At 42.4% G+C, this 67,610-nt stretch overlaps 1 protein-coding gene and 1 pseudogene across 1 annotated transcript; one reads left to right on the top strand and one right to left on the bottom strand.

The window, feature by feature from the left end:
• The first annotated feature begins 7,285 nt into the window (after positions 1–7,285).
• Positions 7,286–19,360, top strand: PRDM13 (PR/SET domain 13). Its single transcript, XM_041747244.1, has 6 exons — positions 7,286–7,429; positions 8,953–9,084; positions 9,382–9,502; positions 13,180–13,865; positions 13,935–15,022; positions 18,895–19,360. The coding sequence occupies exons 1-6, from the start codon at positions 7,286–7,288 to the stop codon at positions 19,358–19,360; spliced, it is 2,637 nt and encodes an 878-aa protein (XP_041603178.1).
• A 12,512-nt stretch (positions 19,361–31,872) lies between these two features.
• On the bottom strand, positions 31,873–35,536 carry LOC121486381 (annotated as a pseudogene).
• Positions 35,537–67,610: the final 32,074 nt, after the last annotated feature.

Here is a 67,610-nt window from a genome sequence, read left to right as displayed (position 1 = left end):
CTTCACCCGTACCAGGCTGGGTATAATTTAAAAAGACAGATAATAAAATATGTTGGAGGATATGGAGAAACTAGAGCACCCATGCATTGCTGGTAGGACTGTAAAATTTGAAACACTTTGATGGTTACTTAAAAAATTAAAAATGGACCTATGATATGACCAAGCAATTCCATTTATGGGTATATATCCAAAAGAGCTAAAACATATACATGTAAAAATTTGTATGCAAGTGTTCATATCAGTATTATATATATTAGCAAAGAATTAGAAACAACCCAAAGGCCTATCAACTGATGAACAGATAAGTAAAATATGATATATTTGTTCAATGGACTATTATACATCCCTGAAAAGGAACAACATACTGATACATGCTATAACATGGATGAACCTTGAAAAATTATGCTAAGAAAGAATCCAGTCACCGAAGACAACATATTCTGTGATTCCATTTATATGGAATGTGCAAAATAAGCAAATCTTGGGGCTCCTCGGTGGCTCAGCCGGTTAAGCCTTGGACTCTTGATTTAGGCTCAGGTCATGATCTCAGGGTTGTGAGAGTGAACCCCATGCTGGCTCCATATTGGCTGTGTAGCCTGCTTAAGATTATCTTTGACACTCTCCCACTGTTCGTCCATCTGCCCCCCCACCCAAGAAAGCAAATCTTTGCAGACAGAAAATACATTGGTAGTTGCCTAAAATCAGGAAGTTTGGAAACAAATGGGGAATGATAGCTAATAAGTGTGGGCTTTCTCTCAGAGAGAAGGGATGAACATGTTCCAAGATTAGATTGCGGTGATGGTTGTACAACACTGTGAATATACTTTAAGAAGTTGTATTGTACATTTGATCTATCTGTCTCTCATTTTAAGTAGCTGAGCTCAAGAGTCGACACTTAACTGACTGAGCCACCCAGGTACCCCTGTACATTTTAAATGGTGAATTGTATAATATATGAACTATATTTCAATAAAGTTATTTAACAAAGAAAAATAGTGTGCATAAAAAAATCATCTTTTGTAATATTACCTATTTTTTTAATCTTGTGATTATGTATGTATCCGAAAAGCTGAGTGTGAACCCCTACTATGAAATAAGGATATATAAAATTCAAACATACTTTCAGGAAACTAAAATGTATCATCATTTGGTCATGGACATGAATGACATGATCATGAATAACACGAGTGATAACATTGCTTTTTAAATCAGACAAGTACATAATTAGTGGTGACATTAAGTGAATAGACAGGATATACTAGTGAACTTAACTGTTATTCAGAGATGCTGGTTATGAACCTGAATTTGGTTTTAGTTGTGACATAACTGGATATTTTTATTGTTTTCTATTATTATCATCATAACCATATAATGAACTTCCTTCACTCACAGGTTGTCTTAGGGGTCATAGAGCTAGCTGCCAGGACAGCTTCTTCCCATTATGCATCACTTCCCAAAGAGTTGAAAACTTGGGTCATGGGTTAAAGGAAAATTCTGCGACTCCTAACACAGATTTTAAAATTCTGTCTTCATGAAGCGCCTGGGTGGCTCAGTGGTTGAGCGTTAGCCTTTGGCTCAGGGTGTGATCCCAGGGTCCTGGGATTGAGTCCTGCATCAGGCTTCCCACAGGCTTCCTGCTTCTCCCTCTGCCTATGTTTCTGCCTCTCTCTGTGTGTCTCACATGAATAAATAAGTACAGTCTTTAAAAAAAAAATTTCTTCATGAGGTGGAGCAGCTTGAAGAAGAAGGTTTTTAGGTCTTCTGAGAAATTGAAAGAGAAAAATGTTTGGCCCATCACTGTGCCCTTCACATGATTATCTCGTCTGCCCAGAATCCTCTTTGTAGAAGTTGGAGAACCCATCTTCCCACCAAGGCTCAGGCAGTGGGGCAGGGCCCTGGATTGGGTGGTGTCAACAGGTGTCTCTAGAAATGCTAGGTTTGGGAACTCAACTCTGAGTAGAGATTTATTATAAATACTACTGCCTATTATCCTTTCTTCAGACCCACACATCACCTTCCTTTTCTTTTTTTCCCCTCTTTTTTCCTTTGCCTCGTGCATATTATTTTTTGGGAGATTAAGTCTCAAAAGTAACTTTTAATTGGAAACACATTCTTATGGCACCAAATCTAAAACGACACCAAAAGGGATACAGTGAGAAGTCTCCCTCCTGTCCTCAAGCTTAAACACCTAGAGTCTCCCACCCCTCCAGGGAAACAATATTTCCAGGTGGATTTAAACAAATTAAGAAACAAACACGGAAATCTAAATAATTTTAGAAATATCTGCTCTCTCTCTCACCATTCTTTTGTTCAGGGTTCATCTGTCATTTCTGGCTTCTCTACTTTCAGGGACTAAAAGAGGCAGTCACTGCTCTCTGCTTAGACAACTGTCTTAGCCTCAGCTCCAGGCTGATTTTTTAGCTTCTGTAAGGCCTTGTCACCTTCAGCTGGGAAAGCCAGCAGCCACTTCACCGTGAACATTTACAAGAGACTATGTAGCTACATACACAGTCTGAATTTATGTGGATACTTATCATTCTGCTTGTGTTTTAACGTAGTGTGTGTATATTTTGAACACCTTTCCACACATCAGGAAATATTTGAGTGTGACATTCTCTTTAACATACAAAAAAACCTCCCATACTTTTGTTTCTTTTGACTCCCCCCCCCCATGCAAATACCAAATTGTTCTTGCTATTGCCCCAAGAGATGGTATGTTCTTAGGGGGTGGGGATAGGAGGCAGAGATAAAAAGAAAGAAAGCCAAGCTCTTCAAGGGGAAGAAGAAAAAAAAAAAAAAAAAGGGAAAGGGGGGAAAAAACCGTCTGGGAATCTCAAGAACATCTTTATTTCGCCTTTTAACACTCCGCCTTTCTGATTAAAGAGTTCAGACCCGCTCCCCCCCCCCACCCCGCCCGCGTTCAATTATCCCCCAGCATCTTTTCTCAGAAGCTGTCACCACCACTTGCTGAACCGCAGCCGCGTCGTGAGCCATTAGCCCGGTTCTGTTCCGTTTCGCTTTTCTTTCCTCAGTTTCTCCCCCGCAAGCTTTATAAATCTCCCTTGGAGGAGGAGCGTCCAAGCGGGTGGAAGTCTGAACACAATGCAACCTGAGAATTTCTGTCACTCTCTGCATATGCTCCTAAGTGCTTTAATCCCAATTAGGGGCGGCTGACACACGGTCCTATTCATTCCCATCAGCTCTTGAATACATTTGCCTAGAAATGAACTTCACAAATAGAGGCGCTCCTAAATGTGCCCAACAGCAAGGAAAATCGAATTGAGTGCGGGCTCATTCGGCGGCGGCCGGCAGAGGAGCGTTGAATGTGGAGGTGCCCCGAGACATTGCAATTCAGCAACACGCTCGCTGACTTTTTCTTTGCACCATGTCAACCGAAAGGACCAAGAAATAAGTTGGGGAACTCCGGTTAAAAGGCAACTTGAGAGGCACTCTGAATACTTTTATTGAGCCGCTTCCAATGAAGAACTTAAAACAACAACAATAACAACAAAAAAAAGGCACCACGAACCCCACCAGCGGCGCCCGGGCTGCGCCCTGGCGGTGCGTCCCGAGCCTACCGGCCGCCGCGCACCCACCGGCCTCGCAATTAAGGGGGAAATGGCCCGGTCGCCTGCGTGTCATCTGGTGGCGTTCCCAGAGCCCGTCGCCGCCGCCCTATTCAGACCCGGCCTTAATGTCCCACCCGCGCCTCGGGGGCCGCGCAGCTGGTCCGCGCTGACCCGCCGGCCCGGGGCACCGCGGGGCCCCAACTCCGCCGAGTCCCGGGGGCTCAGTCTCCCCCGCGTCCTCGCCATCGGACCCTGACCCGGCGCAGCTCCCTCCATCCCGGTGTTGGAGACTCTGCGAGCCGGCCGGGGTTGGGGCGAGGCGGGGGTGGGGGGTGTTGGGGACTCCCCGGACACCCGGGTCCTCAAAGCAGAGGGGCTCAGGTCGCCCCCATCCCTTCCCACCCCCCCACGCCGGGGACCCGAAGCCCAAGGACATTGCGCGCCCCCCCCCGGCCCCCGGGCACCCCCAGGTCTGCAGAAGGGCGTTGGGCAGGCAGCCGCTGAACTCAGCACCGACGTCCCGCGGGCCTCCTTCGAGGCGGGGCCCAGCCGGGTCACACGTGCTCGGCGCCGGCGGCGTTTGCAGCCCGGCTCCCGGGCGGGCACCGCCCCCCTAACGCGGCGCGGGCTCCCGGCGGCCCGGCCCTCCCCGCGGGCGGTGGCGCTCGGCCTCGGGCCTCCCCGGGGGCGACCTGTTAGCGCGGCGCGCCCGCGCGGGCCGCCCCCGGACCCGCCTCGCCCCGCACCTCGGTACGGAGGCGATTTCGCTTTAACGGGGCCTCTGGACGCCCATTTTAAGTCCATAAAAAAGCCGAGTGGAATGTTTTGATTGAGTCTCAACATTGTCTTTGAATAAGGCTGAGACCATGTAATTAATGTGTCTTTTTAATAAGGGACAATACGGCCGTTCAAGCTATTTAATTTCATTTAATTTTCCATCCCATTTGCTGCACAGCCCGCTTTTACTTTTAACACCCAGCCTTTCACGGCCCATCTTGCTCCACTGGGCACATTAGATTGGTTTCACCCTTGCTTTTTAGGGGAGAAAAAATAAAAGAAAATGTGTTCCTTTCCTCCTTTGTGGACAATTTATTTCACTTGGGGAACTTCAACTCTGAGCCACAGGACAGAATAAAACTCGGCGAGCTGGTGTGAATGCCTCTGGCGCAGTCCCTTTCTTCTCGAGGGGCTGGGAACCAGCCACAATTGGCTATATTAATAAATAACTTTCCTCACAGTCGGCCTTTACATGGTCCTATTGATAAAATTGTTCGCGTGTCGTTCACGCTTTTTCACTCATTAAGGAGGGCCGGGGAGGAGCCCCGAACCCAGGCCCCGCGCTCGCCCCTTCCCGCTCGCAGTGCTGGTAATTTAAACTGGGTGTCATCCTGGAGTCGCCAGGCCAGAGGTTAGAGGGACATGTTCATGGCTTAAATTTATTGCCCTCGACTCCTCGGAGCGGCTTCCTCTCCTCCTCCCCTCCCCCGGCTTTTGCCATTCATGGGCCGCCGGATCAAAGGCTCCCTCCTCTCCGTCGCCAGCAGCCTTCGCAGCCCGAAGAGGGGCAATTGGAGGATTAGGAGGAAAAAATCAGAGGCAGCTCCCTCAGAAAGTGGCCCTGGGCACGGTGTGACTGCAGGGTCAGAGGGGCCGCAGCGGGGGGCAGCCCGGACCCGCCAAGTGTCCCTTGCGCGCCTCAGCGGCCGCGTCTATACAGGCCTTGAGCGAGCACTGAGACCCGCCATCCATGCGTCACCGCGCCTTTTGACTGGAGATGCTCAGACCTGAGACCCTTGACCTGACCCGGACTCCCCCATTCCTCAACCCTCGAGTTTTGGAGCGCCATCCACTGTCCACACAGACCATTGCTATAGACCTTCGCAACCAACCGGAGTGAACCGCGGAGTGGAAGCTAAATTTACATCATTCCCATTTTACGGATTCCGAGAATGAGGCTCTGCAGTGACTCACTGACACATCCCCGAGGTTTGAATGATCAGAGCAGAGACTGAATGGCCCTGAGTCTCCTGACAGTGTCCAGTAAGGCCCCAAAGCAGGTCTCCATCGAGGGGTGCCACGGAGCTTCCTTGAGGGCCTTGTCGGACCAACCACAGCTGAGTTACAGGTGTCGCCACCTTGCGTCCCGCCGCTGTCGTTAATCACATTCGGTCCCAAGAACCAGGCCTTCCGCGGACAATTCCGTGTAGTGGCTGCTGGCAGTCCTCCGCCCGGGGGTACAGTGCTTGGGCCTCCGACACAGGCCGGAAACCCACAGCCTCTCTGGCCCCTTGGAGGGGGGGCGGATACCGCATCCTGGTGCGTAGGATTTGGGGAGCGGCGCCCAGGATGCGCATCGCGGGGCAGGTACGCGCGGAGCTGTCACAGATATGCAAGGGACTCAATGACTTAGTTACCTTATGGAAAGAAATGTCTCTGCACAAACCCGAGGCTTCCTTAAAACGAGGAGCACTCCGGCCCTCTGGTTTCAACTCCCCAAGTACGCACCTTGTCGCAGTTCAGGAACTCGGCTAAAAGGAGGGGTTGCCAATGCCCACCCCACCCTCTTTTCCGTAACCTTTGATAGAGTGAGTACCTTTTGAAAAAGTTAGCCCCAAGGATTTCCTCTCGATTCAAAACCTAAAAGGAAATCAGGGCTGGAGTTGGCCGGTGGCATGGGAGGGACACCTGATTTAAAAAAAAAAAAAAAAAAAGACCCAGTGGGCAGCACCCCTCTTCAACCCTCTGGTGAGGACAGGGCGCAGGTGCCCCTGCAAAGCCGCAGCCCTGAGGCCGCTTCCCATTCCCAGAGAAAGTGCGGGCCCGGGGTACACCACTGAGTCCACGTCTACTAAAACTGGTCCGGACGCTTCATATTTTGGGGCGAAACGGGACAGAAGGAACGAAAAGGCGGTTCTGAATAGACGACTGGCCTGGACCCAATCCCCTGAAATGGTAATATGGCCGTTATTTAAAAAGTGTAGGTATTTTCTGGTGTTTTCCCATCAAGTACCTGCCTAATTTCTGTATGGCACACGCCAGAAATCAATAGAAGTTAACAAGTCCTCCAAACAGTCCCCATCTCTTTGTTTAATCTCCTTTACAATAAAGCCAAGGGGAGAGAATTAAAAATCTTTGAAGTAGACCAAGGCTCAAAGGAATCAGCCAAGTAGACTTAAAGTAGTCACTTATTTCCCAAAACTGGTTTGTCGGCGAACAATAAAAGGAAGTAAAATTTATGGAGAAATTATACAGTGGATTTGTCACTTAAAATATCGTAACTGTCTCGAGGACAATACCCCATGCTGAGGATTAATGGTCCCGCCGGACCTTTGATTCACCAGCGCCTTTTCTTCGCCCTTGACAAATTGGATTTTTAGGAATGGGAAGGTCGCCTGGACCATTGTGCGCCAGCCATTCAGAGGCCGCGATTATGCAGAGGGCTGAGGGAACCACTCCATGTGACCCTCTCGGGTGGGACTCTGCAGCTGCTCCGCAGAGCAACTCTCTCACCAAACTCCGCGCCCTTGCGCTCGCGGTGCCAAAAGGCGCCCGCCCCGATTGAAAAGGCGCAGTGCATGCCCGGCCGCGTCACTCCGCGGGCGGAGGACGCACGTCGGGGTGCGGCTCCCGGGCTCGCGCGCCGCTCGGGCTCTCGTCCCTCGCGCCCTGCGGAGGACCCCGCGCGCCCCAGCGCCTGCCTGGCGGCGGCGGCAGCGATGCACGGAGCGGCCCGCGCTCCGGCCACCAGCGTGAGTGCCGACTGCTGCATCCCGGCGGGCCTGCGCCTCGGGCCCGTGCCCGGAACCTTCAAGCTGGGCAAGTACCTGTCAGACCGCAGGGAACCCGGGCCCAAGAAAAAGGTATTAGCCATTCCGACCTCCGCCCCCAGCCTTCCGCCTCCCTTTGCCCTGGCCCCGGCAGGGGTAGATGGGGCAAGTGGAGGAAAGGGGTGATGGAGTCGTCACCTGCCAGTTCGGCCAGGTGGCCTGGGGGACTCCGGTCATTCCCTGCAAGTCGCATTAAGCGAGAGCTGGACGTGGGCCGAACTGAGGGCAAAGGACGTGGCTGACCGGGGACAGCTCCCGGGGTGCGGGTGGGGGTGCATGGGACTCCTTACGCGCCGGGACCCTCGGAGCCCGCGGTTTCCCTGGAGCTCTGGGGTCTGGTTCCAGAGGCGGGGCGGCCCCGGCCTCTCTGCAGACGCGCCTTTTCTCTGTTACACAACGCGCAGGGCGGTGAAGACTTTTCTTACCCCCTTCCCTTCAACGCGCTAATTTAAGGCTTACATCGACCTTTCAATCACTTAATCTCATGTGTTGCGGGGGAAAAAAATGATCCTTGGGAAACTCTCAGTTCCTAGCCACCCCCCCCCCCGGGTTCGCCCCCAGCCCCCGCGGATGTCTGCTGGGCAGTTGCGGTAAATGGAGAGAGGGTGAGCCAGGGGGCGGCTCCGACTGGGGCTCCCAGGGCGAGGAGCGCCCACCCGCGCGGGGCACCGGGTCCGCGCCCCTGCAGCCGGGCTCCGAGAGTCCGGGGTCGCAGGCGGGAGGCGGCGGGTCACCCCGGCAGCTCTGGCTCCCGCAGCGGCGAACGGACCCCAGCCCGCAGCGGGCTTTTCAAGGCCTCCGCCCGCCCGGAGGCGTCCCGGCAGGCGAGGGTCGGCCCACGGGGCCCAGGAAAGGAGGCAGGGGTCCCGGTGCAGGGAGCGGGGGCGGGGGCGGGGGCGGGGGGCTGGGAGCATCTTCGCTTTGCCCGCTCGCTGCCGAGAGCTTTCTCGAAAGAAATTCCTCCGGCGCGCAGCCAGCGGGACCCGCATCTGGCTCCTCACACAGTCGGCCTAAGGCTTTCTTCTTTAAACGCGCTTTAATTGCTTTTAAACGGCCGGTGGTCCCGCGGCCGCTTTGTTCACACACTTTCACTGCCGGGCTCGCCGGCACCTCCGCACCGCGGGGCCGTGCAACGGGCACGCGGGGGCGCGACCGGGAGGTGGGAGGAAACTCTGGGTTTTGGTGCCGACTTCGAAACGTCTCTCCCCTGGTGTCCCCGCTGCTCTCAGAACCGCAGGATCGAGAACTGGGCCGGGGGTGGGAACGTCTAGGTGCTAGACCCCCCCCCTCCAGTCGCTCAGGGGGGGATGCTCTCGCCCGCCCTCGATGGTGCCCAGGTGGGGCGATAGGGGGAACTGTTGGGCTGGCCAGCCTCTCCCCCCTGCGCCCCCTAAGCAAGGGTCCTAGGCATTACCTTCGTCCCAGCAGTCCACAGCAGTCCGGCCAGAGTGAACACAACCATTTTCCTAGTAGGGCGGGGGTGTTGGGTGAACTTTCCCTCTGGGTCGTGGGCCTGGCCGAGGCGCGGGGAAGAACGACCACTGCTTGTGTTGCAGGTGCGCATGGTGAGAGGGGAGCTGGTGGACGAGTCGGGGGGCTCTCCTCTCGAATGGATAGGGTTAATCCGGGCAGCCAGGAACCCCCAGGAACAGACTCTCGAAGCTATTGCAGACTTACCCGGAGGACAGGTACTGTGGGCGTCCCCCCACTGCCAATTCTACCTACCTAACCGTTACTGAGGTGGCCACCAAAGTTAAGAGCAAAGCGCTTTAGCTGGAGGTCTCCTTTACACGTCCCGACGGCCCTGTAAGGTAGATACTATTATTTTCCCCGTTTGAAGAATGAGGGAAATGAGGTTCAGAGAGGTCCAATAGATTTTCCAGGGTCACACAGCGTCAGAACGACGATCAAACCGTTGCTCTTAGTTGTTTTTAGACCGATTACCCAGGAAATGACAACAAGCTGTCCTGTTCCTTGTGTCCCAGATCTTCTACCGAGCACTGCGAGACGTCCAGCCAGGGGAGGAGCTGACCGTGTGGTATTCCAACTCCTTAGCTCAATGGTTCGACATCCCTACGATTGCGACTCCCACGCACGACGAAAAAGGTACCGCGTCCGAGAGCGCCCAGGGCCAGCGGGGGGTGGGTGAGAGTCCAGCCCTTCTCCTGTCTTTGGAGGCGACCCCAGGGCCTTTCTCTTGAGCCATGTAAAACTGAATTCACCCCCCCTGTCTGTGTAGGCGGAGAGGCAATGTCACCACTACCTCCTTAAAATGTACTGTAAATGATAACAGCGACAATAATCTGCCTTGTGATGGCAGAGAAAAGAACATTCTATCTTTAAAAAAGATGTATTTATTGAGGGAGGGGAAGGGCAGAGGGAGAGAGAGAATCTCAAGCAAATTCCCTTTTGACTGTGGAGCCTGACATGGAGCTTCACCTCCTGACCCTGAGATCTTGACCTGGGCCACAACCAAGAGTCTGTGGCTTAACTTACTGAACCACCCAGGTGTCCCCAAAGATATTCTTTATGAACTTCATGGGGGTCATCTTTTCCTATTGCATACCCAGAGACAATTATTTACTCAGTTAAGAATCAATGAAAGAAAAAAAGAATCAAGGAAGAAGCCTTACATATAATCACATCATGAATTCCAAAACACACAACTCAAACCTGGAATGCTTTTAGAAGGTGGAGGGGCATCTCTTCACTGGTTTGAAGGAGAGTTAATTATTTCTACAGCATTTTAGAAACATTACGGTACTTACAGCTGGTCAGTTGGCAGGTACTGAGGCCCTTCCATTTAAATGGTATTTATTCATTCCCCCTCCCTACTTAAATTGAATCTGGGATGTATCCCAGTTTCTTCTCAGATTTATTTGATCCTTTCCAAAGCCAAGAGTGGATTTATGCAAATTAAGGGGCAGTAACTAAAGAGAAGAACATTTTCAAACCTTCCCTAGAACACTGAAGACTACTTTCTGTGAAAGAAAGCTGGGAGGTGTAAAATAGTTAAGATCTTGAGACCTCCCTTTTAATTCACAAAGCTTCTCTGACTTCCTTTCTTTCCTTGACAATTGTTTTAGTTTGCAATTTCTCCTAAAGACACAGTTATATTTAAAGTCAACACGATGAATGCTGTGAAATATCTTAACATGCTCTCCTCCTGAATTGCCTGGTTAACTCTCATCCCTTTAGAAATTGGGTTAAGGAAATTAATACAAAAGTGAGAATTAAGAAACACTTAATGAATAAGACAGAATGAAGCTTATTCAGAACTATGAATCACTTCAAAGTATCAGTCTCATGGGTAGATTTGTGTGTATGGTATCCATAGAACATTATCCTAAAGTAGTTTGTTCCTTGTATCACACTATATTAAATTCTCTTGTCAACCTTTTCCGGTAAAAGAGAAACATGATAAAAGCCCCGTGGTGGAGAACTCTCAAGTCTGCCACTACAGGACTATTCTAACAGCTGCTGACCTTTAGGGGCCATACATTTCTTCACAGAACACCCGTCCTTAGGCACTCTCAAGTAGTACAAAAGCAACTTGTTTGAGTGGTGGCTCTTGTGTTTTCATTTCAGCCAATTGAGCTTATAAACAGATGTCAGAATAGACACCATTTTCCTTTTGGGAATGTGTGGGCTATTTTGAACCCTGACTTCCCCACCTTTGATATGCTTGAAATCTTGGCAATCTCAGGGTCACACTTAGGAGAGGACGCAAAGTCACTTTATGAAGTGTGTTTGATACTTTTGGCATAGGCTGGTAATCAGAGTCCAAAGAATATGTCAGTTGGTCAGGATAAACTGAAAAAAGGGACATATGGGAACAGAGAATGCATTTGTTTAACTCTTGAGAAAGAAGTAAGTAGGGATGGCTGCTATTCTTCCAATACTGACTAACTCCAGTGGGTTTAAATTCCGTGGTAAGTTTAAGGAGAGTACGGACCCTTTGTTTTAGGGATAAAGCGTTCTTGGCTTTGCAATCGTAGAGTCATTCTGGGGAAGCAGCCCTCTGAAAACTCCTTCTTTAAAAAGGGGTAATGAGAGGAAGGTTCTGAGAAGGGAGGTGATATTTAAGATATTAAATCAGCATACCGATCAAGAGAACCCAGGAAGTCTTTTGTTTTTTTCCTTCAAGATTTATTTTCGAAGCTATTCAATACAAGGTAATAGAAATATTGGAATGATTTTATCTAAGTCTTCCATATACAATTAGGGTAGGTTCTCAGAGGCAGATCCTCTTTCTCCCCTTTTGCTTTCTGCTCTACCTTGGCTTCAGCTGGCATAAACAGATCTTTACTTGAACTTCCATCTTAGTTATCTAGGGGGACTACTTGCTTTATGGAGAGCCAAAAGTAAAATACAGGAAGAGGGAGGAAGATCTGGAATTTCTTTTGGTTGTTTTTGTAGTGATGTTTTAGAAGTTTGAGATGCTTGTGTGCAAGGGGACAGGGAATTTAACTTTTCCACCAAATTTAATGAGACAGACATATTTCGGGTACTTCCTTGTGGCTCAACTAACTTCTTTCTCACAGACATCCTTCAGTATTGCCAATCAGCCACCACATTAAAAAAGAAACCCAACTGCAAGATCTGCTGTTCTGTGTCCAGATGTAACAAGACCTTATTAAGAGAAAATTAACCTCCACCATGTGATCAAAATCTGTTTCATACATGTGTCTCTTGATTGTATTCCCAGATCCTGGCAAAATTAAAAAAAAAAAAAACCTAATGTTAATAATAGTAAACATGAGAACAGACTTGACACCAAAAACATGTATACAGTTCTTGGTAGAGAATTGTACACTTATTAAAAGCTGACTATACCATATATATATATATATATATATATATATGGTATATATATATGGTGTATATATATATATATATATTCTCTATATATATCCATTCATTTCATTAAAAAAATAAACTATCTTTTCCAAGGATTAAATTATTAAGTCTGATTCATGCAGCTATCTAGGAGTTAATTAATTACTCCAGGTGGAACAACTGACAAGATAATGCAACATCATCCTTCAGTTTTTAGAATATCAGGACATAGGGCTTTTTCTTTTCTCTCATCAAATTAAATGGGGTTAAAGAGGAAATAAAGATACAAATAATGTTGAAGAATAGCAGATCATAGTCCCTATGTGGTCCTTCAGTTGGTCACGCTCCAGGAAGACCTCAGGCAAAATGTTTAAGGCTGGGAGGGGGTGGGAAGGGTGGGTAGTGGACATAAAAGGCATTGTTCTATGAAAAGGAATGATTACATATGGCCCATACATACAAGATATTGTCTCGTCTGGTAATGAGGCGCTCACGACCATTAGATTGGTCTTTGTTCAGTTTATCCAAACTCCTTGACATACGCCACCTATTCTGCAAACGCCAACAGATGGGCCCGGGCACAGCACAGCTTCAACACTTGATTTAAAGCAACAGCTGCTCTCTGTTCTGGTCTCTTCCCGGGCCAGTCTGCCTGAGCGCTGCCCTCCCAACGAAGGTTTGCTCGGATGGCCCGGAGGAAGTCTTCGTTGGAAAGGCACAGGTCACCCCTTTGGCCCCTGAGTAATCCCAGAGGATGGAGGTGGTGACAGAGTCGACCGTTTGGAGCTTCTCGGGCTCCTTGCCCCAGGGGGGCCACCCGACTAACTCACTCGCTCGCTGGACCCAGGAATACTCCTGTGCCGCCCCCTCCCGCTGGCCCAAACCTATTTCCCCCTGGCTGGTTCGCCTCTCACGAGGTCGCTTTCCCCCTCTTTCTCGCCCAGGGGAGGAGCGCTACATTTGCTGGTACTGCTGGAGGACGTTTAGATACCCCAACAGCCTTAAGGCCCACCTGCGTTTCCACTGCGGGCTCAGCAGCGGCGGCGGGGGCCGAGCCTACCTGCACCCCGAGCACGCGGCTCGCCAGGGCGCCGCCCCGGCCGCCGCCGCCGGCCTTCCCTTCTCTCCGAAAGCCCCGGCGCCCGACTTCGCCGCGGCCGCGCCCGCGGGCACGCTGCGGTCCCACCCGCACGCCGCGCCGCCGCTCCAGGCCTGCGGGGCGCGGGAGGGCATCAAGCGCGAGGCCCCCGCGGCGCCCCCCGCCTCGCCGCCGCCCGCCAAGTGGGGGCCGTCCCGGAAGGCCCGGGAGCAGCCGGACCGCGCCCCGGACACGAGCGGGGCCGCCCGGGGACACAGCCACCTCGTGGGCGTCGTGGGCGTCGTGGGCGGCTCCCCCGCGGGCGGCGGCCTGGCCTTCCACCCCGGGGCGCGCTCCGCTTTCAAGCCCGCCGGCTCGGCCCGGGCGGCCGCGGCCGCACACGGCGACCCCTGCCGGGAGGAGGGCGGCGGCAAGCCCGGGCCCGGCCTGGCGGTGGGCAGGCTGCTGGGCGGCGGGCGGGCGGGCGGGCGGCCGGGAAGCGCGGACAGCCCGGCGGCGGGCGGCGCGGGCCACCACCACGCGCACCACCACGCGCACCACCACGCGCACCAGCACGCGCACCACCACGCGCACCACCACGCGCACCACCACGCGCACCAGCACGCGCACCAGCACCACCACCCCAAGTGCCTGCTCGCCGGGGACCCGCCGCCGCCGCCGCCGCCGCCCGGCCTTCCCTGCTCGGGGGCCCTGCGCGGCTTCCCGCTGCTCCCCGGGCCCCCGGACGAGGCGTCGGCCTTCAAGCAGGTGGAGCGCGCCCCGCCCGCCGCGCCGCCCGGAGCGCGCTTCGCCCCGCTGCCCCCCGCCGCGCTGCCCGTCGAGCGCTGCGCGCTGCCCGGCCTCGGCCTCGGCCTCGACGCGGGCGGCCTCAAAGCCTACCCGGCCGGCGAGTGCGGCCACCTGCCCGCCGTCATGCCGGCCTTCACCGTCTGCAGCGGGGAGCTTCTCTGCGGCTCGCCGGCCGCCGCCGCGTATTACCCGCTCAAGCTGCACCTGGGCGGGCTGCTCAAGTACCCGGAGTCCCTCTCGTACTTCAGCGCACCTGCCGCGGCGGCGGCGGCGGCGGCGGCGGCGGCGGCCGCCCTAAGCCCCGCGGAGCTGGGCTCCCTGGCTGGCATCGACCGGGAGATCGCCATGCACACGCGGCAGCTGTCGGAGGTGGCGGCGGGGAAGAGCCGCGGCCGCCTGGACGCGGGGGCGCTGGCGCCGGGCGTGGTGGCTGCGGGCGGCGCGGGGGGCGGCGGCGGCGGGGGCGGCGGCGCGGGCAAGCCCAAGACCGGCCACCTGTGCCTCTACTGCGGCAAGCTGTACTCGCGCAAGTACGGGCTCAAGATCCACATGCGGACGCACACCGGCTACAAGCCGCTCAAGTGCAAAGTGTGCCTGCGGCCCTTCGGCGACCCCAGCAACCTGAACAAGCACATCCGGCTGCACGCCGAGGGCAACACGCCCTACCGCTGCGAGTTCTGCGGCAAGGTGCTGGTGCGCCGCCGGGACCTGGAGCGGCACGTCAAGTCCCGCCACCCCGGACAGAACGCGCTCGCCAAGGCGGCCGACGGCCCGGGCGCGGGGCCCGACTGCGGCCCGGAGCCCGGGGAGCCCAAGAGCGACAACGACAGCGACGTGGACGTCTGCTTCACGGACGACCAGAGCGACCCCGAGGCTGGGGGCGGCGGCCAGCGCCACGCGTAACGCGCCTGCTGGGGACGGGGTGGGTCGGGAGCGCGGGGACAGAGAGGAGAAGGGGCGGGGGTAGCTCTGCCTGGGGGAAGAGGAGCCCCTGCAGATGTGAAGGATCCGGTTGACACTCTCCCCTTTTTTTGGTTTTTTGTTTGTTTGTTTGTTTGTTTTTGGCCGGGCTCCAGATTGGGAACCGAGAGAGGTCCCAGGTCCGATGCGCAAACTCCCAGCAAAGGTTTGGAAGCGACTCCGACAAGCCTGGCCTCCTGCGCGGGGCTTCTCGGACTGGCGGGTGCCCACCCCCCCGTCCCCCCCCACCCGGGCCCTCGGACTCCGCGGGTGCCCCCCCCCCCCAAACGCCCAGGAGGTCGGCTCTCAAGGTTTAGGATCGCATTAACGTGAACTTCGCAGCGCCCTTGAGGGCGCCGGTTTTAACTGCCGTGTGTTTTTTTAAATTGTTCTTTTCTGTGGAGGAAATTGTGCCTTTTGAAACGATGGTGTGTGTGTGTGTGTGTGTGTGTGTGTGTGTGTGTGTGTGTGTGTGTGTGTTTTACATTAGCGTTTCACTCAATAGGCAAAACAGTAGTCACAGTTCGGTAGACGTGACGTCCATACGTTTGTTTCCATTGCATCGGTTCTCGTGTCAAAGACTACTACGCCTTCTCGCATTGACTACATAGGGGTAGCAGGTGTACACGTTGGTCAGGTTGCAACTATTTATAAGAGAGTAATGGCAAATGTAAAATACCTAAAGCATGAATCTAAAAGCACGCAATATATAATTTTAAAGAACATGTCTTACCTGGTAGAGTACAAATGTGATATATGTTGTCTTATAATGAACGATGTACAGTGGATTCAGTATTTTGGTCTTGGTTCCAGTTTGTGCAATCTTTAATAAAAATAAAGATACAAGTGACAGTTTCTTCACTTTGCGATTTCAGCAGATCCTTCAAAAAAAAAAAAAAAGAAAGAGCTTAATTTGAAAACAATTGATGAGGAGACTCCATAATAAAATGAATCAGGACACTCAAAGACTTTGATTATTCACAAAATAAATGTTAAGTAGTGTTTTAATAGGGAAATATACCATTTCAATATGTGCACTTCACAGGCTCCCCAGATAGCAGGCAAAGCAATTGTTTTCTGAAACCGTTGTTAATTATGCTAAGAGGTTTTGGGTTTAGAAAAGAACTAATGACCTTCAAGGAAAAAAAATGCATTTTCCTCATCAAAAAAGAATTATAGAACTATAGAATCACTATTTCTTGTTCTGTATCTTTTTGACAGGATTTTTCTTGGGAAGCATACAAGGGAAACTTGCTCAGTGCTTTTTATGACTCCTATACTTTAGTATTCATTCAACAAATGCTAAGGGAGGATGGATATTATTGAAGGTACAGATCTACCGGTCTGTGTAGTTTTCTTTTCTCCATGCACTCTTTCCAATAATCTTGTGCTTTTGGTATGTGTCCCATTTTACAGAAGAGAAAATATACACTTCAAGGACACTGGGAGGCCCATAAGGAGAAGGCCAAAGTTAGAAACAATGACTTTGTTTATGGGTGTAAAAAATTAATGCTAGCTAATGGAAGACTATCATAAATAATATATTTCTGTGGGCTAAAATTGGAAAGCACCCTCTCCCCTTCCTATGTCATCCCTCAACCCCATAACCCCAGGGGAGGATTTCACTGAAGTTACATAGAAGTGGAGGATTAGCTGTTCCCTCAACTAAGGGCAGGTACCCTAAGACCAGGTCTGTAGTGCTCTTCCCAGAGGTTGGTGGGAAGATTCTTGTAGGTCACCAAAGGGTCTGGATGTGATCCGGATGATTTAATTCAGTTAAATATGACTTTTATTTTCTGAATCCTGAGTACTGCAGCGGTCTCCACCCAGCTGTCTCCCAGGTGGAAACATGGCCTCAGTCACTGGGTGGCTGGCAGGGGCTTTTTCTAACCCGTCCTAGCAAGAGGCATGGGTGGGGGGAGGAAGAGGACATCTGACTTCTATAGGGGCTGATTTGCAAAAAAGACTTTTTCTAACTTATGGAAGGGATTTTAGGTTTTTAGCATCGGCTGACCAGAAAATGTTTTGCTTTGTAAAAGAAAGCCCCAAAAAGAAAAAAAAAAATCCATGTGGATTAACACATGTATACAGTGACAATGATACTACCATTTATTGAGGGTCTACCTTATGCCAAATCCTTATGCTCTTTGCAATTCTTTCCTCTCTGTAGAAGATGACCATGGGCTTGGCCCACTAGGTTCAGTGATTCCCTGACACACAGAACTGGAAGTGAACCCAAGCATCTGCCCGTTCAGCTTGCTCTAGACGCCCAGGGCTTCTTATTGCCTACTTAGTATCACAGTCCTGCCCTTCAAAGCAGTTACTGCTTGAAACAAAATCCACCCTCATGGAGAAATATTGGAAAACTTTCGGAAATCAGATTGTTTAAATCCTCAGGGAGAGTGAGAAAGGCTGCCCAGATTTAAAACATGAAAAGTTTTATCTGCTGTAAAAGTCTTTTTTCTTTCTTTCATTACTTGGCTCCCTACTAAGTCCTATAACTCTTAGTCGTTTATTATTTTTTTCTTAGTGGTTTAAAGAAATAAATTAAAAAGAGTTTGGTCAAAGGAAATACATTTAAAATTGATAAAGATTTGTTTATTTTTAAAGATTTTATTTATTTATGAGAGACATAGAGGCAGAGACACAGGTGGAGGGAGAAGCAGGCTCCATGCAGGGAGCCCGATGTGGGACTTGATCCCAGGTCTGTAGGATCACACCCTGGGCTGAAGGCGGCACTAAACTGCTGAGCCACCCAGGCTGCCCTAAAATTGATAATGATTTAATGAAACAACAAACTGGCAGCTTTCTTTTCCCCTTTGTAAATTGATACTGACTAGGTTATTAAAACAAATTTCAATATAAAAAATGAAAGTTGAATATAGACTTAAGAGTTTCTTAACAGCAAGTCATTTGTAATTCTCCATAGGTCGCCTCAGATAACCTGCATATTTGTCCATGGATGTGTGCATTATCATATATAATTAATGTGATTATTTATTTTAATGACGAAGTCCAATCAGTGATGTACAACCAGTAACATAAATACTACTTATTTAAACGGCTCAGTTGAATCAGACGTCTAAAGGAAGTCTCCAATCCCTTTGTCTCCATTCCCACCCTCCAAACCTTGATCCTTCTCATCCTGATGACCATAGCTACTTTGAAGGTTATGCTCATTCCACTGGAAGATTCTAAGATTTTAGCTAAATATCTTGTATCAAGAGATTAAAAAACGTGAGAACATTTATGTCTTTTAGAAGTAAAAGTATCTAGATTGTTTGGGCCCTAATTTGGACATTAAAATGTTTTGCTAACCTAAATAAATCAGACATGGGTTCTAGGCTTGCCTCTACCACTTACTTGGTGTCTTGGGCCAGTCTCTTTACTGCCCCAATTTCCTCATCTGTAAAACAAGTTGAGATAAGCAATAGGCAGGTTGTGAGGATGGAATGAGTTAACGCAGGTAAACAATTTAGAATAAAGCTTGATGCATAGTGAACTCTCACACAATAATAAAATAACCAGGTAAACAATTCAGAATAAAGCTTGATGCATAGTGAGCTCTCACACAATATTAAAATAACCCTAACAATTCTGCGGTTTCATTTTGAGGACATCAACCAGGAAGATAAGGGCGGACGCCCTTTTACCCCTTTTACAGTCATTAGCACTCCTTCTCCCCTTGGTTCACTTCTGTCCCCGGACAAACTGGCCCCAGCTACAGTAAATAAAGGCCTTTCACACTTTTGCCAAAGAGGAACTTCGTCCGTCCGTCACGCCCCTTATCAAGTCGTCTTTCCATCTTAAGCTCAGACATCCGCCTGTTCAAGGGCCTCACAGCCGTTCAGCGCACGGGAAGAACGTTCTTCATCTGTTTTCACTCATTTTTGAAATGCACGGCTGTGCAGAAGCCCGGGGTGGAGGTGAGCGCGCGGACGTCTCCCCTCAGGGGTGGGGCAGGGAGCGGAACACGCGGCGAGAGCTGCGACCCCTCGAGGTTCTTCCCTGGGGAAAGTCCACTTCCCGTCCGGACTCGGAGGGAAGCAGGTGGGCGGCGGCGGGGTTCTAGCTTAGGGCCGCGGGAGGGGGAGCGGAAGGAGCTGTCCGCGGCGTGGTGCTGGAGGGCCGGGGACCAGAGGGCAGTGATTGGCGGCTTCCCTCTGCTCCGAGCGCTGCCATTGGCTCATTCCTTGGAGCCAGGGATGCTCCTGGTGGCGGGTGCTGTCCCCCCATCCCCAGGAACCCCCGGACCCACTGGCGGGGTGGCCGCCTGAGTGGGTGCCGCAGGGTCAGGTAGTGAGCGTGGCGCTCCAGCGGCTCGCGGCTTCGCTCTCCCTCCGGGAACGGGGCGGGGGGCGGGGGGCTCGGGTTCTGGGCTGGGGCAGGGGTGTGGGAGCCTCGCCGTTTTAGGTGTGGGGTCTGGGAGCCCTGGGGAGGGGGAGGGAAACGTGGGGCCCGCCCCCTCCCGCGGCAGCAGCGCCCAGCAGGAGGCCGAGGGAGTCCCTGGCGCCTAACCAGCCCCTGTGGAAGTGCTCCTGCCCTGTCGCGGCGGGGAGCTGCGGCACCAGCGCTGCGGCGCCCTCGCCATCTGCTGCTGCCTCCCGGGGGGAATGGGGCAGAGGTTCTGGCGCCGTCGGGAGGTCACACTCGACCCTTGGCCACCCAGGTGTGAGTTGTGAAGGGGAGGACTCAACAGACGGCGGGGCCTACGTGTTTAGTTCCAGAAGGAGCGTGGCGCTCGCTCTGGGCTGGGTGACCTTCCTACAAAAGATGAAAAGGAGCGCTTCTGTCATCTGCGACTGTAGTTTAATTCAAATTAGGTGTAACCAGTTGTACGACGGACAACTTGTTAAAGCCTTTGGCTTGGGAACCGGCCCGGGGCCCTTAAAAAAGGGGGCCGAGCTTGTGTGGACTGTATGCCTGCGTGTAAATCCTTTAAGGACACTCATTTCATTTCAAGTGCAATATGTTTTCATTGTTTAAATTTTAGCATTTCATGTAAATAGATAAAAATGAAAGCACAATTTATTATAAAGATGAGCGTGTTAGCATAAGAGACAGATGTTTGCAATCAGAATCGAACAGATTGAGGGACATTTTCATGTAGAACGAGGAAACTTTATTAAAAGTGAAATATATTAGGTATCCAAATATCATGAGTATTGTCTACCTTTTTTCCCCTCTATCCACATATGCTTTTGCATACTTTGGTATTGTAGGAAATGGCTGCAAATACACATTTCCTATTCTTAATGTTGTCAGTATGGTAATACTGTCATACTTAAATTAATTTAAGTAGAGAATGATTTAAAATCCAACGTTCCAAGGCAAGTTGTATTTGAATGGGAGACACTCAGTTCCAGCGATTTGTGTAGAAAGCCTTAGGTGGAAATGTCTCATATGACAGGAAATATAGTGAAGAGAAATGCAATAGCAGATGGCTTTACACAAGAGCATAGTGAAGGTCAAAGACAATTTTTTTCTTTTTTCTTTTTTTTTTTTTTCTTTCTTTCTTTTTAAAGATCCCTGACAATAGGCAGAAAGATAAGATTCTGTACTCAACACTGAGCCATTCATTCCTGAATTATCACCTTAAGGTAAATGGAGACATGACCAGGTCAGGTCTTAAGCTCACTTGAGTGCATTGGACCATAGCAGAACGCATCTATGAGCAACAAAATGCTTTCAGGTATGCTAAAAGTCAATCCAATGAGAAATGAGTCCATGTATGATGTCACATTTTATAAACTTTGTGATTTTCAGCAAGCTGGAGGAAGAAATGCCTTAGTAACCAAGAAGACAGAGAAAAGAAAATACATTAGGGGGTTTATAGGATAGGCCTCTGAACTACTTACAGCCCAAATTGCTGAAATGTGGTTTTAGGTACCACTTTTGCTGTCTATAGGTGTTTTACATATATTGTGCCCCTCATTTGTTTCCCAAATAAATTTGCATATCACTGGCTTCAGTTGGGTGTTTGGGACTTCATGATATTCATACTGGCCCATATTTTCCTCATAAAATGAGAAAAAAATAGCTTTGCCTTGAAGTTTCCTGGAGAGCATTCATTGCATTAAACCGTCATTATCTCACTTAATCTTTATAACAATCTATTTTCCAGATAAGGGAAATGAGATTTGTGTTGCACAGCTAGCTAGAAATACTCCCAGGATTCATCCCTAGGCCTCTTGACTCCACAGCCTAACTCTCAATATGCTGTATGTCCTTTTTAAAGCCCTATCATCTGACATAGGAAGTGCCCAGAAATTTAGTAACTGGATTCAGTGAATGTTTCACAGGACAAAAGATGAGGTGAGTTGAAAGATTATTGGCTGCCGAGACTTTCAGCTGGAGCTAGAGTTAAATTGGCTTGTTACAGACTTGAAATTATTATTATTTGAATTCCTGTAAGGCTGGGTTCAGTTCAGTCTAGCCTGACTCAGTCTTATTAAACACAAAGTTGGGTGCCTGGGGGTGAGTGTAGAGTGGTCCACCTGTGGTCCTGCTGACCCTAGGAGGAAAGGTATGGTAGTTGGAGTCTGTTGAGAACTTCGGGACTAATTGGGCCCTATTCCCAAGTTAGGATCTAAAAAATTTCCCAGACTCCTAGCACCCCTTGGGACTGACACTGGTGGTATATAGTCCAATCAGTTTTCAAACTCTTTTCTCATGTGGCAGGCTGGATTCCTGGGAGACTAGGCCACCCGGGGGTGGGGCTGGATTCTCCTGAGGCTGGTCTGCTGATGGTGGACCTGAGGATGAGCAGGAAGAGAGAAATAAAGGCCTCAAATCAAAATTGAATGCTAGGCACTTTGTCATCCGGAAGGAGCCAGGCTGGGGCCAGAATCCCAGTAGTTACAAGGTGGCAGGAGTGAAATCAAACTAAAACAGGAAGGTTGGGATAGAATGAAGGAGATAGAGAAGGAATGAAACTGACAACACCTGGAGCCCGGGGATGGGAATTTTGTAATAAGTTAATTTTGTTTTTTAAAATAGGTAATATGCTCATATGTTCAAAGGTAGTAACTGTATAAATAAGTTTATATTTAGGAGTCTTCATGTCTCATTTCTGTACCGTCCTGTCCACCGGAGATAATTGCTAGGGGTAGATTAATTGCAAAGCTCATTGGCATGAGTTCCTTCCAAGACCTGGACCTAATTTTGTCTTGTTTTTCTTAAAGTGATTTTCCCCAATTCTTTTTTTTTAAGATTTTATTTATTTATTCACGACAGAGAGAGAGAGAGAGAGAGAGAGAGGCAGAGACACAGGCAGAGGGAGAAGTAGGCTCCATGGCTCGATTCAGGGAGCCAGACGGGACTTGATCCAGGGTCTCCAGGATCACGCCCTGGGCTGAAGGTGGCGCTAAAAAGCTGAGCCACCTGGGCCGCCCGATTTTCCCCAATTCTAAGAGTTTCAGAACCTACAAAATCTGGATCTGTACTTTGCAACCAGTTATTTTAGTTTCTTTTTGTTAGGAATAAACACTCCAGAATGGATATACATAAGCCGAAGATTTTTTTCCTGTATCTTGTGCCTTTATTTTTAAAAAAATCATAGGGCAGCCCCAGTGGCTCAGCGGTTTAGCACCTACCTTCAGCCCAGGGCCTGATCCTGGAGACCTGGGATCGAGTCCCACGTTGGGCTCCCTGCATGGGGCCTGCTTCTCCTTCTGCCTGTATCACTGCCTCTCTCTCTCTCTCTCTCTCATGAATAAATAAATAAAATCTTAAAAAAATTAAAAATCATATACTCTGAAAGTCTTTCCAGAGCAGCTCCAAAAGAGCCTCCTCATTCTTTTTTTCTTTAACAGCTTCATAATATTCTATTGTATAGACAATTATAGGTTATTTAACCAATTCTCCTTTTGATGGCACTTGGGTTATTTTCTATAAAGAATGCTTCAATAAACAGCTTATGCTAGGGGCACCTGGATGGCTCAGTGGTTTAGTACCTGCCTTTGGCTCAGGTTGTGGTCCTGTGATCCTGGGATCGAGTCCCATATCGGGCTCCCTGTGGGGAGCCTGCTTCTCCCTCTGCCTATGTCTCTGCCTCTCTCTCTATGTCTCTCATGAATAGATTAAAAAAAAAAAAGGGAGCTTGTGCTAAGTGATTTGGTAGGTGCAGTGCATGTGAGGGAGTGGTCAGGGAAGACACTGAGCTGACCAGCATAGTATCCAAACCAACCTCAAAGAAATGGATAATTGGCTGACTGCTCAACTGATTACTTCTCTTAGTGGTTGCAAGGCTCCCTTAGCTCTTGACCATATTCTGCAATCGGGAGGCAACACTGGGGGCCTCTATCCATTCTTTTCTTCCCTTGGGAATTTGACAGAGAATCCTTGAGAGACCTGAGCTATAGAACTGTACCTCTCCAGGTCAGACAACATGGAAATCCTGATGTTAGGCTAACATGGAAAATGTATGTTTGTGTGCAAGTGTATTTGAACTTTTTAAGTTCTCCTATGAACATTACCACCAAATTTTGATTTCCCTGAGATGTGTATTATTTGAAAGTACTTTATGTAAAACCATCTTTGGGATTATAATTCAGACCTGTAACTGGATGAATGGATGTGGGCCTGTGGTAAGCAGTAGGTACAGAGCATAATCCACACCAGCTGTAGAATAGTGGCGAGCACTCCAGTAGGGAAACAAACGAATGCAAATGAGATGCACTTGGCCATGGAACAAAGATGAAAATGACATTCACTTGTAAATGAGTTTTCTGTGTTTGATGTAAACAGAATGACATGCATTTTGCAGGGAGACCTCCATGACCTTGGGATAGTTGTTGAATTCATTACATGGGGCTGCACATGTTTCTGACATTTTATCATTATGAGTGTATCTCATGATCTAACCATCTCTAGGCTTTTACTTAGAAGCATTTCCATGATTTTCTGGCCTAGGAAGTGGTCTCAGAGGTAAGGTGAGATGCTCATCACTGACAGCTTGAATGCTCTGGAATAAAACTTGATTCTGGCACTTTGCACTCAGATAAGGGCATAGATGATCTGATAGAGCTTAAGATCAAGAGGAAGAGCATCAATGTCTCAGCTTTGCCTTCCATTGCTAGCTGTAGGTCCCAGCCTTGATATTTGCTTACACATTAGACATGATGATGATTCATCTTTAAGTTTCCTTTAAAAATCTCCCCTCTTCTCTGTAGCCTTCCCTGACTGTCCCATCCCAAGGTGATCTTTTCTTCTTCTGGACTTCCATAGCAGGTGATCTGTGATACTCATTAGTCACTTATTTTGTCAAATACATATATGAGATTATGTCATTTGCTTTAAAAAATATCCCCAGCGAATATAAATAATAGTGAAAGGGAATATAAGGGAAGGGAGAAGAAATGTGTGGGAAATATCAGGAAGGGAGACAGAACATAAAGACTCCTAACTCTGGGAAACTAACTAGGGGTGGTGGAAGGGGAGGAGGACGGGGGGTGGGGGGGAATGGGTGACGGGAACTGAGGGGGACACTTGACGGGATGAGCACTGGGTGTTTTTCTGTATGTTGGTAAATTGAACACCAATAAAAATTAATTTATTAAAAAAAAATATCCCCAGCAAGGGTCCCTGGTGGCACAGTTGATTGAGCATCCAACTCAGGGTTTTGGCTCAGATCATGATCTCAGGGTGGTAAGATCAAGCCCCACATCAGGCTCTGGGTTCAGCATGGAATCTGCTTATTTCTCTCTTCCTCTACTTCTTCCCCAACATACTTGTTGGGTAATAAGTAAATAAATAAGTAAATGAATAAATTAACTTATTTAATAATTTAATAAATATTATTTAATAATTTAATAAATTCAATAGTTTAATTTAATAAATAAATTAATAAGTAAATACATACATACATACATACCCTGACATGATTTACACATAGATATTCACCAAATATTCATGAATTAATTGATTAAGCACTCTGAATTTCTGATTCTTCTGAAAACTATGATGAAGCACTGAGAGCCTGCTCTGTACCAGGCACTGTAGTGGCTCAAGATACGAGATGATTATAATAGTTTCAAGCTGCTCATGGTCCAGTGAGAGAGGAAAACACAGAAACAGAAACTGATAGCGTGGATATGATGATGGAGATAAGCACAGAGGAAGGGCACCTCCTCTGTCAGAGAGAGGAAGGTGAGAATAGGGAATGAGTTAAATAGGGAGGTGACACCTGCACTGTTTTATTTTATGTATTTATGTATTTATGTATTTATTTATTTATTTATGGTTTTATTATTTATTCATGAGAGACACACAGAGAGAAAGGGAGAAGCATGCTCCATGCAGGGAGCCCGATGTGGGACTCCATCCCGGGTTTCCAGGATCATGTCCTGGGCCGAAGGCAGCACTAAACCACTGAGCCACCCAGGGATTCCTGACACCTGCACTGTTTTAAAAGATGAGTAGATATCATCTAGGTCAAGGGTAAAGGGAGATGGAAGGAGATTTCCAGGAGACAGAGTAGCATGAACGAAGAAACTGAGTAGAGAAGCAGCATGAATGTGAGAGAAATTCTAGGCAGTACAGTGTTGCTGGAGGAAAGAGTGGCAGACAGAAAGTATTGCTGAGAGTCGAGGATCCATCTGTGAGGAAGTGTGGTGCAGTGATTAAGAGACTATAAGGGCTTGGGAATTAGGCAGAGCCAAGTTTGCATCCTGGCTCTGCATCCTCCTAGCCATGGGAACTTGGCTGAATTACTTAACCTCTATATGCCTCAATGTACTCATCTGTAAAATGGGCATTATATTTAAAGGGTTCTTGTGAGAGTGGATTGAAGTTATGTTTGCAAAGTGCATAGCACTGGATAAACATTCAAAGCATGTTAGCTAATTGCTTTTGAGAGACTGGGCAGTTGTGTAGGGGCCATAAAAAGAGAGCCCCTGGAAAGTTTAAGCTGGTGCTGACAGGCAGTTGTAGTGTAAGAGGACTGTTTTGGAGGCCTGGAGACCAGTTACGAGGCAGTCCTATTTAGCATTTTAGTTGATAGATGGCGAGGGACAGTGGTAGTAGGGATGGAGAGGAGAGGATAGAGTTAAATATCAGGTATTGTCCATAGGATTTTGTAACTGAGTGGGGGAATGTGTAAGGAGTAATGAGTCAAGTGTATTCCTGACAGGATAGTTACACAGTGTTCAGTAGTATCAGACTGTGTTGATGGGCCATTGGTAAATGCGCTTCAGGTCAGTATGATCTTAGAAGTGTTTTGTTTTGTTGAAAAAACAGAACCTAAAAAAGAAAAAAAAGTCTGATACGTTTAAGTATATAAATAGCAAAAGCTTATGTTAACCCCTCACAAAAATAAAACTAAAGATAATGATAGTGTCAGGAAAATACTAGCTTTTCCAATAACAGAAGGTAAGAGCAATGTATAAATATCTCATGGAGGTCCTGGCTGGCTCAGCCAGTAGAGCATGAGACTCTTAATCTTGGGGTCCTGAGTTTGAGCCCCACATTGGGTGTAGAGATTACTTAATACATAAATAAAATTCAAGAAATAAATAGCTCCTTAAGATCGATTAAGAGGCTTCAGGATTCCAGTAAGTCAGTGTCAGATGATTAAAATTAACCAAGTTGCTGGTAAACAAAGGGGTGCAAAGATGTTCTTTCTCACAGAAATCAAAGATAGGCACATTAAGATATCCTTAAATATAAAAATTAGATAAAAATTTAAGATAATGTCAGTAATATGCTGAAATTGGTGCTTGTGCATTCTGCTGATGTCACTAAAACCATTTGCCCAGCAATGTGGAAAAAATTTGCCAGGGCTATATAGATATACAAATGTGCTCAGAGCTCACACTTCTGAGGATTTATTCTAGAGAAAAAATTTAGCAATTTAACAAAAGCTTAAAGCTATATGCACATGGTTTTTCACTGCAGCATTAAGCCTTATAGCAAAGAAAGAAAGGAAAATTAAAAGAGAGCAGCCTAAGTACTCACAATTAAGGCATGGTTATTTAGGGAACATCAATATTATGAAGCAATGTTAAAAAATAATGACTAAGACAAAACAGTGGGAAAGTCTTTGTGAAAATATTCAGTGAGAAAAGCTAAAAAGAAGTGATGCCCATCATCATTATAGTTACTGAAGAATATTTATTTGTTTAAAGACTGAAAAGTAATATGCAGAACACGAAAGTAGTGGTATAGTCGCTTATACCTATTTTCATGTGCACTACGTTGTCTTTGATTTTACAAGAGCAAGTGTAGTTTGTGGTATTCTTTAGTACCAGTTAACATTTTGTTATTTTTCACTGCTTATGTATTTTATTTTTTTATTTATTTATTTTTTGCTTACGTATTTTAAAGTACATTATAGTTATCACAACACATTAGTCGTATGCATCAAGAACATCACTGTCTTCCAGAAACATAATATAATCAAGCAAAGTCAACAATCCTTAATATCTAGTACCCTGTCCACAGTCAAATTTTCCCAATTTCCATTCTCTTTTCAAAACTGAAATAACTCAGTGAGTCTGCCCAGTGCAGGGGGATTGTTCACTGCTGAGAGTGACTGGATCCCAGGCTCCTGGTGTCATGGTGGTAAGTCAGTCTCAGCCCTCTGGGTCTCTCGGCATGGAGCCCTAGAGGGAGGACAGCTGGCTCAGAGAAGGTCAGCTCCATCTGCAAGTAGAGCTGTTTCTTTTTTTCCTGCCCTCTGCTCCTGGGAGCTGAGGGCAGAGGCTTTTAGACCCTTGGAGCCAGCTGGCAAGGAGGAGTGGGAAACCAGCCAGCAGGTCTGTGCTTCGGGTGAGGAACTTTGGATGGTTGTCATTGTCAAGCCAGTTGTGGAAGGTCCCAAGATTTCACACAAGCCTCCCCTACTCTGCTTGTTGCTGCCAGCTTCCAGACACCTGGCCGAGATGTCGATTTACCTCCTTTATGGTTTGTGTGAAGAACTGCCTATTCTTTTGATTAGCTGGATCTTCTGAATTAAATCAGGCCTTAAAAAAATTGATGATGAAGGATATAACTACCTGATAAAGTTAACAAGGCTGTCCCACAACTTTTATAAAACTAAACAAAACCCCCCAAACAAATGAACAAAGAAAAACAAGCAAAAGCATTTTACTATGGAACTTTTCTAAAATTCACCAAAATAGAGAGAGTGATAAAACGAACCTCCTGATATTTAACCAATCTTGTTTCATTTGCTTTTGCTTAAGTATTTTAAATTCCAAGCATTTTGTCAGTTCTTCTCTTAATACGTAACAGAATTGACAGCTACTCCTTAATATCATCTAATACCCAGTCCCTGTTGAAATTTCTCCAGTTGTGTTAAAAATGTCTTTTTATAGTTGAATTTGTTTGAATTGGGATCTAAACAAGGTCCACTGATTGCATTGATTTACGTTTCTAAAGTCCTTTCACATTTATAATGGTTCTCTTGCTTTCACCCTCTCTACCCACCACCACTTTTATTTGTTGAAGAAACTAGGTCATTTGTCCTTTATAATTTCCAACATTCTGACTCTGCCTTCTGCCTGTTTCCCCATAGTGTTATTTAACACATTCCTCTACTCCCCACCACCTCTATCTTCTGTAAACTGGTAGTTACAGCTAGAGGATTGATTAGAATAGGGTTCAGTGTTTTTGTGTATGTGTGTGTGTGGAGGGGGCAAGAGTACTTCGTAGATGAAGCTACATACATCTTATTGATCACATTAGGTGGTGTGTAAGGTGTGCACGTCCCATTTTTAGTGATACTAAGATTAGTTATTGGATTCAGGTATAGTCATCATCTCTTCAATGAATGGTTTGGGCAGCCATTGACAAAACTTGCTTAGATTCATTCTTTTATAAGGGGTGCAAAATGGTGGTTTTCTAATTCTATCATTCCTTCTGTTTTTGTTATTTCTTCTGTTACCTCGTAAACTTTAGGTCTCTGTAGCTGGTTGCATTAGTCAGTTTGCCACACTTTCCCTAGGAGCTGGCTATGGCTAAGTTCTTGGGATAGCTATGATTCGCCTGCTCTAATTCTGACACTGCTTTGAGAAATAGCCTGGAACCAGGATTTCAGAGGGAGATTTGTCCCTTCCTCAGCTGTAAACTTTTGAGGTAATGACAACTATAAACAGTGTCAGTTTTATGCCCTGGCATAGTTTTGATGTTTGTGTGGTATGATTTGAGAATAGCTGAAAGGTTGGCCCGATGAAAATATTTTCCTCTTTCCTGGCTATCATGTGTGACACCCCCAACAGTGGTGTTCTCCCTTAAGGACCTTGTGCAGGCTTGTGAATTGTAACCAGATTAGGGTATGCCGTTATCTGGGAATGAGAATGGGAGAAGCAAGGACCAGCACATGAATGATCATATTAGTAGGAATTTGTTTACCTTGTTGTTAGCTGCTTACCACCTCTTGTGTCCATAGTAGGGTCTGGAACATGTAGCTGGGAATGGAACTTTTTAGCTTGTACAAGGTAAGGAAGTTTCCATTGGTGCAGGTAAGGTGAATACTTGGTTCCATTGGTACAGGTAGGGTGCATACTTGGTTCCATTGGTACAGGGAAGATGCATACTTGGGACTTGGTTCAGGCTTTTATGTGAGGCTTGAAGAATGAAGACTGTTGAGGCTACAGAAGGCAGAAGAAAAAAAATGTTGAAAGATGTGAGAAATTACTGCTTTAGACTTCTATTGAGGATGACTCTGCTTAAGCCCTAAAAGTAGTTTAGAAAGTAAAAACAGGACTCTGTTTGCTTCCTCTTCTTTTCTTTACTTCTGTGTTGGCCAGGAAGCATGAAAAACAGTGGGATTCTAGGTTCTAGGAGAGTTTTCCTTACAGGTCAGCAGTAATAAAGAAGTTTGAAGCCAGAATTCAAGTAAGATGAAAGGCATCATGGAACATGTGAGAGGAATCACTTTCTTAAAGGTGAAATATGGCAGATTAAAAAAAAAAAGAAATATGGCAGATTGATCCCTTTGCCATATAGGGAGTTCAGTTTGGCATTTTAGAGAAACAAATCATTTCCCCTTTTCCACCTACTCAACAACCAGTTCTAACAAGGAAGTTCAGTATTTTTTATCTTTATGGTAATTTCAGAAACAGTAGCCCATTTATTCCTAATAATGTTATTGAAAAATACCAGTAATTATATAATGATGGCAGAAATCACATTTTTAAGTAAATGAAGAGGGAAATGATTTTTTCTTATTATATGTCCTGAATTTATATGTAATTATCATCTATAAAAGAACCTCCCTGGTATGCCTAATAACCACCTTTTGTCCTTGCATGAAAAGTCGAGGTTTTTTTTTGTTTTTTTTTTTTTAATTCAAGGTTTTGTTCTGCTCAGCTTATTTCTGGCTGGTTGGGGAGATAGAGGCAGCTGTTTTATGACATGTCTCACAGGCCTTCCTCAGACCAGGGAGTGAATTGCTCTGGAAACCAGCTGGCCATGTCCTTTGCCTGTCAGACCCAGTGCAAGCAAACAGAATTTAGGCAAACAAGTGGAAATCTGCCAGTATAGGGAGAAGTGGCCCTTGATCAAAAAACATGGTCACTTTAAGCCAACAATTTCTAATTACCTGCAACTCTTCTGATTGGTAGATAATAACACATGATGCATAAACACGTATGGTTTTTCCCCCATTAATTTTGGCTTTAGTGGTTATTTACTCCTTTATGAAACATCCTTTGAAAAACAAGGCAGGAAATTGAAGAGAACAAAATAAAACAGAGCTTCCTTTCCCATTTAGTGATAGCATCGAGTGGTTATAGGTGTACTGTCTATATGTCGCAAGAGCAATAGTAGAATAATAATTTTCCTTTTATTTAAAAATAAACATTTAGTTTGTTCTCCTTTCATAGATTTATTATCTATCTATGGCTAGCTAACATTTTATTTTTGTATTTAGTATGTTCAGATATCATATACCATAGTATCTTTATTAAATTCTAATATTTTTAAACATTTCACATGAAATAATATTGATATGTAGCGTAGTATATAGATGACAATATTTTGCATATCTGTATACAATATTACTTATAATAATAAACGGTATGTGTACGTACATATATTATAAAGTCTTACATTCATTCCTTTGTGGGTTGTTTTGTTCATTTAGTCACTCACTCATTCCTGAAACGTTTGTCGAATGTCTGGTTAATGCCAGGCACTGTGCAATCGTAAAAGCTATAAAGGCGGATGGTCAAAAGATCACACGAGCTGCTGAGTAGAGAAGGTATTATAGAATGAGGAAAGGGTGGCTATCTGGGAGCTATAAAGAGTATACAGTTTGGGAGAGGACCCAGGAGGGTAAAAAAGGATTTCCGAAATATCCCATCAGAGTGCAAAAGGAGTGAATAACCAATTTACAACTCAGTGGTGATGTTCACTTATTATCAAGGTAAGATGGGGGAGGCCTTCATTTGTTTCATTTGTATGAGATAGCAGGGCAAATGGATCCTAAAGATCCAGCATGCTTGTGTAGATGGTCCTTGGGAGCCAGGACAGTCAGGCAACTTTAGTTCTAACTGTAGTAGGAATCCATAAAAATTAGGTTTTAGGCAGGGCAGTGATGTTTAGAAAGAATATGTTAGCTGCTGGTGGGGGAGGTGTTGTGGAGTAAGGCAAGGGTAGAATCAAAAAGGTTCTCTGAGGAGTGATGGGAACATTTCAAGAGAGAGAGATGGTGGTGGCTTCACTCCAGTGTTACCAGCAAATGTGATGACAAGTGATTGGATGCTGACATATGTTTTGGAGACAGGGCCTAAAGCACTTGCAGATGGGTTTCATGTTGGAGGTTAAAGAAAGAGATGAATCACTGTTAACTTTTAGATTTAAGATGTGCAAACTCTGTGTGGCTGGTCATACTGTGGCTGAGATGGGGCTCGGGGAAGAGCAGCTGGGAAAATGGGGAAGCGGGAGTACTTCACGATTATGCTTTTTCCTGAAGGGCTTAGCAACAATACAAGTAAGAGGATGTGAGTGAGTGGGTCATGCTAGTTTAGTCATTATAAAGGGAGTTAAGGAGGTGACAACCTTGCAATTGCACAGGAAAGGAGTTTGTTAGGTTGCATACTTGAAGAAGAAGAAAGACTTGAGGTGCCTCAGCATGATGCAGTCAAAGATTGTATGTCAGGTGGGGTGAAGCTTGAAGGATGAGGGGATAAATTTGAGATTTTATTTTTATTTTTTTTTAAAGATTTTATGAGACACAGGAGAGGCAGAGACATAGGCAGAGGGAGAAGTAGGCTCCCTGCGGATAGCCTGATGCGGCTCTCAATCCCAGGACCCCGGGGTCACAATCTAAGCCAAAGGCAGGTGCTCAAACACTGGGTGCTGAGCCACCCAGGCATCCCGGAGTTTGAGATTTTAGATGTGAAATCTTTCTGGGTGATGTTAAGATCCAAGATGTGATCATAGATATGGGTAAGTCAAGAATGGAGATAAAATTTTTAGGGTTTAAAATGTTAAAGACATGTGGTACTGTTGGAAAACTTAAAAAAAAAAAAAGGATATTGAAGTCCCAAGGAAGGATGAAAATAACCAAGACAGAGAAAAAAAGAAAAGTAACCAGGTGCTAGGATCATGGGAGGAGAGATCTGGAGGTTGGCAGATGACACTCAGGAAGAGACAGATAGGTGGTACAGAAGCATAGCATGGCTTTTAAAGACTTGTGTAGAAATGGAGTTGTCTGGATGCAAAACAAGATAGGAGAACGTTCCCTCTGGATTTCTTGGGAAAGGAAAGGGAGAGTTCTTCACTAGAGAGAGCCCACAGGGCTGCTGGGTCCTAGTAGGGTCAGAAGTCTAGGTTTTAGTTAACTCTGGAGGCACAGGCATGACTCTGAAAGGTTCAGGGTGCAGGAGGACTTGCTGATGAAGGAATGAGGGCTCAAAGGGAAAAATAGAAAAGAAGGAGATTTAGGAGGGTTGCAAAATAAGCTGTGGGCTAAAGGGTAGAGGGACTGGGAAGAGGACTGCAGTGGGGAAGAGCTCAGAACAAGATGGGGAAAAGATAGATTACCAGAGAGACTTGCAATTAGGGTAGTAATAAGAGCTATACAATTTCTGCATGAAACTATAAAATTTTGGGGCAAATTTCTTTGTTACAACTTGGTGGTATTAAGATCCTAATTCCACACCACAGATTGCTTGTTAGGTAACTTTTCAATCTATCAGGGGCATTGTAACCGATATATCCAATTTAACATTCCAGTAATGGGACAAACTGACTTGTGTCCCTTGATGAAATGCACTTAGAATGACCCAACAGCAACCACATAGTACTCCTGCCCAAAATGTTTAATCTAAATCAGGTTATGAAGAATAGGTCAATTTTATTTATTTGTTTATTTGTTTGTTTATTTATTTATTTATTTAATCCCAGGACTCTGGGACCTGAAGGCAGACACTTAACCAATGAGCCACACAGGCACCCTGAATAGGGCAATTTAAACTGAGGGGCTTTTCTTCAAAATAATTGGCTTAGATTCTTCCCAATGTCAGTATCATGAAAGACTAAAAAGGACTAAAAAGCTGAACTATTTTATATTAAGAGACATTAAAAAGATAACAATTAAATGCAGTGCATGATCCTTGATTGGATACTGGATCGGAAACAAACATATATACTGCAGAAATCCCCAAAGCTCACTCTGAAAGGACTAGAGAAATGTGAATATGGGTTATATATAAGACAATAGCGTTGAATTAATAATTATCCAAATGTTTTAATTGTATTAAAGTTATAAAGGAGAATGTCCCTTTCCTTAGGAGATGCATGTTATAGTCTGTTGTTACGTATGCCTTTGACTCTCAAATAATTCAGCAATGGCTATATATCTGTAATACCTGTTTCTTTTTATTTCTCTATATTAAAATCTGTTTATGTTTAGTGAGACAGAAAGTAAATATCTAAACTGACAGATAAAGCATATGCTTTAAATTTGCAGACTGTATTTTAAGATGTGATCAAAGTGAAAAATATTTCAACATTACAATAAACACAAATAATTATTAAATTATCAATTGACATTTAAATAAGAAATATTTTAAGAATTATATTAAAATCATAAAGCAATATCAATCTATGATATTGCAAGTCTATTGCCAAATCATTAACAATCATCATGACTCACTTAATAACATAATGTGCCTTATTTTACATCTGAGAAGTCATCCAAATAGGCTCTGTTGTGTAGATAGAGGAGCATATACTTTATTATTTATTCAAATCAGTATCAATTGTGCGCTTCCTTCATTGAGGAGGAAAAAGAGAACTTCTTTAGATGGACCTTTTTCTTTTCTTTCATAGATCTCTATCATGCATGGAATTTCTGGGGTGGGAGTCCACAGACAATATGGTGGAATTAAGGCCATAGAATGTATTATTCTGGCTCTGGACTTTCTGCCAGCTTTGCAAAGTGGGACAATCACTAATTCACAAAGTGTATGCTTGGTTTCTTCTCTTCAAGAGAGACAGTTCCAGAGGCAGCTGCTGTAAGCTGTGGCTAAGGAGAAAGTGGAGGTGGGAGTGCTATAAACAGGTGTCTCAAAACCTCTCTTCTTCCACCATGTGAGATGGCATCATCTATGAATGAGGAAGTGGGCCCTTTCAAACACCAAATATACTGGTGCCATGATCAAGGACTTCCTAGTCTCCAGAACTATCTACGAAATAGGAGGATCTGAAATCTGGATGCATTTTATGATGGGCATTAAGGCAGGCATATGATGGGATGAGCACTGGATGGTAGATGTAACTAATGAATTATTGAAAACTACATCTGAAACTAATGATGTACTATATGTAGGCTAATTGAATTTAAATTAAAAAATAAAAAGGTGTGCACCCCCAAAATAAATAAATTAATGAAATAATTAAGCATTTTATTTTTTATTTTATTGTATTTTTTGTTAGTAGAATCTTTTTTATTTAGAAAAAAAAAAAACCAAACAAACAAAAATCCAGCCCTAGCTCTAGCCCATGTAGTTTGGCAGCAATGAGAGGTGTGGGATAATGCCCCCTTCTTTAAATAAAAATGATATATGTGTGTGTATGGAAAGGAGAGGGGTGCAAAAGCAGTGGGGAGTGGTGGAGGAAAGGGAGAGACAAGGTCACTGGGAATGCTTGCAGGTGGGTGCCCATTTCATAATATTTCTTGTTGATAATACCACCGTGGACACCTTTGCCCATCAGCAGGACTTGGCAGTCATGGTGACAATGATGTTGAAAGTGGGAACTCTTGCTGGTGCTCCTGGTAGGAAGATCCATGGTGAATTTCTCGTCCTGCAGTGGTGAGTCCTGGATAACAGAACATTTCTGGCCCTTGGGTGTCAGCCCACTCATGAAAAACCTGGACTCGTCTTTGCCAACGAGGACACCAGCCTCAGCTGACATGATGTTGATAAGTGTTTCCCCAGGACAGTGGCCCAGACAGAGAAGAAGTCCTTATAGCTCATGATGGCTGTCCTGACAGGCCCCATGTTGTCGATACAGCATTTCCACCTGGCCTTGGAGTGTTTGCTACTGGGGCTGCTCTCCACACTGCTGCAGGGGCCGCATCCCAGGCTTGGGGCATAGGCAGATGTCAGTACCAAGAATGAGCCTTTTTAAAGAAAAATTCAGGTTAAATGAACAAGTTGTTAAGGAGATTAAGAAAATAATTCCATTTACAATACCATCAAAACCCCCAATACTGAGAATGAAACTTAACCAAAGAAGTGAAAGACCTGTGCAAGATAATATTAATTAATAATATTAATAATATTAATGAAAAACATTAAAGAAGACTGTATTCATGGATTGGAGGACTTAATATTGTTAAGATGTCAATACTACCCAAAGCTATGTACAGATTCAATTAAATCCATATCAAAATCCCAATGACATTTTTTGTAGAAATAGAAAAATGCATCCTAACATTCATAAGGAATTTCAGGGAAACCCTTAATACTCTCAAAACAATCTTGAAAATAAATAAACTTGGAGGTTTTAGACTTCCTGGTTTCAAAACTTAATACAAAAAATTACTATACTAATCAAAGCAGTATGATACTGGCATGAAGACAGAAATATAAATCAATGGAGAAGAATAGAGAGCCCAGAAATAAACCATTGTGTATGTGATCAAATGATTTTCAACAAGGGACCCAAGACCTCTCAATGGTGAAAGGACTGTCTCTTCAACAAGCAGTGTTAAATGCTTAAATGTCTTTCAGCAAATAGTGTTGGGCCAATTGGATATCTATATATAAAAGAAAGAGCTTTGACATTTATGTTATACCATATACAAAATTTTTTTAAAAGATTTTATTTATTTATTCATGAGACACACACACACACACACACACACACACACACACACACACACACAGAGGCAGAGACACAGGCAGAGGGAGAAGCAGGCTCCAAGCAGGGAGCCCGACATGGGACTCAATCCCTGGTCTCCAGGATCACACCCTGGGCTGAAGGCGGCACTAAACTGCTGAGCCACAGGGCTGCCCCCATATAAAAAATTAACCCAAAATGTATTAAAGACCTACATTTAAGACACAAAACTATAAAACTAGAGGAAACATAGGTGAAAATTATCTTGACTTTGGATTTGGCAATGATTTCTTGGATATGACACAAAAAGTACAGGCAACAAAAACAAAAATAGACCTATCAGACTACATCAAACATAAAAACTGGGGGATCCCTGGGTGGCTCAGGGGTTTAACCCCTGCCTTCAGCCCAGGGCGTGATGCTGGAGTCCTGGGATTGAGTCCTGCATCAGGCTCCCTGCATGGAGCCTGCTTCTCCCTCTGCCTGTGTCTCTGCTTCTCTCCCTCTCTCTCTCTCTATCTCTTATGAATAAATAAAATCTTTTTAAAAAAAGTAAAAACTGCTAGACATCAAAGGACGCAATCAGCAGCGTGAAAAGATAACCTCTAGAATGGGAGAAAATAGTTGCAAATCGCATGTGTGATGATATTACATATCTGTTGATATCCAGAATATATGAATTATTATTATAATATCAAAACCAAATAAACTTATTAAGAAATGAGGTATGTAAAGGTATTTTCTTTACATATGTGGTATGTAAAGTAGTCAAATTCATAGAAAAACAAGCAGTGGCTTCCAGTGGCTGGAGGGAAAATAGAGAGCTGTGGTTTAAAGAGTATCAATTTCTGCTTTGCAAGATGGAAAGGTTCTGGAGGATCTATTGCATACCAGTGATGATATACTTAACCTACTGAACAGTTCAGTAAAAACTGGTTATATAGCAGATTTTATTTAATACTTTTTTCAATAAAAAATTTTTAAAATGTGAAAACAAAACTGAACAAACCTCTGTCTCTCTGTAGGCAGTATGTTCTTGGGACATGGACCCACCTTATACTTAGAGTACCACCTTGTGTACTATATTATCAGTTGTAGTTCAAGGGGACCACATGTAGTTTTTTTTTTTTTTTAAGGTTTTCTCTATTTATTCACGAGAGACACAGAGAGAGAGGCAGAGACTTAGGCAGAGGGAGGAGCAGGCTCCCCACAGGAGCCCAATGCAGACTAGATGAGGGACTTGATCCCTGATCTGGGATCAGGCACTGAGTCAGGGCAGAGGCTCAACTGCTGAGCCCCCTAGGCATCCTAGTTTTTCTTAATTTTAAGAAAAATCTTTTCTCCCTTTACCGATGGAAAACATGCATCTTTTTTTTTTTTTAAGATGCATCTGTCTTTGAGATAGAATACTGAAAAAGAAGTAAGACCCAATTTTCTTTAAATTATATGGGAGTAGAGGAAATGAGAAATATTAGGGAGTCCATTCTGGGTTCAGATGTCTGGATTAGCAAGGTAAAAAAAAGCCAGTTGTAAAGCAACATTAGTTGCTTATGACATCAAGAAAGAAAATATATGGACATAGATATTTTCATACTCTTAAATTTAAAACTTTATTTTTTTAAAGATTTTATTTATTTGAGAGAGAGCACAGGAAAGGAAGCATGTGAGCATGAGGGGGGTTATAGGGGAGAGGTAGGGGGACAGAGAAAGGGAGAAGCAGACTCCCCACGGAGCAGTGATTCCTGCTTGAGGAGACACAGGGGCTCTGATCCTAGGACCCTGAGATCATGACCTGAGCCAAAGTCAGACGCTTAACCCACTGAGCCACCCAGGTGCTCCATATTCTTAAAAACTTTATAATATAATTTCTTATGATTGTCAAAAAATCTTTAAAGTTATTTACTAAATAATATGCATATCTTCCAAAAACGAATTTTCTTGATTTCTTGATTCAGTTGATTAAAGAGCTGTTTTTCTGCAGTTCACTCCTTATATTTGATATAATCCAATCCAACTTTTAGAAATATTTTTTAAAAGTTCACTCTTTTAAGTCAGAAAAGAAGTACTTTTTTATTTTATTTTATTTTTTTAAATTTTATTTATTTATGATAGGCACACAGTGAGAGAGAGAGAAGCAGAGACATAGGCAGAGGGAGAAGCAGGCTCCATGCACCGGGAGCCCGACGTGGGATTCGATCCCGGGTCTCCAGGATCGCGCCCCGGGCCAAAGGCAGGCGCCAAACCGCTGCGCCACTCAGGGATCCCAAGAAGTACTTTTTTAAAAAAAAGATTTTATTTATTTATTCATGAGATACAGAGAGAGAGAGAGGCAGAGACACAGGCAGAGGGAGAAGCAGGCTCCTTGCAGGGAGCCTGATGTGGGACTCGATCCCGGGTCCCCAGCATCACACCTGGGTTTAGCAGCGCTAAACCGCTGAGCCACCAGGGCTGCCTGTAGTACTTCTTTATCGCAGAAAAATCAGAAAGTTCAAATTAGCAAAAAAAAGACACTTTAAAAATGCCCATAACATTACTTACCTGGTGAAAACCAACATCAGAGCTTTGGCCTATTACCTCCCAGACTTTGCCCTGTCACATATAGGGACATATGTGGTTTTCATATAAATGAAACTTTACCTTACATGATTTTGTAAACTACCTTTTTTTTTTTTCCACTTGACAAAATATCATTGCTATTTTTGAGTCCTGGCAGTTCTTTTAGCAGGAACCCTGAGCTTCCTTTCCTAAGCAAGAGTAGATAGACCCTGTAATTGTGCCATTCAGACATCTTAAATTGATCTGTGATCAAATGCTTTCACTGAAATCTTGTTTTTAGTGGTGTTTAATCTTAACAGTTTCAAACATTTCTGGCAGGAATGAATATGGTCTTTGTGGTCATATAGGATTCAGTGTCCTCATTTCTTTTCTATGCTAGGAAGCATTTTACTAATTTGGGCGCTGCTATGGATATTTCTGAGAAGTTGTAGTTTTACTGCTCCATATAATCCGTATATCTCATCAGATCACACTACACAATCTTGTTAGGAAAAAGGATGATAGGGAAAGACCAAAAGGTCCAGGCTGAAAGACAAAACCACCAAATAGCTTTACAGAGATGTCAGTTGAGCACGCACATGGGAACATCAGGCAATGGAAGTGACATTCCAAACGACATGTCTTTTTTCCCCCTCTACAGACTAAAAATGCTTGTATTAATTGACAGCAGATAAAAAATGAGAGAATACAATGCATAGTAACTCATGTTAAAGCTTACAGGTAAAAGACTGAATTCTTGTGTGAAAATAATGGCTTTCTACTTAATAAACTGGAGTTGTTCCAAGGACATCTTTTCATTTCTGGAGCAGGTGCAGATGAAGTTTTGAGAAACTTGTGCGGTATTTAAAAAAAATGAAACATTTAATTAACAAGCTTGAAAACAGTGGAGCACTTGAAGTGGGAATAAAACAATTGTTTTATATCAAACAGTGCAAATCCAATTTGTGAATGCAACTATATTGAAAAGCTGTAAAATATTAATAAATTGCTGTGGGCTTTAAAAAAGAAGTTTTAATTTTCTTTCAAGGTTTCCCCTTGAGACAAGTTCTAAACCAGAAAAGATGTTCAAATGAATGAAAAAAAAAGTATATTCTTTTTGAAGGTCCAAAGGCTTATTTAAAAGAAGCAAGATGAAAAAGAGTTAGAATATTTATAAGCACTAAAATAATAAGTCGTATGCAAACACATCTCTACATGTGGATTTTGTTTGTTGAGGTTGTTTGGAATTGCAATTGCTATCATGACTCGTTAATAACTTGCTAGGATTTAAACATAATTAATTTGAAAAAATGATGTAATATTAAAGGTACATCTTGTTGTTTTCTAAAGGACAAAAAGCATAAGGAGATCTGTAAAAGTTATATATTAAAAAGAACCTGGAGAAAGGTACCATTCAAGATAAGAAGACTTTGTATTAAAGTTTCCATGAAGTCATTCTTTCTTGACTCCAGCCTTTTGTGTCATAGTCTCTGATAACAGCACACACCATTGGTCATATCTTGCTCAATCTTGCTCCACTGTTTGGTAGGCTCTCAGGTATTGGTTCTCTAGTGATTCTGGTCAGGTTAGGTGCCCTGCAAAGAAAACTGGGTAAATCCTTGTGATGACAGCCAGACCTTTTTGCAAAGTGTCTGGAATTGACAGGCCATCACTGCTCCTTCCTTTTTCATTTCCTGTTTGGAAAAAATGCAGCAAATAAAAATAACTGAACAGCTTCTGGTAAAGTTGGCCTGCACTTTGGGGACCTAATGAAATTAAAGAAAAACTTGATTTCTGGATTCTGACAAGGAGCAGGTGATCCTGAAGGTACCAGAAGAAATTAAAGGTATATAGGTTGATGTTTTCCAAGGCACTCACAGAAAAAGGCAGAACACTGGCCACCATTTACAAACTCCTGGACATTCTGTTGTTCACAGCTTTCTTTCTTTTTTTTTTTAAAGATTTTATTTATTTATTCATGAAGACACAGAGAGAGAGAGAGGCAGAGACACAGTCAGAGGGAGAAGCAGGATCCATGCAAGGAGCCAGATGTGGGACTCGATCCCAGGTCTCCAGGATCACGCCCTGGGCCAAAGGCAGACGCTCATCTACTGAGCCACCCAGGTGTCCCTGTTCACAGCTTTCTTAATAGGTGTTCTTACTCCTCATATTAACCAAATAGTTTATCTTTTTTAAAGATTTTATTTATTTATTCATAGACACACACACACACACACACACACACACACAGAGGCAGAGACACAGGCAGAGAAGCAGGTTCCATGCAGGGAGCCCAACGTGCGTCTCTATCCCAGGTCCCCAGCATCACACCCCGGGCTGCAGGTGGCACTAAACCGCTGTGCCACCAGGGCTGCCCATAACCAAATAGTTTAAAGGGAGGTAATGGTTTAATAAGAGAAGATGCTCTGATTTTCCTTTTAAGAAAACTAAGAATCTGATTCTATATGCTTAATTTTCCAAGTCTTGAAATTATAATCTCTTGGTTTAGAGTGGATTACTTTGTTTTTGTTTAAACAACCATCAAAGAGGAAAAAATAAGGCAATGGATGGAAAATGGATATTTTCCATTTCCATAAGCTGCATATCAAGCATTCTGTGCTATTATGTTAGTTAATGCTTACACTTAAAAAGTGCTCCATTTTCTCAAATGTATGCTGCTATTCCTCCTCTAAACAAATGCCCTATTAAGCTGCTCAGTTTCACTTCCCTTGTATTTCATATGGGGTTTAAATCTTTTGATCTTTTCGTAGCATTTTGCCTTTTGATCCCTTGATTCTCTTCATTCAACCTGTTTTCTTAATTATTTAACCTTCTTAATTCTCAGCCTCTACCTCTACTCTCAATCAACCTTTCATCTTTTTAGGTGTCCTAGCACATCTTACTTTTCTTTTTATTCTTTCTTTCTTTCTTTTTTTTTTACATCTTACTTTTCTCACTAACCTTTTATCTTGTGAAACCTTTTATACATTGAAAGAAGCCACAGAGATTAAGAATACTTTCTACTTACCTAAAAAAAAATCACAATATTTGTATTTTCTTTTCGTATATTATCATGGGTAATGAAATACAAATATTGTCATGTTCATGGTTTCATGTATTACTGTTAAGTCCTTGCTAGGGTATTGTACACCATGTAGAAGAATCACAGAGAAGTTTAGAAATTATAGCTACTCTTAGCCAGAAATGAAGAGGAAGACTTTATCAGTCTGTTTCTTAAATTTTCATAATTTTCTCAAATTACGGAGGTCTATATGTGACATCTGGCAGAACTTTCATCTCCAGGGTGGGATTTAGCTAAACTTCTCTAGGTCAAAGACTCCATTAAAGAGGACAGTATTCAAAGATAGAGAGAACAGCACTTTGGTCAAGCACATATAAATGTGAATATTGGAAAATAATTTTGAGAGAGATACCAGAGTACTCTAGTAAATATACCTAACCTTGACCAATTACTGAACCTCTCTCAGCCCCAGTTTCCTTACCTACAAAATGGGAAAGATGATGATATTATCTACCTCATAAAGTTGTGGGAATTAATGAGTTGCTAAATATTAGTGAAATATTGAGACAAATGGAAGTTGTTGCTAAATATTAAAACATTTATGAGATTCATTATCACATCTTTTTAAATGCAGTAGGCAGAAAAGAGTTTTTCCCCTTCTTTTGTGGTTAAGAGTTATAATGCATAAATCACCCTGATGGTCTTAGGCATCTCTGAAATAGGTAAGAATGTATACTTATACTTTAAATGGCTCCAGATAATTATGCTTTGTTGATTTTTTTGGTCTCCTTCTGGTTGTAGACATCATTTTTGGCTGCAGTCAGTTTTCTCTTGCTGCCTCCAATATGCTGCTCTATGTTGCATATAATTCATTCACTTTAAAGACCTGTCCTATCTGTTAGCCAAATATACAATTTAAAATTTTCTAATAGTCACATCAAGCAAAATAAAAAGAGTCTGGTATAATGATCTTTAATGATTTCTTTTATTTAACCAAATATATAAAGATATCATTCCAAAAATGTAATCAATGTACAAATGTATTTTACACTCATTTTTTTTCATACTAAATCTTTGAAATCTGGTATATAGCTTACTCTTGCAGCACATCTCAATTCTAGTGCTAAATTTTTATTAGATACTTATTCTTAGATATCTTAAAGCCTACAGTTGAAAATGTAGATTCACATGTCCAAGTTGTTCCAAATATATTTAAAAGTTTCTCAGTGAACAGAGTATCCATTTTAAATTAAAATAAATTAAAATTAAATAAAATCGAAAATTCTGTTCCTCCATTGCACTAGTCACATTTCAGGAGTTCAGTAGCCACATGTGGTTGTGACCACCACATTGGTCAATATAGCTAAAGATGCTTACTGAGCACCTATGATGTATATGAAGGCCTTAGGCTAGAGACAGATTACAAGACATGGTGGTGCCCTTTCCCATCCTCAAGAGTAGGGAAGTTGAGAGGAGTACAAAATATAGTAATGATCTGAGAGTAGTTCTTTGCTTATTCCTATAGAGTAACGTGACTTAATGGTTGAAAGAACTTTTTGTTTTTTAAAGGTATTATTTATTTGTTTGAGAGTGCATGAGAGAGCATGGGCAGGGAGGTGGGGCAGGGCAAGAAGGAGAAGCTAAGCTGGGAGCCTGACTTGGGGCAAGATCCCAGAACCCTAGGATCATGACCTGAGCCAAAGACAGACACTTAACTGACTTTGCTACCCAGGCTGCCCAGCTGAAAAGAGTTTTTAAAACTTCCTTTTGAGTTAGTATCCATGACCAAGATGACTATTGAGTCTGACTTCTCAATAGTGAGGCATTATTTTAAATTTGCATAAATATAAAATATTTTTATATTTGTATATATTTTATATTTGTATATTTTCCATTTAAACTGTGGCTTTAAACAAATAGCCCAATATTTGCCAATGTGTCATTAGATTTTCTAATGTCAAATGTATGCATTTGTCAATTATTCAAGCTCACCATTCATATTGTTGTTAACTTCAGATTTCTATCTCATTTCATCCCTAGTTATTTCATCGAGAAACTAGCTTTTTCTCATTATTTTTTGCTACTGAATCCAATGTTGCCCAGAAAAGTTGATTTGTTAATTAGTTTAATCGCCTCTTCTCATAATGGTGGGGTAAGATTAGCGGAGGAAGCTTGTTATCAATCCGTGCTACCGGTAAGCAGTAATTATGGATAATGATGCTTTTGTCTTGCTGCATTCTGAAGATTGTCCTGAAATCCTCCTCGTTGAATTAGCAAATGGACTGTCATGTTGAATTTTCCTCTGGTTTCTTCCCATAACTCATCTCCTACTCTCCCCCCAATGAAACAAAATTGCAGCTTGTTAGGTGGAAGCTCATTTGAAGTCTCAATTCTCTTGAGTATTCAGCTCTCATAGGGAAGTGCCAGGTGCTCATTCGTGGCCACAGCATTTGCCTTTGGCTTCAGGTTCTGACTCAACTGGCATCCTACAAGTCTTTGATTTTCCTTTTGCTTGAAGAGGCAGTGGTTGTCTTGACAGCAGAGCTAAAGCTCTATCCTTGTACTTTGATGCACATTGTGGTACAATCTAATAATCAAACTCATTTGTCAAGAAACAGCGTGTTCACACTTTTCTCTGAAGAGATTGGAATAAACAGCAGATTTTACGTGGATGTAAGCCAGAAATGGCAGCCACCATCACTTTAAAAATGTGCCTGGAATGCAGAGCCCAGAGTAGCTTTTAACCAAGACCATATCTGTATATTAGTGGTTCTCAACAAAGGACAGGTTTGACTTCTAGGGGATATTTGGCAATGTCTGGTGACATTTGTGATTTTCATGATCAGATTTCCCTTTCAGAAGGGAGATGCTACTAGCATCTAATCGGCAAGGTCAGGGGTGCTGTTAAACATCCTACAATACATTGAACAGTCTTCCACAATAAGGAATTGTCTGGCTCAAAATGTCAATAGTGCCAAGATTGAGAAACCCTGTGGCATATTTGATCCTCTCCCTCCTCAACAGCCAATTATTTATATGGTTAGGGGAATAGCTCATTCAGTAGAAAAATTGGAATTGCAAAAAGAGTGAATTTCCCGTGGCTTGCCATGAGGACTCCTTATGGATAAGAACTACAGAATAAAAATGGAAAAAAACCCCACTCTCTTAAAGTAGAAATTTGTTTATTTTCTACTTTTGCAGAAATGTAATGGAGGCAATATGCTAAACTGACATACTTCAGAGTCACCAACAAATTCCCCAATAGAACCACATTCTTTCACCAGCAGGGAGAAATTAGGTGGAATCACGAATACAATCACATATATTTGGTCATTGTATTTTCTTGTATTTTTCACTTCCTGAGATTAGACTCCATTTGGGGGAACTCCTAATGGTGTAATCTTGTATGACTCCAAACCCAGTCTAACTCAGAATAAGTTGGAGAGAGGTTCAGGTGTGAATATATTTTATGAAAGTAAGGAGTTTGTTTGAATAGAAAATTTCTAGGAGTATCTCGAACTGAGGTGGATGTCTGGAGTTGTGGACAGGGATCTCCTCAGAACTTGCAGGCACTATCATTTCTCATATATTTTGTTGTACAGTCCTACAAACACAAACTTATTCTTGGCACTTACATCCCGGCATGTGAAATGGGATGACATATTTAAAAACATTTATATATCTCAACATATTGGTGAATTTCAGCAAACAATGGTAACTTCATAAAGGAGACATTGCTAACACTTTGAGCTCTTTCTCTCGAGAGATGGTGAATTTTCTTTCCCTCACTGCAGATTTTCTGGCAGTGGCCATAGATCACATGTGGATATTCTTACTGCACTGAGTTGAAAATTGTGTTAGATGATTTCTGAGATCCTTTATAACCTTGTGGTTATAAAGATTGAAAGATTGAAAGATTCTGTGAGTTTATCTTTAAGAATTTATAATCGTGCAGCCTCTCAACTCCCAACTCCCCACTCCTCTATGTACACTTCTTCCTAATTTGGTCTCATTTACTGCTGTCTCCATAATCCTCCAAATGGAACTGCTGTGAATATCATCTCTGTCTCACGCGTACCATGCTCTGGAATGTTTTCTGTTCTTCCTCTGAGGCTTAGCTCACATATTAGCTAAGCTAATAATTGTAGTCTAAACTAAAAGAAACTGGTTCCTCTTTCTTATTTCTCCTATTCCTGTAATCTGGGTTATAGAATATGGGGGAAATATATTAATTTTTTCCATAAAACTAGACATATCAGCAGAAGATAAGTAGTTATCTACCTATCTGTGGCTTCTATGTTTACTTCTTATGTATGAGGTTTTCACCTCTTCGTAATTTATGACAATGAGACTATTTAGCACTTGGCTATAAATTGTCTTTCATAGACATTCACCCCTTTAATTGAACTCTAAGCTTTCTGGAACTATACATTTGCTTTGATTCCCCTTTGGTGCCTTTTATAGTGCTGAGGTCATAGCAGGCAGGCAATAAATGACTACTACATTAGATGAGGGACTGTGGCAGGTAACCTGGTAAGCATGGCCAACATAGTGAAGCACACACTATATACCAACGGAAGTTAATGTTCAACTTAAATAATAACATATACTTATTTATATCTATTTTTATATTTCCCATAACAATAATAGAAATACTTCCCCTCAGGTTACTTTATTTTTCTCTTTTTTTTAAAAATGGCAGTATATGACTCTGTTTCAATCCCCCTGAGTCTCACATGAGGCTTATTTATTTCACCATCCACACCACTTGGAATGTCAGGAGAGGAAAACAGAAAAGAGAGGGAAGCAGCAGGTTTTGTAGGTAATTACCACTTTTGTGATGCTGTGTGGCTAAGTGGTACATCTATTACTGTTTCCCCTAAACTCCCCCTGGATCCAAGGGGAGTTATTGTTGTTTGCAGGGAGCTACTAGACTGACCACTTCTTCTTCCTTTCTTCTTTGCAGGATGTAAGAAGAGTGAGAATGATACTCAGGTGTAGATGTTTTCAGTATAATATGAATAAAGGATGTCGATTATAATGAAAACAGATGTGTATACTTTTCAGTTTTCTTTTATGAGAAAATATAGGTAATACATCAAGAAATAAAATAGATAATATATTTTGAATTGTTATTAATAGATAAGAAATGTTATCACTTATTAAAATTCTATTAGCTCTTAGAATTTAGATACTAATCATAGAACTCTGGCATAAGAACTTTAAAATAGAAATTTTCATATTAATAAATGAGGAGCTTATCAAGGAAACTACATTTCAATTTTTTATTTTTAATGCAAATTTATTTTTAATGAATAGTTTGGCAGATGTCTTATTGCCAAATGCACTTGCTTAGAAAACATGGCTTTTATCTCTGTGATTTCTGTACACTTGGCACCTAGTGCCCTGGACACAATGTGTTCATTGTAGCAAAGATTTTTGTAATGTTTCTGGTAAGATTTCAAATGGTAATTTTTTAAAATCTCCTCTTAACAGAGTAGAAGATATTCTCTGTTATTTTTTTCTTCAAAGATTAGTTTTTATCTTAAAAATTTATTAAAAATTTTTTAATTTAAATTCAATTTAGTGAACATATACTATATTATTAGTTTCAGGGGTAGAATTTGCATATAACACCCAGTGCTCATTACATCAAGTGCCCTCCTTAATGCCCATCACCCAATTATCACCCCTCCCCTCCAAGTAACCCTGTTTGTTTTATTTATTTATTTATTTTTTTAAATATTTTATTTATTTATTCATAGGGACACAGCTAGAGAGAGAGGCAGAGACACAGGCAGAGGGAGAAGCAGGCAACATGCAGAGAGCCCGACGTGGGACTCTAACCCAGGTCTCCAGGATCACGCCCTGGGCTGCAGGTGGCGCTAAACCGCTGCACCACCGGGGCTGCCCCCCTGTTTGTTTTCTATAGTTAAGAGTCGCTTATGGTTTGTCTCCCTTTCTGATTTCATCTTATTTTATTTTTCTCTCCCTTCCCTTTGATGCTCTGTTGTGTTTCTTAAATTCCACATATGAGCAAAATCATATGGTATCTTTCTCTGACTTATTTCACTTAGCATGCATAATACCCTCTTGTTCCATCCATGTCCTTGCAAATGTCAACATTTCATTTTTTTGATGGCTGAGTAATATTTAATTATATACATATATACATCTTCTTTATCCATTCATCTGTAGATGGACATCTGGGTTCTTTCCGTATTTTGGCTCTTGCAGACATTGCTATTATAAACCCTGGGGTTTATATTCCCCTTTGAATCATTATGCTTGTATCCTTTGGATAAATACCTACTAGTACAATTGCTGGGTTGTAGGGTAGCTCTATTTTTAACTTTTTGAAGAACCTCCATACTATTTTCCAGAGTGGCTGCACCAGTTTGCAATTCTATCAACAGTGTAAGAGGGTTCCCCTTTCTCCACAACCTTGCCAACATCTGTTGTTTCCTGAGTTCATTTTAGCCATTCTGACTGGCATGAGGTGGTATCTTATTTGTGGTTTTGATTTGGATTTCCCTGATGTGGAGTGATGTTGACTATTTTTCATGTCTGTTTGCCACTTACATGTCTTCTTTGGAGAAATGTCTGTTCATGTCTTCTGTCCATTTCTTGACTGGATTTTTTGGTTTTTTTTTTTTTGGGTGTCGAGTTTGGTAAGTTCTTTATAGATTTTGGAGATTAGCCCTTTATCTGATAAGACATTTGCAAATACCTTCTCCCATTCCATAGATTGCCTTTAGTTTTGTTGATTGTTTCCTTTGTGTACAAAAGGTTTTTATTTTGGTGAAGTCCCAGTAGTTAATTTTTTGCTTTTGTTTCTCTTGCCTCTAGAGACATATCTAAGCAAGAAGTTGCTGTGGCCAAGGTCAAAGAGGTAGCTGCCTGTGCTCTTCTCCAGGATTTTGATGGATTCCTGTCTCACATTTAGGTCTTTCATCCATTTTGAGTTTATTTCTGTATATGAAATAAGAGAGTAGTCCAGTTTCATTCTTCTGCATGTGGCTGTCTAATTTTCCCAACACCATTTGTTAAAGAGACTTTTTCCCATTGAATATTCTTTCCTGCTTTGTCAAAGATTAGTTAACCATAGAGTTGAGGGTCCATTTCTGTGTTCTCTATTCTGTTCCATTGATCTATATGTCTCTGTTTGTGCCAGTACCATACTGTTCTGATGATTATAGCTTTTTTTTTTTTAAAGATTTTATTTATTCATCTTGAGAGAGAGCATGGGGGAGGGTGCTCCCTCCTTGCTGAGCAGGCTCAATACCAGGACCCTGGGATCATGACCCGAGCCAAAGGCAGACACTTAACCAACTGAGCCACCCAGGCACCCCTATGATTACAGCTTTGTAATTGAACTTGAAGTCTGGAATTATGATGCCTCTAGCTTTGGTTTTCTTTTTCAACATTCCTTTGGTTATTTGGGATCTTTTCAGGTTCCAGACAAATTTTAGAATTGTTTGTCCCAGCTCTGTTACAAAATCTGGTAATATTTTGATAGAAACTGCATTGAATGTGTAGATTGCTTTGGGCAAGCATAAGCATTTTAACAGTATTTGTTCTCCCAATACATGAGCATGGAATGTTTTCCATTTCTTAGTGTCTTCTTCAGTTTCTTTCCTAAGCTCTCTATAGTTTCCAGAGATCCTTTACCTCTTTGGTTAGGTTTATTCCTAGGTATCTTATGGTTTTTGGTGCAATTGTAAGTGGGATTGATTCCTTGATTTCTCTTTCTTCTGCTTCATTGTTAGTATATAGGAAAGCAACAGTCTTCTGTGTGTTGATTTTATATCCTGCAACTTGGCTGAATTCCTATATCAGTTCTAGCAATTTTTTGGTGGAGTCTCTCAAATTTTCTACATAGAATATCATGTCATGATGATGTGAAGAGAGAAAGTTTGACTTCTTCTCTGCTGATTTAGTTGCCTTTTATTTCTTTTTTGCTGTCTGATTGCTGAGGCTAGGACTGATTTCCAGTGCTATGTTGAACAGCAGTGATGAGAGTAGACATCCCTGTCATGTTCCTGACCTTAGGGGTAAAGTTCTCAGTTTTTGCCCATTGAGGTTGATATTCACTGTGGGTCTTTCGTATATGGCTTTTATAATGTTGAGGTATGTTCCTTCTATCCCTGTAGTGTGGAAGGTTCTTAACAAGAAGGGATGCTGTAGTTTGTCAGATGCTTCTTCTGTATTTATTGAGAGGATCATATGGTACTTTTCCTTTCTTTTATTAATGTGATGTATCACGTTGATTGATTTGTGGATGTTAAGCCAACCCTGCAGCCCAGGAATAAATCCCACTTGGTCATGGTGAATAATCTTTTTAATGTACTGCTGGATCCTGTTAGCTAGTATCTTGCTGAAATGTTTGCATCAATGTTCATCAGGGGTATTAGTCTGTAATTCTCCTTTTTAGCCCACTAATAAGTTTTGTCTTTGTCTGATTTTGGGATCAAGGTAATGATGGCCTCATAGAATGATTTTGGAAGTTTTCCTCGCATTTCTATTTTTGGAAAAGTTTCAGAAGAATAGTGTTAATTTTTCTTTAAATGTTTGGGAGAATTCCCCTGGGAAGCCATCCAATCCTGGACTCTTGTTTGTTGGGAGATTTTTGATTAGTGATTCAGTCTCTTTGTTGGTAATTCTATTTCAGATTTTCTATCTTTTCTTGGTTCAGCTTTGGTAGTTTATGTGTTTCTAGGAATTTAGCCATTTCTTCCAGCCTAATTTGTTAGCATATAATCACTCATAATGTTCTCTTAGAAGTGACTATATTTCTTTTTTTTTAAATTAATTAATTAATTTATGATAGACATAGAGAGAAAGAGAGAGAGAGGCAGAGACACAGGAGGAGGTAGAAGTAGGCTCCATGCCAGGAGCCCGACGTGGAACTCGATCACAGGACTCCAGGATCACGCCCTGGGCCAAATGGAGACGCTAAACCGCTGAGCCACCCAGGGATCCCAATTGACTGTATTTCTTTGGTCTTGATTGTGATCTCTCCTTTTTGATTCATGATTTTATTTATTTGGGTCCTTTTCTTTTCGATAAGTCTGGCTAGAGGTTTATCAACCTTGTTAATTGTTTCAAAGAACCAGCTCCTAGTTTTGTTGATCTGTTCTCCTGTTTTTTTAAATTGTTATACCATTGATTTCTGCTCCACTCTAATTATTTCTCTTCTCCTGCTGGATTTGGGCTTTATCTGCTGTTCTTTTTCAAGTTCCATTAGGTGTAAGTTTAGGTTTTGTTCTCTTTGTTATGCTTTAAGTTGATGTATTGAAATTGCCACAGCCTGTTCTTGAAAAGATTTAATTTATTTCATTATTTGCAATTACATAGGCTAAACCAATCCAGCCATTTCTCTGAACTATGATGTACTTCTTTCCAAATATCACTTTAGGCTTAACTGGAAATCGTGTCTTATTAGTTTTATTTAAAGCTATGCTATTTTGATTCTTGTTCCTAAGATGTTAGACTATATATTGGCAGCATTAAATCATAAAAGTTTTCTTCAACTGAATGAAATAAGTGGGACCTGCTTGAAAAAATATTCAAAGGCTTTAAAATAAACCTTTTGTGGGACACCTGGGTGGCACAGTGATTGAGTGTCTGCCTTTGGCCCAGGTCATGATCCTGAGGTCCTGGGATTGAGGCCCACATCAGGCTCCCCAGAGGGAGCCTGCTTCTCCCTCTGCCTATGTCTCTGCCTCTTTCTGTGTCTCTCATGAATGAATAAAAATAAAATCTTTAAAAAATAAATCTTTTGTGTATGAATATTACTGCTGGATAACCTTCAAAATTACTTTTGACTGTGATGATTATTTTACAATGTACACGTATACCAAAACATCAAGTTGTACCCCTTAAATACCTGCAATTTTTGTTAGTTTTACCTCAGTAAAGATGGGAAAAAGCCTAATTTATTTATTTAGATTTTATTTATTTATTTTATTTAGAGAGATTGTGTGCATGCATGAGTAGGGGAGGAGCAGAGGGAGAGGAAGGAGGAGAATTCCAATTAGACTCCCCGCTGAGCAGGGATTTCCCCCCCCTCCCCAGGAGTTCCATCTCAGGACCCTGAGAGCATGACCCACCCAAGCCAAAACCTAGAACCAGCTGCTTAACCTACTGACCCACCAAGGTGCCCTGGAAAAAGCCCAATTTAATAAAAGGATCACATGTGCTGTAATCACAGTATGTACATACGTATCAACGTAGGTAAAAAAGAGAAGGCTTTGCTTTTTGAATTTATTTATTTATTTATTTATTTTTAAGATTATTTATTTGTTTATTCATGAAAGACACACACAGAAGGAGGCAGAGACACAGGCCGAAGGAGAAGCAGACTCCCTATGGGGAGCCCAATGCAGGACTTGATCCCAGGACCCCAAGATCATGACCTGAGCCAAAGGCAGATGCTCAACCACTGAGCCATCCAGGTGTCCCTGCTCTTTGAATTTAAACATATGCTGAGAACAGACTGAAATTATGCTGAAATTGTTTGGTATATATAAGTCAATTTAGTGGACACTGGAGAGCAGGATGGCTTTCTTTCTTTCTTTCTTTTCTTTTTTTAAAAAAAGATTTTATTTATTTATTCAAGAGAGATACACAGAAAGGCAGAGACATAGGCACAGGGAGAAGCAGGCTCCCTGCAGGGAGCCCGACGTGAGACTTGATCCTGGGATCTGGGATCACGCCCTGAGCTGAAGGCAGACACTCTACTGCTGAGCCACCTGGGCATCCCAGCAAGATGACTTTCTTGGAGATACTTGGTTTTGAACAGAGCTTATGGGTAAGAATATAGTGATTTTTAGTTTCTTTCCATATCCCGAATATTGACTCAAGATCATATTTCTTAGAAAAACTTAGAAAATCTTGGAAAAATTCCCCAAATCACTTTCAAACCTCTCTAAAAGGATTACATATTTACATTATTCCCTCTTAGATGTCTGCAGGCAACTATTTTATGGGAATAATGAAATAATCCGTGTTTGGGAGTAGATTCTTATTTTCGTCAGGATATTTTTTTAACTTCAGACAAAAAATCTTTGAAATGAGCTCACACTTTTTATAGCAATGCATATTTCATTTGAAAGCCTGAAAAATTATACAAATATAATTAAAAACCTTTTCTTATAGAAAATTTCAAACATATAAAAAATAGACAAAATTGTATAATGAAGCCCTAGGCAACCACCCTTAAGCCTCTCAACAATGATAAATTCATGGCCAACCTTATTCCATCTGTGTAAGTGATTTTGAGAAAAGTATCTCTTTTCCGCTATCCTTTTTTTTTTCCTGCTATCCTTTCTTTCTTCAGTTGTTCAACAGTCACAATTTAACTGATTAAATAAAGTCCTTGGTGAGACAATGATGGAAGACATTTAGGAATTTTTCTGCCCTTGTTGTTCCCATTTGTTTTGAGTGACATTTCAATTTTATGCCTTGTGAAGATATGGTTCAGCTGGATGGGTGTGGCTGCCTCACAGTTCCTGAGGCTTTTTTGGTTGTTTTTTGCCTGGTGATGTCCAGGATCTGAAATCCAGCTGGTTTTTCAAGGGGCGGATTTAAGTCCTAAGGTGGTGCTGAGCTAAGATACAGCCTTATAAAAATCTTGGCTGTTCTTTCCCCAGCTGCTGGCTGCACGGAGAGTGAAGACTGGTACCTATATGGCACATTTGACCCTCAGAAACAAATGAACGACCTTCAAGGATGAAGCATAGGAGCATTTTGCATCAGTCCTCTTTTCAGACTTTTTGATGAAAATAATGAATGGTAGAGGGCTTTGCTGTGAAGGAGACACTTCCTTCCTAAGTACAGTCCCTTTGTGTCTTTACTGTCTCTTGTACGTGTACAATGGAGAGAATAGCTCAGGAGACCCTTTGCCCAAGTCTATTATGCTGTTATTCCATCTGTCTGTGGCAAACCAGAAAAAAACCGTGTTAGGTCTTGCCTTATGGCAAATTCTGATCCACAGTTGCTGTTTTCCCACACTTACTTAAGCTTCTTTGCACATCTACTGGCACAAAGGCCCGAGGGCTTCCTTCTGAATGTGAGATACTTTTATACATCCGGGCCCTCTGGCCTTGCCTCTGGCAGATACAAACAAACAAACAAAAGGCTGCTCTGAACTGACTTCCAACAGTAGAAACTGGTTCATGGCCAGAATAGGAGAAGGCATATTACAACTACAAGTGTGTGCTTTCACTTGTCTGAAGATTGGCAATGTTTTGTAACTTTTTGAGTAACATAGGTATTTTTATATAGTCTTTTGAAATGAATTGGCATTAAACAAGAGCCTCATTGGAAAAAAATGACTCTTTTTTTTTATGCGAGCCTGTATAAAATGTAATGTGATTTGAAAATTGATGAATAGTTCTAATAAATTTGGAGGAAGTACTTAAAAGGTGAGTATTAGGCTGCACGTTATCATGGTCCTTATAGAATGTGAAAAACAACACATTGTCTTACAAAGCACATTTTAAGTTCTGCTGAATCGAGTTTTGGCTTCCACTGATGTTGTAACAATTTTACTTCGTGTATCAGTGGCCAGGTTGGCCCTGGAGAATAATTTTATGGACAATTGAAGTTTTAGGAAAAATGAAACGTATATATGGCTTTGGGTTATCCATGGCTTCTGTCTCTTTTGGCTATCTATCTTCTACCCGAATACGGAATATGCAGAGCATCTTTCTATTTTCAAACTTGGATAAAGAATAGATGATTGAAATCAATGGTTGAGTCAGAAACTTTTGGAAAACCGAGTTTAAAAATTTTATCTGGTTTTAGAATAAAGGAGATACCATATGATACAAGACTGTCCTCCACCCCTATGGATAATAGTTGTTAATAATAATAATAGTTGTTATGGATAATAGTTGTCTCTTTCCACAAAGCCCCCATTTTTAAGATATGATACCAACCCCATATTAGGGAAAATGAGAAAACTGGGAATTTAGTTATGAAAATGGCATTAACTGAGTTTTACCAACACTCTGAATGGAGGAAATAAATGTGATCAAGAATTTCTATACTTTGAAGATGGGATTTCCCATCTGAAGGATGAGAAGGCAAAGGAGAGGAGGCCTTTTCTTCCCTAGCCTCTCTTCTCTGTGTCTGGCCTATAGACGAGCATCTCTGGGGTTAGCTCCATCCCAGTCCATTAGCTGTAGCCTGTGTGTAGTGTCATGTGCCCTATAATGTGAGGCGGTTTGTGTGCAGTCACCAGTGGCTGCTTTTCTTATACGGGGGTTCTTTCTGAGGCAGGACTTGGAAAACCTCAGATTGTCCACTGCAATTCGTGTCTCCCGGTTTTACCTCCAGCTCCTGGTGGCCAGCTTTCCAGACTGCAGTGCAATTTTTCTGTGATTTTCCAGTGCTGCTGCTTTTCCTAGTTCTTCTTTTCTTCCAAATTGATCCATATACCCATAATTTTCAATTTTCCATAGGGCACTTTTGACACACAATTCCAATTTAATTCCATTTGGAACAAACTAGGTAAATTACTTTAAATTCCAGTAGAGTTTTGCTTTCCTTTGATATTTCAATCTGGTCAAAAGATGGGTGGCCAGATGATAGATATTTGTTAAGATTTCCTTGGGACTTTTTGACACGCCAGTGTGTTTGACTTGCATTACTAAATTTCCCGTTCCTCCTGCCCAAGGATGCAGGTTGCTTGAGTACAGCTGATTCATCTTGGCATCTGCTACTTCTTTGTGGAGTTTCTGGGAAGCTGGGAGCAGACCTTGCCCAGGGTTATTATGTATTGTATGGTGACAGATAGCTGTGAAGCTAGCTTCTAGTTTTAGGAACTAGTATCTATTTCTATCATGGACCAGTAGCTACTGACTAACTGGTTCAGGAATATCCAGTCACCTTTCAAGAGATTTAGTGTAGGCATCCCAAAGTATGTCCCATGAAAAAGGGTTTTCAAATATGCTGATAAAAATCTGCATAAGGCATTATTGTCTTAGAGATTTATAATGCATATTAACTTAAAGATCCCAAGAAGTCCCACAGTAGAGAAGGCTGTTTTTCTGTATTTAATTCAGTGTTTCTGAAAGTTATTTGGACTCAGAACCCTAAAAGTCTCCTTATCTATTAACATTTTCTGGAATTGGTATTTAAAAGAATAATTTTTTGGGAATTCTGGCTTAGGCTGTTTCTTTTCATCACATTTAAAAATGACTTTAGGGGTGCCTGCCACTTGGCTCCCCACCCTCTCAAATAAATAAATAAGTAAAATCTTAAAAAAATAAAAATAACTTTATTTAAAACATATTTTGTGAAACAGATTTTCTGTTTTATGATGAGCCTCATGTACTGGAGACTAATTATTATTATTTTTTTTCACCCTGAAAGGGGTTGTGGCTTTTATTTATTTTTAATAATAAATTTATTTTTTATTGGTGTTCAATTTGCCAACATACAGAATAACACCCAGTGCTCATCCCATCAAGTGTCCACCTCAGTGCCCGCCACCCAGTCACCCCCACCCCCACCCTTCCACCACCCCTAGTTCGTTTCCCAGAGTTAGGAGTCTTCCATGTTCTGTCTCCCTTTCTGATATTTCCCACTTATTTTTTCTCCTTTCCCCTTTATTCCCCTTCACTATTATTTATATTCCCCAAATGAATGAGACCATATAATGTTTGTCCTTCTACTGGAGACTAATTAATCAGTAAAAGTTCTTCAGGATCATGCAGGTTTAGGGAAATGTAAATTTTATGTTATTTCTGATTTAGGTTGTCTTAATGGAGATCTTGATACTCAGTTCTTTGAACCCTTTGGAAACTTAATTGTGCCCTTTTAATACAGAAGCAAGAATGTGACTTTGGCAGTTAGTAAAGTAGTAGTAGATAAGCTGAAAATGAGATACAATTTACCTCTTCTGATAAACCAGACCTTTCAAATGGAAAGTCACCCAGTTAGTAACAGAAAGTGCTGTTGCCAGCAAAATGTGCCTCAAGATTCAGGCCTCACAGTGCTTTATCACTGTCTACCCAGCTCAGGGATCTTCCTTGGCAAGAACATATATTCTTTTTGACAACTTATTTATGTAATCTGAGTGACCATTTTGTCCCATGCTAACCTTTTATTACTATTCATGAATTTTTCTGAATTGGTTATATTTTTAGCCTGTTTAATTTCTTAATGTGCTGGACTGAACTCATCTCTTCAGTGGATTAATGGGTTAGGACCATTGTCTTCTATTCCTCTTCCTTGCTCACGTCAGAACCTTCTTGGCCCTGCCCTGATTTACCAGTTTCACTGTTACTCATGCCCAGCTGCTTCTCCAGGTGAGTGTACTGTCCATGGATGTGCCCCTGTTTACCATCTTTGCCCTTCCTGAGCAAGGGCTATTGGTCTGATTAGTTCACTACACATTTGTTGAGCACTTACTCTTTGTCTAGCATATTGTTAGGAACTGAGGAAAGAAGAATAAGACACAATCTTTGCACTTTCAGAGTTAATAATCTAGGGGGACATAGGCAAATAAATGGGTAATTTCAGTATAATGTGGTATGTGATGATAAAGGTAGCACAGTGTTCTTTGGGAGGTACAAGGGAGGTTGCCATATTCAGCGTAGGGCAGTCAGGGAAGGCTTCCTGGAAGACATGACTTGAACTGAGACTTTGAAAGACAAGAGTAAAGTAACAAATGGGCAAGGGCATAGTATTAATGATGGATTTTTCAGGCAGAGGAGAGATTATGGACAAAGGCATGAAGGTATAAGCTACAAATACTTTCGTATTGCGGTTATGTGTAGACTTTGAGGCCAAAGAAGGTCGGAGATACATCTCTGTACCCTTTTCATACATACACTCAACTCAGGCTGGATAGCTTCCTAAAGGATAATAGGAACAATTTATCTTTGCTAAGACCCAAAGGCTGCAAGGAGAACAATCCCATCATTTAGAAAGATCACAGTACAGAATGCTAAGATGGTATGGGTGAGCTTCTTTATTCCCTTGGGATTTTCCTGGTTTTTTTTTTTTTTTAAATCTGCTCTATATTTGGAGAAGGTATAGTTTTTGGTGATGATTGGTCCTACTAGATACCAAGCTAAGCAGCAGCTGAAAGTCATTGTCTTATATCCAAATGCTGGACATAGATGGTCTTGATGATAAGTGATAAGGATCAAAGTTAATATGTCACCTATATAGTCTAACTATTTATTAAACAAATATTCTTTTTCAGAGGCAGGCATTGTCTTAGGGGCTGTATATGTTGATGAACAAAACAGAGGTGATTCTTGTCCCCTTCTTCATAGTTTCTTATCCAGTTGGGAAGAAAGAAATTGAAAAAGTAACTAAAATTGTGTTATACACAATGGGGGATTCTAACTAGTATGTGAATAAGAGTATGTTTAAGAGGGGTACCTGGGTGGCTGAGTCGGTTAAGTGCCTGACTCAATTTTGGCTCAGTCATGGTTCTCTGGTTCTCAGGATTGTGAGATAGAGCCTCATGTCAGGCTCCACACTCAGCAGGGAGTCCGCTTGAGATTCTCTTTCTTCTTCTCCCTCTGCCCCCCCAAATACATAAATAAATTCTAAAAAAAGTATGCTTAACAATCTTATTTCCAAATATAAGTGGTCATCTGAGCACTCATACATATAAGAGAAGATGTCTGCAAAAAGTGCTATCCTTATCACTGAAGTAAAAGCTAATAACTCTGTGGTCATACTCATTAGTTTTAGGATTTCTTAGTGAAATTTGGCATGTAAAGGAAGACTATCACTGAGCAAAATCAATCTTAGAAATGATCATTTTTATGGGTTAAAGCAAGTTGCTAATATAAAAGCCAAGCATAACTCTTTTTACCAAAGGCCCAGGAATATTTTAACCAAGGGCTCCATCTGTCAGTAGGGGAACTGTAGTGTGGCATGTAGGTGGTTAGGTAATGTTGCCAGAAGCTCACTGACTGCAGGTTATGACAAATGACTGACCCCTAGGGCCACCAACCCTGGCTGCCTGGTGCTCTGGTTGGCCCCTGCCGAGTGGCTCCTATTCTCTCACTTCTGACCAGACCACTCCTCTAGCCTGAGGCGGGTATTTTCATTATAATCCATAATAACATCGAATGGACTTTGTAATTGAATGAGCATTGTACACTGGAGACTTTTGATGGGCTCAGCTCATCAGGATTTGAAGAGGGCTGTGTAGAGGAAGAGTGAGTAGTGGGGGGCTGGGTTTGAAATGGCAGCCAAGGGACACACTTGCTGGCTTGTATGCTCTGCTTCTGCAGCCATTTGGTGAAGCAAGGTAGAAACAAAGGGTCTTAGCAGTTTTCTGTGGCATGAATTATAAACAAAAATTTGTGTTTGTAGTAATAATGATGAATGAAAACGGGGGAAAAAAATCCTAGTTGGAAAGATCAGCTTGTGTAAAAAAGTATTTTTGATAGAAGTGAAATCTCTTTAGATCTCAGGATTCTTCCTCTTTGCTATGGACACCAAGATTTAACAGGAAGGAGGATTTAGCAGTCAGTCTCTGCCTGCGTAAGGAGGTGTAGGGAGTACACAGTATGTAAGGAGTACATAGTATGAACAGGAAAAAGTGAACCTACATGTCTTTCCCCTCTTCCCCTAAGGTAATTATTGCTCACATTTTCTGCTGATTGAATATTTACTGTATTCACCAATGGCTGATGAGATAATTTCTAGTGAGGCTGTTACAGGCAGTGTTGTGAACAATGAACACGGTTTAATGGATCGCATGGTTGATGGGGAAGGGGGAGAGAGAACGGTTAAGTGAATGTATATGTATTGGGTGAGGTGAGAGAATTTGTCATTGTTTGGATAACGTAGTTATCTTCTCTAATGGACAGAGGCTGTGGCATGAATCACCTCAAATGGAGGACAAAACTTTAAAAATTATATCTGATATATGACATGGGCTGTAACCTGCATTTCCAAGGTGCATATCTGGATTGCCAGGGATTAAAAACATCATAGTTAATTCATTCAGTGCCCTCAATATGCATTTGTTAAATTATGTGAGTGCCAGCAGAAAATTAATTTCCTGCTTACAGTCTAGCCTGAGTACCAAGATGCATGTGCAACAGTGAGGAAACAATAGCATGGGACATGGCATGAGTCAAGGTATGGAGATAGATGGAGCAGGGATGAGGCGCTGCCACAAGGAAGTGGAGGATTGCTGGGGGAGTAGCACTTGCTAAGAAATACCAAGTGTGGACTTGAGAATGGTTGGTGGATGGCTTTCAACAGTAGACAGATCTTTAGGAAATAAGGAGATACTGTAGGCTCTTGGTCAAGAGAGTATAGAGTTTGAGGCATTCAAGGGCTGAACAGCATTGACAAGATAGGGACTCCAGGTAGGTTTGTAGCTTGTCCTCTCAGCAATGATCCAGAGCTGAGATAGTGTGGTCTGTACTGAAGTATGACTACAAAGTGAGACATGTTTTAGATGAAGGATCAGAAGAATGTGGTGATGAAGGTATGAGGAGGATGGGAAAACTGTGAGTGAAAAATAACCTCCAGTTATAAACCATGGAGTTGCGGTTGGAGTGGTCCAAATAAAAATCAACAGAATAACAAAGCTCTATAATTATGACCTGTGTTAGGAATTGCTAAAGGGGTTTCTCTGCAGTTAATGAGCGGCTCAGAATATCATAAGAGAATGGAAGAGGCATGGCCCGTGACATATGTTTTTAAGTCTGAGTCCTTTTTTTTTTTTACATTGGATCTGTGATGGATGCAAGAAGAATCTCTCTCTCTCTTTTTTAAGATTTTATTTATTTATTCACAGAGACACAGAGAGATGCAGAGAGAGAGGCAGAGACACAGGCAGAAGGAGAAGCAGGCTCCATGCAGGAAGCCCAGTGTGGGACTTGATTCCACGTCCCCAGGATCACGTCCTGGGCCGAAGGTGGCACTAAACCACCAAGCCACCAGGGCTGCCCGGAGAACCTCTTTCTTAACTTAAAAGAGCACACACAGGATGATTACTACTTATACTAGTACTTTTTTTTTTAATGATTGAACATTTTTTTTTCTTAAGAGACACAGAACTGTAGAAACAAACTTCTGAGATTTTTCAGAGTGGTGCTAGGAAACGACAAGTGAACAAGTTCAATATTTAACCAAGTAGTATATTTAGTATTCATATGGATGTTTGTCCTTTGGGAACCCCTGGTTGCACCTCCTAGCCAGTAGAATTACTGAAATTAAGGCTTGCTGTTCAAAAACAGTGCAAAAGATCTACAAGAACCTATTTAGGATCAATCCCTAAGATCTGGCTCAGTCTTGGTCTCTAGCTCCTATCAGAAGGGACCTGAGCTTTTTCTTTGAATAAAAATTCAACTGTTATATTATTAATTTATTATTGGGTATCTAGGAGTTAATTCCATCATGCTTGAATTCCATTAATTTGTAATACTCTATAAAACATATCATGCTCTCACTGCCGTTTGGGGTTGCAGACAGAGCGCATGGAATGGCTGTACAAATGGTTATCACACGCACTGCATGCATTTCAGTCTGGGTATTCCAGAACGGACAAGAGCAGGTGGTGATTTTCTTACACAGAATTTAATTGTCAACTTTTGTACCTATTCTTACCGAAATGTCTACAATCGTGGAACCCTTCTGATTCTTATTGCAATGTAAATTCATACATTGTAATATTTGTTTTGAAAAATTTTATATACTGGCTCACCATATGAACATGTTCTCATTGCCTACTCAGGCCTTTGAGCAATTTGCAGTCTTTTGTTAGCAAATAAAGGCCTTCAGAGCCTCCTATTTTGAGTCCCAAATTTACCAGCTGCTATCCACTACCGGGCCTCATTAGAGGCCTGCCACTCTGCTGAGAACCACACCACATGCTCCACCCTCTCTTGTCGACATATTAGCCTGTTGCTGCTCCTTAAATTACCTGGTACAAAAGCTAGCTCTATTCCTCCACAGAGAGCTACCACTCCTACCCAGTTTGAAGAGGGTCTATGTCATGATCTCTCAAACTAATTAAGGTTTGTGGGCAGGCCACAGGTTGCTACAGAGGAACTTTCCTGAAGGCTGATATCTGTGAGGAGGTTTTTTGGGGGGTGGGGTGGGATGGGGGTGGTTGCAAAAAATTACTGCAGCTGTAGCTTATATTCAAAAGCCTGTTTTTAAAATAAAAAAATGCTTTCTTGTTTTAATCTAGGTGACGTAATTAATTTTCTATTTCATACATTATTTCCTAAGGGCCTGAGAACATAGTATCAATTAAAAACATTTGAGGGATCCCTGGGTGGCGCAGCAGTTTGGCGCCTGCCTTTGGCCCAGGGCGTGATCCTGGAGACCCGGGATCGAATCCCACGTCAGGCTCCCGGTGCATGGAGCCTGCTTCTCCCTCTGCCTGTGTCTCTGCCTCTCTCTCTCTCTCTCTGTGACTATCATAAATAAATTTAAAAAAAAATTAAGCCCCCCATAAGGAAAAAGGATTGTTAGAGTCAAAAGCTAAATCTTGTCTTGAGAAAAACTGAATTAGTCTGTATCTAATATAAAATTGGGCTAACTATTGTTTAAAAAAAAAAACAAAAAAAAACCATTTGAAATGAAAGATTTAAAGTATTTCTAGTAAATATACTAGAGAAGTATTTCCATGAAGACTTATTGGAAATCATGGGTTGTATCCAGTATTATATTAACTAGAGAGTATTTATATTTTTTAAATGAGAACATTACATCTTTCTAACTTTTAAGAGGATTTGTTTGCCATTTAGTGGTATAAGAAATGGATTAGATAGTGTCAGTTTCCTTATGCTAAATGACCAAAATAAAATTTAGGACATTTTCAGATTTCTGGGAAAAGAATTTTGAAGTTTTGGTTACAAATTCAGAAAGAATAGTAAAATTACAGGTGTCCTAGATTTCCAACAAAATGAGTTGATGAAAATCTGTGTCAGCACAAAAGATAAATTACTGAGTGATTTTTCATTTAAAAAGCTACAGTTTACCAAAAGGATTACTTTAAGTGGTAAATCCCTCTCATACATTCAAAAATAATTAATAGAAAATTTTTTAAAAGAGATTTTATTTATTTGACAGAGAGCAAGAGAGAGGGAGAGAGAGAGAAAGAGTACACAAGCAGGAGGAGTGGAAGAGGGAGAAGCAGGCTCCCTGCTACTTCCCAATTAATAGAAATTCTTTTTACACATTGATTGTGTTTAGGAGGAAAGTCTGAGTGAGGTAGGAAGACCTGGCTATCAACCACCCGTACCTGTTGACATATCTTTCACAGAATTTATTATTACTTCTTTTTTTAAAAAAATATTTTATTTTTATTTATTTAGGAGAGACAGACAGAGACAGGCAGAGAGAGAAGCAGGCTCCCCGGGAGGAGCCTGATGTGGGACTCCATCCAGATTCTGGGGTCACACCCTGAGCCAAAGGCAGATGCTCAACCACTAAGGCACCTTATTATTGCTTCTTTATTCTTTACTTTTTTCTTTTGCTTCTTCTCTTTGTCTTTTGTCTTTCTGTATTTCTTGAGAATCATATTGCTGCAAATACCTTTTATATTTCTTCACCTTTTAGTTTTTTAGGGTAATTTCATTATTGACTTATTTCATTAACCTCTTTCAGATTTCACCTCATGCCACCATTTCTTCTCTAGTTAACACCTTCCTGGGCAGCCAGACTGATCTTTCTGGCCATTCTCTCAATCATGTTCAGAGAATGAGAATACCCAACTGTGAGTCTTTCAGGTAATGTTTTAGATGAAATACGTGCATTTAAGTTGTGTGTAAATATAGTAAGTCTATATTTTGTCTATGCTTAGTGTATGAAAACTTAATGAGGATGCAAGCACTAAGCATTATGTCATAGCGTAGGGGAGACTTCTAGTTACTGAATCTTTAACAGACTTACGGAATTCAGAGTTCCTGAATCTAGTTATCTCACATGTGTAAATGAGCAGGGGCTTTTTTAAAAAATTGGCTTAGCGCTGTTTCTAGGGCTTCAGAGAGAGTGTAAATGCTTCTAGATGAGAAGGAAAGAATATTTAGATTATTCAATTCACACCATTCAAACATTTTCTATGGGTGCAAATAGACACTTCTTAAAGTAACTGTTGGACAGGCATAGGGATCATTGTAGCTAGCTTCCACTGTGACTCCAGTGTACACAGTGCTTTAACAAGTGTTTGCAGATCAGAAAACAACTCAAAGGGGTGTGTTTATAGGGTCTGTTATGTCTTGAGGCATGGATGGGTAGATGGAGGGAGGAAATAGGCCATCCTCTTCCTGGAAGATAGCCGTAATTTCTAATTAAAGAAATATTTATTAAGTGCTTTAGTATGTGCCAGGCATTGTATTAAGTGGTGGGAGGACAAGACAAAAAGACAGACATGGTCCCTGTCCTCATGAAGCTGGTGGGAGATAGACAAATAAACAGAAAATTGCTTTGTGTGTTAATTGGAGTTATGATGGCAGAGAGCAGAGTGTGCTGAGAGGACAGATTGGTCCTGCAGGTAGTAGAAATCATCCATGCGTAGGCTAGACTAGAGAAACAAGCCTGTGGTTTCTGGCCTTCACTCTCCTACTGGGGATTTTGGGCCTGGAAACATCAACCTTCATCTGCAATTCTCCCAGAAACAACCATTGTGGTAGTATCTCAGGTGGCCACTTAGGGACGCTTGCTCTTTACCCAGCCCTATGGTGATTTTATCTGTTTAGGGTGTGTGTGTGTGTGTGTGTGTGTGTGTGTGTATGCAACACATATTTTGCTATACCATTTGAAAGTAAGTTGTAGATACTATTAGACTTTTGTATGTCTCCTAAGAATAAGGTTTACTTTCAACATAAATCATAACAACATTATCTCTAAAAAAAAAATAACAGTAACTTGATGAAATTATAGTGTCGAGTCCATGTTAAAATTACCCATTATTCCAAGAATGACTTTTAGGGCCATTCCTGCTGCCCTCCACCCCGAACAAGGATCCCAACAAAATGTATGCATTATAGTTAATTGTTTTATCTTTTCAGTCCCTTTCCACCCCAGAAGTAACCATGATCGTACTTTTTAACCTGTCAGGTCTGTATTTTCATACTTTTGCTATGTACGTTACAGATCTAAAATAAAATATATTACTTTGTGTTTAAAATTTTACTTAAGAAGTATTGTACCATGTGTATCATTCAGCAGTTTTCTTTTAACTCAGCATATGTTTTCAAGATCTATCCATGTTAACACATGTAGGCCTAATTCATTTTTTTTTTTTTAAGATTTTATTTACGGGGCGGGGGAAGGCAGTTGCATAACTGAGCCACCCAGGTGTCCCTAATTCATGCTTTTTAACTGCTATAAAGCACTGTAATTTATTTATCTGTTTTTTTATTGAAAGGCATTTAGGTTGTTCCTATTTTGTCATTAGCTACATTATCTTGCCTTTTCTTAAAGCCGTAAGCAGAATCTTATTACATTAGAAAGGTGTTTTCGAAAAAAAAAAAAAAAAGAAAGGTGTTTCTGCAGATTAGTTCATTAACTTCTCAGTAAATCTCTCCTTTCATTCAAGTCCTTCTGAGACTTTTTCTGTTGTGAACTTGGTTTCAGTTTTAGAGCCCATTTAACTGGCAGTTCCAGTGTCAGATGGCATGTTTTTCTTTGCCTCCCAGGGACCTCCATGGTCCTTCCTGCTGGTATTGTAGACCAGAGGGTCTCAGATCTACCAGCGTGTTAGAATTATCTACGGAGATTTAAAATAGACTGATGCTTAGGTCTCACCCTCAGAGATTCTGATTTATTTGATCTGGGGTGTGGCCTGTGCAGCTGTAGTTCAGAACTGTGGTTGATTATTGTGAGAGTCACACAGGGCTTTACTGCAAGAAATCGGAAAGTAGGCTGTATCTTAGCTCCTGTGCATTACATACCCTGATGGTGTTGATACTTAGAACCTAATGAAGCCTGCAAAAGGTAAATAGCTATATTTCCCCCAAACATTTCTTGTGATGAGAACTTTTAAGATTCCCTGTCTTAGTAACTTTCAAATACACATTGTTTTAATACTAAAGAAATGTTTGTTTTTTTCTGAGGTGTTGTTGTGTTCCTCTAATTAGAAGCTGGCAGTGATGTCACAATTATGATTTCCTTTTTGTCTTGGCTCTCAGAAATTTTTCTGGAAGGGAAAACATTTATTAAGCCATATAACATGGGAAGCACTTTACCTGTAGAACCTTATTTAATCCTTCTAAATAACCTTTTTGTAGCATTATTCCTATTTTACATATAAGAACATGGAGGTTCAGGGAAGCTAAGCAATTCACTCAAATCTAGAAAGACTGCTGGTAGAAGAGTCTGGATTGGAAACCAAGCTAGCTTGACTACAAAATAAAGGTTGACCTGGGAGGCAGTTTGGTAAAAGTTATTCTGTCCTTTACTCAAAGCTGGCAGGTGCCCCAGTCAAAGCCCAGATTCCTGATTTCCATGACTGTGGGCTCACAATCTGGACAGCACAAGGAGAAAAAGTCTCTAGCAGAGGCTGGCTGGGGAAACTGGAGACAAGGTTACCTGCTGCCACGCCTCTGTTGGGGATCCTCAGGCTCATCACCCCTGGTTCTCTCCTGCACACCATTTCTCTGCTTCCTCCATCGATGTTACTGGGCTATGGCTCTCTCCAATACTGCAATCTTCAGGTCTTTTCCCTTTACCCGTGGCTTTGTCAGCTATGCCCTGCCTTATCCCTTAACCAGTGCATTTTGCGTATTTCCATCACATATATTCTTTTCCAAAATATTCACTTAGTGGGATTATTTTGGGATAGGAGTTTGGGGCAACATGGTGAATACAGAATGCTTGGGTATTTGTTGGCTGCAAGAATGCCAGTGGTCTTATGAAAGGAGAATATGGAACTCGCGTAATTTATTATGTCAGCCTGATGAATTAAGGACCAAGGACCCCTTTGTATCAGTAAATGATAATAAAGAGAAATCAAGGAATTTGTGTATCTGAAAGCAGAGGGGGGTACAAGCTTGCACACGTCCTTATACAAATATACACATTTGTGCAGAACTGTTTTGGAAAAAAAGTTTCTGTATTTCAGCTGATGTAAGAAGGTAGAGCACAATGCAGGAGGGCCTGACAGACTTCAGTGGTTGTTCAGAGCTGGTGATGGGGCTAGCTTAGCCAATATATTTCATTAGATAAGACCTTGGAGTAAAGTAAGCTTTCATAAAGGATAAGGAAGGGGGGAGGTGTGGGGTGTGTGTATATGTCCCTGGAAATGTAACCTCATTTAAGGTGGCAAAACAATGCCCAATTAAACCACCACAATTTTGTATCTATTTGGCAAACTGATGGAAGTGAGAAAGGGAGGAAAGAGTGCTGTGATTTGTTCAGGTGCCTAGAATATTTGGAACAGGACAAACCAAACCACCTGTGAACGGAATGCCCTGCTTGTTCTGGCCAAACCCTTGAACAAGATGTTGGCAGGGAATCCAGGTAGAGAGAACATGTGTGGGGGCCATTTGGGGGATTGTGGGACGCCAGAGGGTAAGCTCTGTTGTTGCTCATGGCAAGAAGTCTCCTATCTCTCTCCCTGTTAATGCAGATGGTACACAGAGGGGTTTGTGTTGTCTATTTGCAGCCTTGTATGCAAGCAAAAACATGTTTTCTCTGTACACATCCCTGCCGTGCATGGGATA

This window comes from Vulpes lagopus, chromosome 1, assembly GCF_018345385.1.
Source record: "Vulpes lagopus strain Blue_001 chromosome 1, ASM1834538v1, whole genome shotgun sequence".
Taxonomy (NCBI): Eukaryota; Metazoa; Chordata; class Mammalia; order Carnivora; family Canidae; genus Vulpes; species Vulpes lagopus.
This window is presented reverse-complemented; position numbering and strand designations above follow the sequence as displayed.

Bases quoted from the DNA above. Each gene is read 5' to 3' on its own strand.
- PRDM13 (XM_041747244.1), top strand. From the start codon at position 7,286: ATGCACGGAGCGGCCCGCGCTCCGGCCACCAGCGTGAGTGCCGACTGC. The intron at 7,430-8,952 runs GTATTAGCCATT...CTTGTGTTGCAG, and splicing joins AACCCGGGCCCAAGAAAAAG to GTGCGCATGGTGAGAGGGGA. The intron at 15,023-18,894 runs GTAACGCGCCTG...TTCCATCTTAAG, and splicing joins GGCGGCGGCCAGCGCCACGC to CTCAGACATCCGCCTGTTCA.